The sequence below is a fragment of the Populus alba genome, chromosome 18 (assembly GCF_005239225.2).
Source record: "Populus alba chromosome 18, ASM523922v2, whole genome shotgun sequence".
Taxonomy (NCBI): Eukaryota; Viridiplantae; Streptophyta; class Magnoliopsida; order Malpighiales; family Salicaceae; genus Populus; species Populus alba.
Window position 1 is genome coordinate 8631173 of NC_133301.1, and position 72089 is coordinate 8703261.

Below are 72089 nucleotides of genomic sequence, written 5' to 3' on the forward strand. Positions count from 1 at the left end.
ACAAGAAAGCAAAAATAATGGCAGTTTCAACCATTATTGTCCTGACCATCTTTATCATCGTTGCTCGTGTATCACTAAGACTTTCCAAGCCTTTTTTCCTCATTGCAGGGGCAAGTGGTTCAGTGATCCTTGCAGTCTTTGCACATCTTATTATCAGAAGACGATACAAACATAGCAGAAAGCTGTTAGAGAGTCAACTGGTTTCTCAAGGCACAGAGCTTCGGATTGAATACAGTTTTCTTAGAAAAGTTGCAGGTGTTCCTACGAAGTTTCGATACAAGGAGCTTGAGGAAGCAACTGACAATTTTCAGGCATTGCTTGGCCAAGGATCATCAGCTTCAGTTTTCAAAGGTATCCTGAATGATGGAACATCTGTTGCCGTGAAGCGGATTGAAGGAGAGAAGCATGGAGAGAAGGAATTTCAAGCGGAGGTTTCAGCAATCGCTAGCGTGCAACATGTGCATCTCTTGCGCCTTCTTGGATATTGTATAATTGCCGGAGGGCCTCGTTTCCTCGTTTATGAGTTCATCGCCAATGGATCATTGGATTGTTGGATTTTCCAAGGAAGACCAAACCGGAACCAGCCAGGAGGGTGTTTATCATGGGGCTTAAGGTATAGAGTTGCTATTGATGTCGCCAAGGCACTTTGTTACCTTCATAATGATTGTCGATCAACGATCTTGCACCTAGATATCAAGCCAGAAAATATACTTCTGGATGAGAACTATCGAGCAATTTTGGCAGATTTTGGTCTTTCCAAGTTAATGGGACGAGATGAGAGCAAAGTTATCACTAACATCAGAGGGACTAGAGGTTACTTGGCTCCAGAATGGCTCTTGGAGTACGGAGTTTCTGCAAAATCTGACGTCTACAGTTATGGGATGGTGGTTTTGGAGATGATTGGAGGTCGGAGAAATGTTTGCTTGGTGGAAAATGGCAATGATAAATCTCAAAGGAGATGGCAGTACTTTCCAAAAATAGTCAATCAGAAGATGAGAGAAGGAAAGCTGATGGATGTGGTTGATGATAGGCTAGCAGAAAGTGGAGGTATTGATGAGAGGGAGGTAAGGAGATTGGTATTTGTAGCTTTCTGGTGCATACAAGAGAAGGCTCGGCTTAGACCTAGCATGGGTCAAGTCGTTGAGATGCTTGAAGGCCATGTACCTGTGGAGGAGCCACCTGATACCCAAATGATCATTGTTGATTTGTTGGCCATTGATGAAGAGTTACCTGATGCACATAACATGGCTCCCATGGCTGCGATTCAAACACAACCAATAGACAACAACCTTCCTACCACATCAACTTACTCCTTAGATATGTCAGTTCTTTCTGCACGATAGCTCCTAGATGACCTTTTACAAAAATATGCTTTTTATTACGCTTTGATGAGATCTTTTTATTATATCAAAAGGTAAATAGTGTGAAAAAATATCTGTGAATCAAAAGATCTTTTTATTCTCATCTTTTAACGAGCCAAAAAAAACATTTCTTTGGCTTTGTTTTTCTTCTCATTCACTACTTCTTCTCTCTCGTTTTCTTTCAACTTTTTACAACTTAGATCATGAAGAAAATGGAAGTGAATTGAACACGAGAAAAATCCTTCTTCTCAACCAAATTGAAAGAAGTCATGGAAGAGAAGAGGGCATCAAATTGACAGAGAAGAGAACAGAGTCGCGACGAAGAGTAGAAGACAACAAAGAAAGTGTGGAATTTTATGATATGATTAATAGTGAGAACATTATGTGGTTTACTTTTGTCTATTCTTAAGAGTTTGATGCGATTAATTATTCTTCCATTAACAAAATGGATGTAGAATGTTGTAACCCATTTTTTGGTCCCCACATAAAAAATAATAAAAATAAAAAAATTCAAAAAATATATTATAAAAAAAACGCAAAACGGTGCCGTTTGGAAATGGCACCATCGTCTTCTTCCCTGCGCACGCAGAGAACAGGGGAGAAGAATTTTTCTTCTCCACTTTTCGCCGAACTTCTTTCCCGGATTTGGCGCAATAAGACGCCTACCATTCGACGCCCACTTGCCTCCTTTTTATCCATTGAACAGATAGTGCAGGGGCGGCCAACAGTGGCTGCCCCACCATTCGCCCCCCTGTTTTCCTATAAATACAGGGGAGGGCTGCTGAAAAAGAAAAAAAGAAAAAAAAAGAGAAGACCAAGAGAGGGGGAAGAGAAGAGAAGGGAGAGCAAAGAGAGGGAGAAGAGGGAGAAGAGAGGAGAGAAGGCAGAGAAGAGAAAGGAAGAAGCAGAGAAGAAAACAGAGGAGAGAGAGAAGGAAAACGCAGAGCCACCGCCGGCCACCCCACTGTCAGCGCCGCTTCCTGTCGCCACCAGCAGCTCCGCCATCAACGACAGCCACCACAGGTCAGCCCTCAACCCCTTATCTCGTTTTACTGTTCATCTTCTTGAATGCAGAACGTGCACTGTGCACGTTCTGCAAGCCATGAATTAATTACCCGGTTACTGTGCATGGGCACAGTAACTGGCTAATTAATTCACTGGTTACTGTGCACACAGTAACCCCGGTTACTATGTGCACAGTAACCAGCCCATTTGGGCCTGGGCTGGGACGTCAGCCAGCCCATGTAAATGGGCCAGGTTTGGCCCAACCCATGCAATTGGGCCTGATCCGGCCCATTGTAAAAAAATAGAAAAAAAAATATTATTGTTTTAAAAAAATATTTATGATGTTCCCACTGTTGATTTATGTTATTTTTATTAATATCGGGTAGTATTTTTATGTCGTAAAAATACAAATCTGGTATTAAACTACCCGTTTTTTCATCAAAAACTTCCAAAAATACAAAAAAATTAAAAAAAGGGAGAAAAAATGTTTTTGTGCATACGGCCAAGTGTCTCAAAGCTAAAAATCATATTGTATTTTTCATACACCAAAAAAACAATGTTTTAGCATGCATTTTGGCTTTAATAACCAGTTTATTAAAGTCAAGAGAATATTGGCCAAAATTTCAAAAATAACAAAAAAATTTATTTTGTTTGTCTCTTAGTATTCGAGGTATGACATTATATGTAATGCATATTCTGGATATTAATTCTTTTTTTTTTTTGGACAATCGAACCTGGGGTATGACATTACATGTAATGCGTATTCCGAACAATTACAAACCACAACAAGACTTTAGATTTTATCAGACAAAACAATGCAGCTTACCTTAGGTAGGGCGTAGTTGGGGTGCTAATACCTTCCCTTTACGCAACCAGTCTCCGTACCTGATCTCTAAAGACCAGTTAAGGTTCCTAGTAACCAGAATACTAGGTGGCGACTCCCAGTCCATATTTTCACATATAGAGACAAGAATTCCTTGTCTCTCCTTATTTTCCAGGAATACATATTCCGATTATTCCTTGAGGGTGGACGATCGCCGCGCCGCCGCACACGTGCGACATAGAAAATGAGAACATTCTTGATCTCACCATTAAACTCATAAATTTTTAAAGAAAAGTAGTGGACTTTATGGGTTCTAATATTAAAGGTGAGATCTTTTTCAAAGATCTAACATGTTTTTGTTGTATTTTTTTTAATAATATTAGGAGGATTAGAAATAGGTAACAAAAATTTCAAACAACAAATTAATTGGCAGAACAAGATAACTTTGAGTATGTTGAATCAACATTTTATTGGAGGACAATAAGTATATCCTTGCGTTGTTAACCAGAAAAGCTTGCAAGAGTAATTTTTCTTTGTTTTTGATCTGAGTTTTTAAAAGTTGCAAGAGTGTGGGCATGTATCTAACAATTGGTATCAACATAGCAGAGTTTAGCTTAAATTCTGCATCTATTTTTTGAAATTTAGTAGTGTTTGGCAGAGGTATCTGTTGGTTTTTTCTTAACAATACATCATAAGTTTATAAGGAATTATAAGTTAGATATCCTGAGACCATTCAACACATTTGCATGAGTATTTTGGTCCTCATCAAAACCATTACCTTTGCCTAGCTCACAAACATTATGCAAATCTTAGGCGCCAAACCCAAGCTACTTATGTTTGACAACCATTTTAGGCCTAAACACCATGGGTTTGGCAACCAAGCCAGGCCTAAACGCCCATGCCAAATCCAAGCGCTATGGGTTTGGTAACCAAGTTAGATCTACACGCCAAGACTTTGGCAATCGTGCTAGGCCCAAATGCCCATGCTAAACCTAAACGTCATGGGTCTGACAACCAAGCCAAAACCAAGCGCTATGAGTCTGGCAACCATGTTAAGCCTAAGTGCCTATGCCAAACTGAAGCACCCATGCTAGACCCAAGCTCCTAGGGTTTGGGAACCACGCCAGACCCAAGCGATATGGGTCTAGCATCTTAGGCCTAGCAAACATGCTAGACCCATGTTATATGGACTTGGCAAAAATTGTAATTGACAAGCTTTGATTTTTATTTGGGTTCCACTCTTGTTGTCTTGGTTGTGTATTAACTCTTCTACATCTTAAAACCTTTCTATGTGCTACTGCTTATGGTTTGTGTTAATTTCTCTTTATATTATTAGTCGTTAAAGTTTATGTTATCTTATATATTTAACACAAACATGAACCAAGTTTAACTCAATGACAAAAAAAAAATGTTGTGGTGGAGCGCAAGTATATATCTAGTGTTATCTATTTTAGGATTACAATTTAAGGTTAATGCCTCTATGGATACAACTATGAGTGAAGCAAGAATATATATATAATTGGTTGATTATTTTTTGTGTTAGCTGAGATGGAGTTTGTATACATAACTATTGATGTTCCGCTCAAAGAGAATTTAGAAATGTGATCATGACGATCACTTCCTCAATTGGGAGTGAGATTAGAAGATATAAATCACATAGGTTTTGCAATTTGTTGTCAGCACCTAAATTATTCCCTAAAACAATTGAAATTATTCTTGAAAACTTCCTCTCAATTAATAATAAAACTATAGATTTCAGGTAATTGAACCAAAAAGTTCAAGCAAAGTTAAAGAAAAATTTGAGGCACTAGAATGGTTTTTATATGCATGCCTTGTTTGGTTCTCTAATAAGTTGATCCAAATATAAATCACAATCCTAAATAAAATAGAATTAAAATAATTAATTTATTATCAATTCAACAATTTATTGATTTATATTTGAAAATCAGGTACAATGTCTAGTAACGTGTTATGATCTCCTAAATATTAGAAGTCATTAGTTGTTTGAATTAACCTTTGAGTGATCAATTTATCACTGTAATTATTATCCCTTCATCAACAAAGTTTTGATTTAAACAATATAGTATCGAGTATGTCTACTTTGTCCAAACATATTTATTCTCAACACTATAATCAATTATTCTTTTAATAAGATTTAAAATTCTTTTCAAATCTTTTTCCACCTTACTCTAGGATTTACAATCAATACTATTTAATTCATTTGTTTTTAATTCACTTAGGGTGATGAATTTTTTTTTAATTACTCGAATACTTTCATGTAGTTCATGTTATACCCAATATTTCCTCATATATTATCATTGATTAGGACAAAGTGTAGTAGGATCAAAACATAACATTTTTTATATAAGATAACTTAGTGATCTCAAGTTTAAGGATCACTTACATAATCATCACATAAGTTTTTCCATAGACACAAATGATCTCTCTATATAGAATTGTCATACAGGTTAGTTCAGTGTACATGTCATATGACGAGCACCTACATATTAGTTTTAGGTATTCCTCATACCTCAACTTATAAGAACAACTACTTCATTTCATAAAGAAAATAACATGATATGCATCGATATCAATAACTCTAATTAATGTCTAGTCTTAATAGAGCATTGACTAGTAGCATTTAGAAATAATGCTTTGATGCAATATAAATCTCATAATTATAAGAATTTTATAATTTTCTTTATAAAGTATTTTTGTCCCAAGAACTTTATCTTTACTCTAGATTCATTAATTAAATATTTTATGAATATTAAAGACAAATAAAGTTTTTATTGAAATTAAATATGTTTACATAAAAAGTCAATGCCACGTGTAACCAACCAAGTTACAAGGCATATATATTTACAATCTCTCACTTGCACTAAAGCCAACTACTTATACATCAAATATCGTATCACTGTACTTGACAATAATACTGGGATAGTGGTGTAGTAAGAGGATCTACAACATTCTTTTAAGTAGGTACTTGCTATATTTTTACATCTTTTCCTCTATATGATTCTTTAGTAAAATAAAATTGTCTAAGTATATTTTTAGATCATTGATGAGATCTTGGTTCTTTGTTTGTGTAATGACAATATTGTTATTACAGTATAAAGCCACATCTAATTTATTGATGAACGTTTTGATCCAAACAACCTTTTTTGTTCATTGAAACGTAGAGATATAATCAACTTTAGTTGTAAAATCTATTTTAGTCTTTTATTTGAATCTCTTACACCTTAGTACTATTATTTAGATTAAAATATAACCAAATTGGGTTTTATATTTTCAATATCTTATTAAAAACTAGCATTTAAATAACCATAAACTACTAATTAATCTCCTACATAGACTAGAAAAACATTCTTAGTTCTTCTCAAGTACTTAAGAATGTTTTTAGCTATGTTTTAGTAACCTTTGCCTAGATTAAATTAGTATTCACTCGTTATGCTCAATGCATAAAATACATCTAGTCTTGTATATAGCATTGTATACATTATGGATCTTATATTTAAAGTATAGGAATCATATCTATCTCTATCGATCTTTATTTCCAATATATAGGTATATAAGTTGCTTTTCTCATATACCTTATGGAGAAATTCTTAGACAATCATATCTTTAAAAACTATAGTAAAGAAATGTTATTTTTAATTAATAATATGTCATTTGCATATAATATTATAAAAATAACTTAACTCCTACTAACCTTTTTATAAACACAAGGCTTATCCATGTTGTTTTTTAATGACAAACTCATTGTTATCTTGTTTAAATGGATATTACAACTCATTGAAGCTTACTTAAATCTATAAATGGATTTGTGTAAGTGACATACTTTATTGGCAAATTCTTTAGATTCAAAACTTTTCAATTGTGTCATATACACTTCTTCTTAAAGATTCTTGTTTAGGAATACAGTTATGATATTTGTAGTTACCTATTTTTGACCCCACAAACAAATCAAGAAAAGAAAAAAGAAAGTCCAAAAATACAAGATAATACACATGAACAAAACCTAAAAAATTGCCCAAGTTGATGGTGAAGGACCAAAATGACAATTGGAAAAATTAGAAGACTAGAATGCACAAGATTGAAAAAATTGACGACCAAATTTTGATTTACAAAAAACCCATTCAGTGAAAATATTTTAATTTTGGGTAAAACAATACAAATTTGGACGAGTAAGGACTCGATGAGGATTTTGGAAGGCATAATTAATTTTATTAAGGACTTAATTGTAAGGAAAATCAGTTTTTTATAGTGACTTTGGATGTTAATTGAGAGAAATTGAAGTTTGAGGACTGAAATTGGACTTTGAAAAGTTTAATTAGTCAAATCAGAGGCTAGATTGTGAAAAAAAATTAAAGTTTGATAGCCAATTAAAGGTTTGATTGAAGAAATTCAAAACCAAGGACTAAATCAAAAAAGGTACGAGACTTCAAGAGTTGAAATTGACAAAATCAGGAGCCAAATTGAAGAAAATTGAAAGTTTGATTATCAATTAAAGGTCTAAATGCTTAAAACACAAGGACCAATATACAAATGACGCTATACTTTGGGGTAATGATTGAGTTTAATAGGGGTGAAATTACATGAAAACAAGATTTTAGGAGGCAATTACAAGTGTAGTTAAAATCAATTGGAAGAATATGGACTAAAATGAAATTTATCAGATCCTAGATTAAAAACTCTAATTTATAGGGGTTTAACTTAGACGACACGTCGTTCACCCACTGTTCATCTCTTTTATTGATAGTTTTGAATTATCAGGTTTTCACCTTCTAAGAGCTCATTGTGGAGTTTTAGACCTCCAAATGACACGATCTTTTTTTTTTTTAAAATGGAAGAAGAACATCCCCCTATAACCCTATTTTCATGAAATTAGACATTTACATCCCAATTCTTCCATAAAAATTTCCAACATGTCCCTAATTAACCATCATTGCATTTTCAGAAACCCTTTTTTTTTCATATTTTTTAGTTTGTTACTAATTAATTTCAAAGGTCACTATATAAATACTAAAAGAATGTTTTATTTTTTGAATGTGGGATTTGAAGCCCTTTAATATATATACTCTATGTTTACAAGAAAAAAAATTATGTTTTTTCAATGTGGGATAATAAACCTTTTTGATTTAAATACTTCAACTTAGAAGAATAAGATAATATTTTTTCAATGTGGGATAAAAAACCTTTTGAAATAATATTTTAAACTTAATTATTTACAACATATATAACTTATATTCACATGGATTGTTTCTTAAATTTTTCATATAAAATATTAAAACATCAAATATATTTTTAAATTTTTTCTAGGTGACCCAAGGCCTTTGTCAGGTTTGTTTTATTCAAAATTCAGGTATGTAATTGGCCCGTAGTAAACCGATCGACCTACTCGGTCAACCCGTAACTCTGGTGACCCAACAAAAACCTGATTGTGACCATTTTTTTTTTTAAATGTGTTTTTTCTCCTACCTAGAAACCCCTCTTTTTCATATTTTTCAGTTCGTTACTAACTCATTTCAAAGTTCACTATATAAAATACTATAAGAATGTTTTTATTTTTTCAATGTGGAATTTAAAGTCCTTTAGTATATATACTCTATATTCATAAGAAAAAAAGTTATGTTTTTTCAATGAGGAATAAAAAACCTTTTGAAATAAGCTTTTAAACTTAATTGTTTACAACATGTATAGCCTATATCTACATGAATTGTTTCTTAATTTTTTTCATATAAAATATTAAAATCTCAAATATTTTTTTTCAATTTTTTTAGGATGACCTGAGTCAACCCGTAAAACCCGGGACTCCGCCCCTTGGTCGAGTCAACCCCTATGCTGGGTTTTATAACTATGGTTGCCATAAAAATATAACTTTAAAGAATGCAAATGAAAAGAAATAAAGTGACATGATTGGTTAAAAAAAACTAAAAACCAAAAAATTAAAAATAAAAAAAAATAGACAAAACATTTTCTCTTTTATTTTGTTTAGGGCCTCTTTTAGAAAATATTGATTTTTTCAGAGTAGTTTTTCTGGTTCATCTATCGTTTTGTGTTTATCTTTTATATAGATAAACTATGTTTTTGAAAATAAAAAATATTTTTTACAAGATATTCTCAATATGTGTAGCCTTACATGTTATTCATTTTTTTCTTTTTATTTCATTCAATCAATTTCATGTCCTATTTTTCAAGATTTAATATCTTGATTTATATTTGTCTCTCGATTTTTAAGTTTTGTTTCTAGGTGTTATTAATGATTTTTTATTGATTTATTAACGAACATATTTCTTAGTTTATTTGATTATATGTGTAAATAAACTTTTTGATTTATTATAATTTTTGAACTATCAAAATGCTTTGAAAAAACCTGCATAAGTAATTTTTTATTAAAAATAAAAATATTTAACCTGCAGAAATCTGCTTATATTTAAAAGAAAAAAAAACTGAATTGAACAAGAAACCAAACACAAATGACCACACAAAAATAAAAATAGTTGGCTGGCCTCCACATGGCTATTAGCCATTTTAAGTTGCTAGGCTATCTTAAATTATATATGCATATACAATAACAGAGGAGGCTAGTTGAACGTAACACTAGCTTCAACATCAATGAAAAAATTACTTGATATTTTTAGAAATCAAAAATATGATTATAATATTTTTAAACTGCAGTTATTGATAAAAAAAAAATAAAAATAAAATTTGAATATAATTCCTTCTAAGCCTCAAATATCACATAATCTACATCAAGTCTCCACAAACCCAATTTCAAGCTAAAAAAAAAACAATTACAGAACTAAATTAAAATCTCTTTTTAACATGTTGAAACAAAATTAAAGATCCTAAATTGCATGATATTCAATTAATCCTAATTTAATAAAACTAATGTACATAATCACCTAAATTTGTGTAAATCAACAATTAACATCTAAATTAGGAAAATTAATGGATATATCCAACCAACATAAAAGATATAAGTGATTATCAAATTAAAAATCACCTAAGATAATGTTTGATACTATAGTAACAGTTGTTTTTCAAAGTATTTTTTGCTTGAAAATACATCAAAATAATTTTTAATTTTTTTTTTAATATTAGCATATTAAAACAATTTAAAATCACCAAAATAATTTAATTTAAAAAAAAAGAATTTTTTTACAAAACACGTGACCAATCATGTTACCAAAATGGGTTATAAAGCACCAAGGCTTACATGTCAACATGTTTATACATTCATCGCATGTGCATAAATACTATATTGTATTTCTAATCAAGAAAAATAGAATATATTATATCTTTTTTAAAAGAAACTTATTACGTAAGGATTTTATTTTGAAGGGGAAAATCTTCTAAGCTCAAATTCAATCAATAAAAAGAATTGAAAATTAATACCAAGTTTGAAAAGAAATGTTGCAAAATCATAAGAAATTTAGGTTTTTTAACGGATATGTGATACATTAATATTTCAACTTAATGATTATAATAATAATAAAAAAAAAAAGGATTATAATAATACAACGCAATTCCCACACACCCAAACGTATCGTGAACTTCACCAGCTTGTCAGCTTTGTCATTTCAGGTTAGCCGCCGGTGACTCATTTTGTAACCGTCGAGATTGTTTTAATCTTGGAGGACCCGTGGGGGGCACGTGGCCCCAGCATGTCTAGGGTTTATTAAGACAAGATTAGGGAAGGAGCCTCTGCGTGGGCACCCCGCTGTGAGGTCAACTAGGGCATATTTCCCTACCTCAAGCACAGAAAATAGACAGCCTTGTTCCCATGTGCACAAATTTAAGAGCAACGTTCCAAAATCACAGCCTCTCTTGCTCCATCTGCTTCCTTTCCAGATCAATATTTTCGGGAACAGCCAGCCTCATTATACATTTCCCTTTCATCGCCACTTCACTACTGACAAGAAAAATTAAAAAATTAAAAAAAAAAAAAAAAAACTACTCCTAAGTCTTATTACTCCCCCAGAAACCAATATCTCTATCACTCGACGTATTCAGCTCTTATTTAAATATTTACAGATAAAAATATTAAATACAAGGATATCCTAATTGTGCAAGTGGAGATCTCAATCTACAAAGTGAAGAGAGGCTTAAGATTTAAAAATCGAGTTGCCATCAGCTCGTGAATGTATAGTTTTCTCTGACGATCTTCTCCTTCCAATCCAAGTACATAAATTAGGGTTCACATGTGAGATGCATTTAGTTTTCTCCCCTTTTTTTTTTTTTTTTTTTTTTTTTCTAGTAATCTAACTGGTCCTTAAAGTGTGTAGTTGTCAATATAAGATCGTCTATATATATATATATATATATATGCAAAATGAATATCGGGTCACAATGTGTATTAATGGAGCTTGTGATTCTAGAGGCTTAACATTGAGCTTGAGTTCATACTTGTAAAAAGCCACCTATTAAGAACTGTATTCCCATGTGAAGAAAATGAAACAATTACCTGTTGGTAAGGGAAATAGTTTTATACTAGTTAGCTAGATGTCCTTTGTTTCGTCACGTGTTAAATTAATGTTATTAATATAAAAAAGATGTGCAACTGTGGTGAACACATTTTATAGTAGTAACAAAATTATGATCATGAATTTTAAATTTAAAATGCTTATGTAATAAACTTGACCGAGATTTTTATATGACAATAAATACTAAAATCAACTGTTAACACCAGCTAAAAACCAAGTCAGGAGTCTTAGAGTTTTAGAGATAGATGTACGAGATTAAGACAACCGATTTTATTTTGTGACACCTCTTGAAGTTTTATTTATTTATATGATGATATTTTTTTTTTCATATACAAGATGAGTAAAAAATTTACATTTCTTTCAAATGAAATAATTTGCTAGTATAACCCCTCCTTTCCTTATTAATAATTAGCTAGTTTGCGCTCCAGTGCAGATCGGATAAATTTTATTTATGTAAAAAATGTGCAAGCATTGTCAATGTATTTTCTAACATAAAGAAATTTATTTATTTATTATGAATTTAGAATTTGAAGCATATTTTAAGTTAAAAAGTTATGATAACGCCAACTAAAGACTAAGTTAAGAACTTTTTGCCAGCGTCATTAAACTCAGTTTGGTCTAGGGGGTCAACCTAAAGGCCCCTCAAATCAGGTCCTTGCTTGGCCATGATCAAATCAATTTGTGTGAGAATTGACCTAAAGCGACATAGTTAATTTTATGGATCCAACCATAACCTGATCAATCCAGGAAAATCTAGTTTAATTAAGAAAAAAAAACTAGATGTCATCGTTTTGTATTTTGTTTATATAAATATTAACATGATGGCATTCTAGGTCAACCCGGGTCTTTAGGTATGGCCTTGTTCACTCGATCAACCTTGGCAAAATCTTGTTTGCCTTTAAAAACAACATTGATCTAACGTTTTTTTTTATAAGAAAGATAATGAGATAATGATATTTTAGATAGACTAGGGTTAAACCAAGTTAATTCACACAACTCATAACCTAAATTATGGACATAAAAAGAAGGATGGTATATATTAAAATAATAAAACAAAAAGATAAAAAATAGAGGCCAAGCCTACATGCTTAGGAAGCAACCCAAAAACCTAACTTGTTGTGCCTAGGTTGATTTCATTTCTTTGTTTGTTTTTTTCACGGGTCCACATTTAAAAAAAAATCGACAATGTATCGTTTTGAAAGCACCTTATTTACACAAGTCTCTAAAAACTCATTTTCATCTAAAAACATCCTAAGAATTTCAATGAACCTATTTATAATGCCCAAAATATCCTAAAATCACTCTAAATATAAAAAAACCAGCCAAATTAAAAAACTAAATGGGGCCCAATCTATTTTTTTTAGCATGTTTAAAGGAAAGCAACACCAATATTGACCTATTTTCCAAAAGATAAACTCATTGACACCAAGAATGATTTTTTTTATTGCCAGGATATGACCACCAAATATTTTTATCTCTCTCCTTTCTCAAACTCAAGGACTGATACATATAAATAAAGTTTTGGACTCCAAAAAAATTGAAAAATGAAAGGGACCAAAAATGTAATTGTAAAAATTATTAAGGCAATTTATTGAGAAAATGCGTTGAAAACATAGTGAACCAAAAAAGGATGCATGTTTGTTTTATTATCAGATTTGGTACCAAAAAAGTTAGTTGTTGTTAACCAATAAAATCAAATCATATCTTGTCAAATCAAACATTAATTTAACATCAAAACATCTTTTCGAGACCTCAAGAACTCTATAAAAAATAAATTATGAGCATGAAATCTCATTTAACTTAATTTGTAAGGATGCAATTTAAAAATAAATAATGACTAAAATAATTGAAGGACAAACAAAAAAACTCAAATTGTTATTCTAGTGAACAATGATATGTGAGAAAATTGAAAGTGAATTCAACAAATCTTTTATGTTCTTTGTTATATATCTATAATCATGCAATAAGAATGACATGCTAGGGGTATATGTTTTATATAATTGTAATATATGATATAACTATAATGATTTGTTGAATCACTCAAGATTATGTTATATTGAATTTGTTTAATGCTATAGAAAATGTATTTTACTTAACTAAATTTATATGATTTAGATGAATTATTCATGATCATGACAAAGCTTGTGAATTATAAGGAAATGAACAATATGAAAAGAAAAAAAGCAATAAATGTAAAGAAACATTATATGGAAAGACATAAACAATAGAAAAGCTTATGAAAAAATTACATATATGAAGATGGTCATCGATACAAGTTATTGGATGACCAATTTGTATTTTTACAAGTCTTTCACTTAAATATCTTATCATAATCCCATATAGACTATTTATAACAAATAAGGAGTTCACATTATGAAATTCTAATATATTTTGAATTTTTATCTATTATGTCTCTATCTTGGTAGTCATATGAATCATAACTAAACTATAATAATTGCTAGTTTATTCTATAAAGGACTTCGATACTTAATAGGATTTAATTTTCTAGTTAATCATGTGAACTTTTATCTCTATAGTCAGTTATTTTTTCTTGGTTGATCATAGCTTTTAACCCTCGTGATTGATCCTGACTTCTAATCCATTGGTCAATTAATTTATGTGCTTTTTGGTTATAAACTTGGTTAATTTTACTGATGTCGTTCTTTTTCCTATTTAAAAGTGAACAACTACAATTTTATTCATTTGACATGTTGACATTTATATTAAGTGTAAAAAATGAATCTCATATTCCTTTATTTGTAGAACAAATGAAGGAATATCATTTATCATTCTAATGTGGAAATAGATCAATCATACTATTATTATACATTTTAAGAACTTGTTTGATGTTAGCAATTGTGATATTAATTAGTGTGACACCTAATATATAGATCAATGAAGCATCCAAAAAGAGCACTCGAAGGTGTTTTAGTGAAGATAGACAAATTCATATTCCTTGTTGACTTCTTTTTTTATATATATAAAGGAAGATCATGACATTCATCTCATCCTTAACTCATATTTCTTGGCTACTGGAAGGATATTGATTAATATGTAACAAGGACATTATAAGAATTCAAGATGGATAAGTCATTTTAAATTTCTTTGATGCTATAAAATATTCATCTGAGATTGATTCATGCTTCTAAATTGATAGTGTTAATAACTTGGTTGTGGCTATATTTTATGAAAACCATCAAGGGAATCACTTAAGTCATGTATAGTCCATTCAAAAACTACTTCAACAAAGGAGGAAAAAGCAAAAGAATGTATTCAATATTTGGAAGTAAATCCTCCATGTATAATACAAAGTTGGCTATAATTTAAAGCTTTTAAAAAAAATATATGAGTCTTTATAAGCCATCAATATAGCAACCACCTCAACTTAATCTCAAGCAACTACCTTTTTATCTAAGGTATGCTTTTATTAAAGGTGTTTTCCTCTCTTTCAATAATTATTTCATGTTTAATTGCATTTGAAGAAGCAAATTACTTAAAATGCTTAGAGAACATAAAACTACCTTGGCTTGGACAATTACAAATATTTAAATAAATAACCCTTCTTTGAATATGTATAAATTACTAAAGAATAAGGCTTTTAAGCCTACAATACAACTATAATGAAGATTGAATTTGCCTATATAAGAGGTTGTCAAAGTTGAGTTGCTAAAGCTTTTAGATGTTGGAATCATCTATCCAACTTCAGATTGTAAAGAATGACAATAAGAAAATCATTTCAACTAGAACAGTAATTGATAAAAAAATGTGTAGTAATTATTGAAAACTCAATGATGCCACTCAAAAAGCAAGGTTTTATAGATGTTCTATCAAATATTTTTCTAAGATAACTAAACTTCTTTTCAACTTGTTAGTTAAAGATGCATCATTTAACTTTGCTAAAGATTGTTTATAGGCTTTTGAACTGTTAAAAAAAAAAAGCTCACTTCAACTTATACCATTTATGTACTAGATTAGAGGCTCTCTTCTGAATTCATATGTGATCTAGCTAATATGATATAGAAATTGTTTTACAACAATGAAAGATGGAAATTTTGCTTGATGAGTGGGAATATTTTTGCATCTCCCTATCATCTATAAGTAAGTGGTCAACTTAAGGTCTCAAATAGAAAATTGAAGCAACTCATTGAGAAGATAGTGAGTGCCTTAAAGAAAGATTGGTCTAAAAAATTTGATAATCCATTTTAGGCCGATAGATCAACATTTAAAATACCGATTAGGATGTGTCCATTTAGGTTGGTCTATGGCAAGGTTTGTCACTTAACCATAAAGTTGGAACACAAAGCTTATTGCAATATAAGGACTTAGAACTTTGATATAGAAGTTGCTAAAGATAAAAAACAATTACTCCAACTTAATGAGATGGATGGATTTTTCTTAAATGCTTATAAGAATGCAATACTCTACAAAGAACAACTAAAAAGCATTGTGACAAGCATATTTCAAAGTGATAAATTATGGTTGGTAAAACATGTTGTTATCAACACTTGGCTTAAACATAGTTTAGGAAATCTAACTTCATGTTATTTGGTCCCTTCAACGTCATTAAAATGTATCTTAATAGAACTGTACAGATTCACGATGATACTAATGACACATTTAAAGTAAATAGTCAACAGTTGAAATCACTTATGAAGAGTGGTTTCAATCCATAAAAGTTCTTTTATATATTTAACTCTTTTAATTGATATTGGAACATGATCGAGCTAAAGCTTATAAATAAAATATATTCAATATGTTTTCAAGTCATTTCATTTTTTATGAATTTAGGTTGAATCCTTTAAAGTTTTCATCTTACTCATGTTTGATGTTCTTAGTCATTCCTATGTGTTATTTATGGATGAGTTTGCTTTTACATTAAAAACAATATAATATTCACACTCATACATATAATTGTATTGGTTTTATAATTTGTTTACAAAACCTAGTAAAGGTCCAACCCATATTAAAAGGCCTTTAAAAGGTTGACATTTGAAAACCCCTTTACAAAAAACTTTTGTTTTTCAAACTATGTTGAAAATAAATATTTTTTTTATTCACTCATAGTGTTTAATGTAAATAGACTCATAACGAGCTATTAACTTAAATGGTAATCAGTGACACCTCAATTCTTTTTGTTATCAAGTTTCAAAATATGTCTTCCTTTTAAAATTTTAAATCTTTAGGTCTAATAGCCATTAATGAAACCTAAGAGTCAATCGAAAGTATTAATTTCCTTAGTAAGTCTTAAACATTTATGTTAAAAGGCCTTTAAAAGGTTGACTTTTGAAAACCCCTTTACAAAAAACTTGTGTTTTTATAACTACATTGAAAATAAATATTTTCTTATTCATATGTAGTGTTTAAGGTAAATAAACTCATAACAAGCTATTAACTTAAATGTTAATCAGTGACACCTCAGTTCTTTTTGTTATCAAGTTTCAAAACATGTCTTCCTTTTAAAATTTTAAATCTTTAGGTCTAATAGCCATTGATGAAACCTAAGAGTCAATCGAGAGTATTAATTTCCTTAGTATGTCTTAAACATTCATGTCACTAGATTCTATCTCCAAGTATTTTAACCCATAATAGTCTCTACTTGGATATTTAGGACTAGGGCATAAAAACCTCATTTAGAAAATATATATATATATATATATATATATATATATATATATATATATATATATATATATATATAAGGCCTGATAGACTATCATTGATATGGGTTGATCAAGAGTAATTGATTGTAGATAATCTCAACCTTAGAATAGGACACCTTGAGTTTAACACATTATAGTAGATTTATTATCACTCATGCAGGTAGACCACTAGCAGATTAGGCACAACAAACTAAAAGAAAAAAAAAAACATATAACAATACAGCTTACCTCAGGTAGAATGCTTTAAGGTGATAATATATTTTCTTTAGCATAACCAGTTGACACGATCAAAGAGTTAATGTCTTCTCCCAAGTGTAGGAGTGTCAAAATAATAAATGACCCAGCAAGACCAAGGTCAAACCACACGAAGATTAACTATATAAACTACAAATAAAGAAATAGATAATAACAGAAAAAGGAGTTGAAGAGAGCTTTGAGATATGATATTGATATAAGGATTAAATAAGGATAAAATAATTGTCAAGGTTAGAGGATCCACTAATGGTATTTCAAACAAGTATAGTATAAACTCTTTTTATTACTTGACTAGAAATCACACATAAAGAAGGTTTCACTCGGTTTATAAATTGTTAACATGATTGCATTAATTATCTTATTCGAGTAATATCAATACTTATAAATATTATCAGGCATTCATTGTGATAACTTATGTTAACAACAAATCAAGTTCCTTTCATAGCTCAATTGTCGATTATACCATATAGTTGGGATATGAAAGTGTCAATTATTTGTTGTACCAAGTGTTATTCAACACAAATCTAGATTAACCATTTAACAAGCAAAGTATTAAGAGTGAGTAAGATAATAAATATAAAACATGTTAGTATCAAACATTAAAGTCTATGTTGAGTTTATACTATACTTATTCTTACACCATTAGTGTAACCTTTTCACTTTGACATAATAAACTTAGTTGAACATTATAAATAAGAGAAACATAGATAAACAAGATAAAAACATAATTATATAAGTATAGTAAAGGAAATAAAAATCATAAACAAGAGATTAAGGAAAATATAACATGGAATAAAACTTGAACATTACAAAATACAAAAAAAAAAAAAGAGCAAGAGCAAGATCTTGATCTGAACACCAAGATGTCTAAATGCATGGAAAATACCTCATTTTATAGGCTGAAATTTAGAACTATTAATTTGATGACTAATTATTGAGTGGGTGACCACATCTTGACTTGGTAACCATCATTAACTTGTTGTCTGCAGAAAATGTCATTGCTAACATCAGAATTTGAACATATAGTGTTCATGAAAGTTCTGGGGAATTATCTCAGCTTTCTAACAAAACAAGAATGAGGTCATTTGGACTTCCAGAACTTAAGATATGGGCTGAACACTAAACAGTGTCTGGACTGTATGACAGATTCTGACTTCTCTGTTGTTGCTACAATTTAAACTTGAAAACGATCCTTTTGAATCTTGGACTCTCATGAAAGTTTTAAGCCTATATCTTAGCTTTCTATCCATATAAACCAAACCTAAATCCAAGTTCTACAACTCTAGTTATGATCCAATAATTGAATGGTGTTCCCGTATGGACTGAACTAGCATCTCTTTTCTAAGCTTAGCCCTCTATTTGCCTTTTTAATTTCAGTAGTTAAACTCATCAATCAATCTTTTAATTTATGTGATAGGCCTGTAATTAAAATGAACATTTACCATAAATTAAAGGTATCTTATATTATCAAACTTGTTATTATAAAACATGCTCTAGTTAAGGAGTTATTGATACTTCAAGTGCAAAATAATGATATAAAACCTTGATAAAAACGCACTTTTAAATACTAATCACCAGTAATTTACCTTATAACTATAAAGATCTATTAAGACTCCTAGTGACAATTATACTAGATGGAGACACATTTTTCATATGTTTCAGACATTCCCCCCCTCTCAACACTAAGAAAAAGCCTTTCCTTTTAGGTTAAAAGACAGGTCACCGCGATGTCGAGTGTGACAAAATAATGACTCCACTAGGGATTTCTAGGACTAAGCTTTATGTTATTGTCTTATGTTACTAATGTATTTGTTGTGTTTGCTTTAATTTATATTTTTCTTTAATTGACCTGAGTAAAACTTGTGAAACCACCAACTTCCATCTGATTATCAACTTGGATATGGTTAGCATGTCAATTTGACATAATCATGGTCTATGTTTTCAAACTCCTTGTAGACTTTATATTGACCTTTAAAGGTTGATTACTAAGTAGTAAAAGGCCTTTTGTGGTTGTAGTGAACTTGCCTTTATCCATGTATTGGTTATAACCTTCATTTAGAGTGTCTCCATTTACTATCACTACATCATATCTAATGTCTCGCATATTGGTTTACATGTTTTACTTATTTTTCTTTGTATATATGCCAAGCTCAGTTTATAAGTGAATGTAGATCCCTTAAGAATCCAATTTCACCTCAAGATCTACAACACCTCAAGATATTTAGAAAAGACAAATCAAAGGCAAAAAAAGAACTTAGTTAGGGTGAAATAAAATCAACTTTTAAAAGTATAAAATGACTCAACTAATAAATATGCTAAAACAAAACCTTCACTTTAAAAAGGATTGAGGGTGGGCCACTAAACATAGAAACCAATACTATAAAGTTCATTATAGGGATAACTCCCTCTTGTTCTCCCATATTGACCAAAACCTCTCCCATGATTCCTCCAATAAATCCCTCTACACAACCTCATTAGAAAAGAATTTTAGATGTCTTTCTAGTTAATCAAGGCTTTCTAGTTGTTATTTAAACCACTTATGATCATTAAAGAGTCCAATAGTCATATTCAAAATCCATCAAAAACTCAATCATACTTCGAAATCCATAAAAAACTACTAGAAGCCAAATGCCTAAAAATCTCCCACTCTTATTTTAGTATGGATATCGTGCTTTTCAAAGAACCCAAAATTAAATCTATAAAAGAAAATTCCATGAACAATCATCTCCCTTCTTGGTTCCAAGCATTGATATTTATCAACACCTTATAAATGCCCGTCAAAAGTACCTCTTCCATTTGAACCCATATAAGCACCTTTACCTCAATGGTAATGAGAATGCTAAATATGAATACCATACAGATTCCATTAATTATTATTGAGGTTTCAGGAAACATATTGATAAGTTGATTCACTATGTGTGGTTATCGTTATAAGGGAACGATGGTGTATTTAGCATAACCATAAAATATGAGGACTTATATGATCCTCTTTTAACTAATGAAATATGATATAAACTAGATATTGGTATTTCTAGAAAATTCAAAGTCCCTAAATTTATCAAGTATACAACAACTCAAAGTCCTAACACCCACCTAAAAGTGCACCATAAAAAAATGAATAAATTTATTAATGATGAGAAACTTTAGATCCATTATTTTTACAAGAGTCTAGCTGGACCGGATTTTAGCTTGTATATGGGTTTGAATGGTGCTAAAATGAAGAAGTAGAAATATTTGGTCACTACCTTTTTAAAATAATTTGGACATAAGTTAAAGGTTAATCCAACTAGGTCTGACCTTGAAGGAATGGGTCGCAAAATAATGAGTCAATCAAGGACTATACTATAAGGTTATGTGAAATGGCAATACAAATTTACCATTCTCTGCTTGAAAAGGAACTCACTTCTATCTTTATTGACATTTTAAAGGTTTCATACTATGTCAACTTGATTTGTAATTTATCAACCTATTTTATAGCTGTAATGACTACAATAGGAAAAGTAGAGTAAGGCTTGAAATTAGGAAGGATAAGGAATTCATTAGTAAAGTTTGATGTTATGTCAAATGATGAATTAGAAGAGGGCTCCTAAATGAAAAATATAGATCAAAATCATTTTATACCTCAGCATCATATCTAGTCATCTCAAACATTTCCTAATTTTATAACATCATCTACTTCTTAAGTGGCATTAGCTAAAATTAACATACATTCACCACTCAACACTGTTTACCAACACCTTTGAAACACCAAACATGTTTCTTCAACTACATCAAATCCCATACAACCATTATACCCAAGGTGGTATGATCAAAATATGAAATGTGAGTATTATGATGGCATCCTAGGCTATTTAATTGAAAATTGCAAGAAGTCCATGCATCAAGTCTAGAAGTTGGTAAGATATAGGCATATTGCATTTGTGATGAATAATGGTACATCTCATATTTTCACCAAGCCATTTTGGTAGCAAATGAGTGGCCAGGGGAATTAATAGATACTTTATGAGTTTTGACAAGCCATAAATGTTTGTTAGATGGAGTTGATATGAAATAGAAGGAATGTTGCATTGTCAACTCTTCTATTATTGAACTTTATCATTTCATATATGTGTTGAAAAATATTGAAACCTTGTCTTTCTTAAATATTTTTTCCATGTCTTTTAGGACTGAATCACATCTTTTAATAAAGTATGTTTTTTTCTTTATCTTAATGTTGTTTTGAAAACAATAGATATTTATATTAAAGTGATATTTGACATTTTATTTTCATTCATAATTTGATATATATAATGACAAATTCATACAAGGACTCTTACAAGTGTTTAAAATTCAAAATGCTAAGGAGCAATCCCTCTTTGTGAATCCTAAAATATCATTTTCTAATAAGAAGAGATATATTATGTCTCATCTCCCTTTTTGAATCCCAAAATGTTTCATCCTTCCATTAGCCTTAAAAAGATGAAGCATTGTTTTGAAACCTTTTCTTGAACCTTGTAATACATTTTTCATTCTAATAAACCATGAAAGGAAAACCTTACTTAAAATAATCTAGTGCAATTCAAATGATTTGATTATGATAAATAATGTGCATATAGGTCATGATCCCACCACTTCATCTCTGTGATTGACTTTAAGGTTCTTTACATTGGTCAAAAAAGGTTGACATTTGTTTGCATAGACAAGTTTAGGTTTGAGAGTAAGAAAGGCTATCTTTGAATTATCCTTTATAAATAAAAAATATTCCTTATTATCTTGAGCCTTAAATATTTCTTGGACAATAACCCATATAAGGATCACCCCTTGCACTAGAGATACGTTCTAGAAGCTTTCAAACAATCGATGAGGTTCTCTAAATAGAAAGAGATAAAAGAAATATAAAATGGATAAAAGTTTCACAAAAAGAAAGCTAATAAATGATCAAGTGAAAAATTTAAATGATCAAGTTCAAATAAAAAATCAAAAAATGATTATGAAAAGAGAAAGACAAACAGCTCTATAAAGTGCCCCTTATAATGTAGAAAGTCTAAACTTGAAGATAAAATGTCAATGACAAAGCACTAGATACAATTTTGAGAATTAAGGTTGTAATAAGATCAATCATTAAAATAAAATGACAAGTTCAACAAGGCAAGCTTAAAAGCGAGTATTAGTTTCATGCATATATTTTATAATCAAATTAAGATAAGGTCTTCAATCATAATTTGATCTTCTATTATTTTCTTGCAAATTAATAACCCTCCTTATTAATTGAGGAAATCTTTCTTCGATTTTTTAATGGGTTAGGATTTCATTTAATTTATCTAACTTTGAGTGGCTTAACAAATCAAAATAAATTAAATTAGATAGATAATATAATTTGTCAATCACATATCTATATGACTTATAGATCAGTTAGGTAATAATTTTTTTGTTAAAACATATCATATATGTTTCGCCTAACCATTACCCCTAATCTTATATGATCATGAGTGGTTCATCTAAATCATATAAAATTGGATTCCAATTTTTCTTATCTAAATTTGATTATAAAATAATTTTTCTTCGTCTTGGATTACAAAATAATTTTTCTTATCTAAATTCTTATATTTCTAAATTACATAATATTTATATAATTTTATAAGAAGCCTCAATTTATATTCAAGGAAAATTAGATAAGAAAGTAATTTTACAATCTTATAAGAAAAATAGAGAAAAGGCAGTACTCACAAGCCTTATTTAATATTAAAAAAGATTTGACTATCAAAAACATAACCATATTGGTTTTTTATTGTCCATAATCATCAATCATACATAAAAACACATTAATATGCATAATTAAATATATTGCATGCTTCAATTCTAATTTTTAGCTTTCTATGAAATTTTAATACAATATTTCTATCACTTAAAAATATTAAATAAAACTTAATTTGATAGTTTCCTAAACTTTATAGATATTTTTTAATATATATTTTTTGGAAAAACCATTTTTCAAATAACAACAATCATAACCTCTCTTTCATCTCTCATCCTTTTCCAGCCAACTTTCCTAGTATTATGCCATTAGAAAACATCATAATAAAAAAATAAAGAAAAGCTTTTAGAGAAAGAAATTGTAGATCATTGAACCTTTTAGGTCATAAATATCCTTCCATTGATAGTGATGATTGTCATAACCAATACCAATTGATAGATAAGAGAGAGGTGTAGCCTGCAAAGTTTAAAAAAATCCTACTGAAATTTAAATTAAGTACAACAAATAATTTTAAATGATTATTATAATAATTATTAATTAACCTACCCATTTAAGAAATTCTATTGAAATTTAATTTGACTAAAACTAAACAATTTCAATGACAATTATCATAATTATTAATCAACCTATCCTATTAAGGAATTCTAATGAAATTTAAATAGACTACAAGTAATAATTTTCAATGATAGCTACCAATATTATTAATTAACCTACCTAGTTATGGAATTTTATTAAAATTTAATTTTACTACAACTACAATTAATCAATTTCATTGATAATTATCATAATTATTTATTAACCTTTCCCAGTTAAGGAATAAAATTTAATTTGGTTGCAACTAATAAAATTGATTGATAATTATTGTAATTATTAATTAACCCACAAATTACAGGATCCTATTGAAATTTAATTTGACTATTACTAATAAATTTTGTTGATAATTATCACAATTATTATTTAACCAACCCATTGAGGAGTGCCATTGAAACTTATTTTTTGATGATAATTATTGTAATTATGAATTAATCTACCAATTAAGAAATTCTATTAAAATTTAATTTGACTAAAACTAATTAATTTCATTGATAATTATCTTTATTAATAATTAACATACCCATAAACCAATCCTATTGAAATTTAATTAGACTACAACTAATCAATTTTATTGATAATTATCATAACTAATAATTAACTTAGTCCTATTAATATTTTATTTTACTACAATTACAGCTAATTATTTTCAATGACAGTTATAATTATTAATTTACTTACCCAATTAAGAATCCTATTGAAATTTAATTTCAGCTACAACTAATCAATTTCAATGATAATTATCATAATTATTAATTAATATACACAATTAAAGAATCATATGAAATTTGATTTGACTACTACAACTAATCAAGCTATCTTAACTGGGTAAGTAAATAAATAATTATGATAATTTTCATTGAAAATTATTATTTGTAATTGTTGTCAAAATAAATTTTAACAGGACTTCTTAAGTTAATTGATAATTATGATAATTATCAATAAAATTAATTAGTTGTAGTCTTATTAAATTTCAATAGGATTCCTAATAAGGATAGGTTAAATAATAATAAAGATATTATCATTGAAATTGATTAGTTGTAGTCAAATTAGATTTCAATAGGATTTTTTAATTGGTAGGTTAATTTATAATTACAATAATTATAAATCAATTTAATTAGTTGCAATCAAATTAAATTTCAATAGGATTCTTTAAAGTGGGCAGGTTAAAAAATAATTATGATATTTATCAATGAAATTGATTAGTTGTAGTAAAATTAAATTTTAATAGAATTGCTTAACTAGGTAGGTTAATTAATAATAATGATAGCTATCATTGAAAATTATTAATTAGTTGCAGTCTATTTAAATTTCTTTAAAATTCCTTTATAGGATAGGTTAATTAATAATTATGATAATTGTTATTGAAATTGATTAGTTGTAGTCAAATTAAATTTTAATAGGATTCCTTAACTAGGTAGGTTAATTAATAAATATGATAATAATCATTTAAAATTGTTAGTTGTACTCAATTTAAATTTCAATAGGATCCCTTTAACTTTACAGGTTATACTGCTCTCTTATCTATCAATTGGTATTGGTGATGACAATAATCGCTGTCAATGAGAGGATATCTATGTCCTAGAATGTTCAGTGGTCTATAATTTCCTTCTCTAGTAGCTTCTTTTTTTTTCATGCTATTTTTTTACGGAAGAAGACTGAGAAAATTTGCTAGAAAATGATGAGAGATAAAAAGAGAGGTTAAGATTGTTGTTATGGTGGCTAAAATGACAGTGATTCGCCAAAATTTGGTGATGTAGGTTGAGATGTGGCCAGGGTTTTTGGTTTTGTTTTAGGTTTGTTTGTTGAGAGAGAAAATGTTATGGTTTATGGATGAATGTTTTCTTAAATCTTAGAGTTCTTCTCTCTTTCTCCTTAATGGGTAGGTTAATTGATATTTATGATAATTATATATGAAATTGATTAGTTTTAGTCAAATTAAACTTAGGTTTCCTTAAGTGGATAGGTTAATCAATAATTCTGATTATTATCATAAAAAATCAATAATTAGTCAATTTAAACTTCATTAGAATTCCTTAATGGGTAGGTTAATTAATAGTTATGATACTTATTAATGAAGTTTTAGTCAAATTAAATTTTAATAGAAATTTTTAATTTAATTAATAATGATAATAATTATCATTGAGAATGATTAGTTGTAGTCAATATAAATTTCATTAGAATTCCTTAACTAGATAATTAATTAATAATTATGATAATTATCAATGAAATTTAATTGTTGTAGTAAAATTAAATTTCAATAGTATTCCTTAATTATATAAGTTAAAATATCTCATTTCAGGAACATATTTAATTCACACCATTTTCCCGTATTTAATTAATGCCATATTTTGTTTATCAAATGTATTTAATCTATATAATATTTAATTTCATGAAAGTATTTAATAGAAATAATATTCTGTTTGATAATTACATTATTATTAATTAACCTACCCATTACAAAATCCTTTTAAAATCTAATTTTGCTATGACTAATCAATTTCATGGATAATGATAATAATTATTAATTAACCTAATAATTATAATTATTAATTAATTTAATGAAGGAATCCTGTTCAAGTTCAAGTTTAGTACTATAACTAATCTTTTTCATCTATAAATATATAATTATTGAGAATAAAAAAAAAATCAATTGTTTTTATTTTATTCAGAATGAAAACTATTACTTAAAATTCTAAATTTAACTCAAAAGTCATAAACAAAAAATTTATAATTCAATAGATTTTGTTGTTCTTATAGTATAAGTTATATGGTGTCATTGTTACAATAACATAATTTATTAATTATGTTATTTTCTTAATTGACTTTTTAAACTTGCTTCTTTGCCTAATGTTCTTGTTCGACCATGTTGCTAATTAAAAAGAAACTCTTTTAAGATTTTCGCAAAAGGAAACAAATATCCTCGTTACTCGTTGACCCTTAGAATTCCATTGGCGGCCCCTACGCCGTTGGCCTTGCCTATTAGGCTGTCTCTCTCACTCAAAAACATTTGTATTGAAAAGCCAGCACACAACTAGCTCACAGGCAAAAATACCAACCAACATAAGCGAGAGAGAGAGAGAGCGAGAGAGCGAGAGAGCGAGAGAGCAGGGTAGATAAGAAGCAAAAACAGAAAAGGCTGCTGCTCCACTCTTAGGAATCGGAGAGGAGAAGAGACTGTGCGCTAAGCTCTATCTGGAAAGCAAGCACTCCCACCCCTTCTTCTAACATGAAGGAGCTGTTCTTGTATTATTACTGGCACATTAAGCTGCTTGCCATCTCCTTCTTGGCATTAGTTTTTTTGATAAAGATTGTAGTCTTGCTTTGGTGTAGACCCCGAAGAATTGAGCACCATTTTTCCAGGCAAGGAATCAGAGGACCCCCTTATCGTTTCTTCATTGGCAACGTGAAGGAGATTGTGGAAATGATGTTGAAGGCCTCTTCTCAACCTATGCCCTTCTCTCACAACATACTGCCTAGAGTTCTCTCTTTTTACCATCACTGGAAGAAAATCTACGGTACAGCAAATCCGTTCCTTTACTTTTTTCGGTCTAAAATGACTGGTTTTAAATTTTCTCTAGCAATTTGTCCTCTTCGATATTTTGTGTTCTTGATCGATGATGAACTAAAATGTTTCCTCTTGTTTTCTGACTTCTTGTGATTGTGCCTGGTGATACGAATGTACAGTTGTTTGAGAACCATAATTAAATGTGTAGTAAAACAACGTGGCTTTCCAACCTTATCTTTGTCAAAACCACATATTCGCAAGAGTTTGCCTTGAAAATATCACTAAAGCTGTTGATGTTGGGTGCTTCTGCTATGATGTGTTTCTTTAGCTTGGCCTGTGATCCATCCTCCAAATTTTGTGACTTTTAAAAGGCTTTTTACCCATTAGTTCAGGTACTTCTTTTAACAACTTTTCAGCATCTTTCTGTGCCTGGATGCTGGATGTTGAACTTCTGAGTTTTGGACTGTTGCACTTCTTGTTTTCTTTCCCTTTTTTTCTCTCTCTCTTTTCTTCTTCTTGCAACTTCCTCTTTCTAGAGTTTAAAACCAGGTTATATTTTTTTAATTAAAAGTGATTTCCTTTTGCTTATGACTTTTCTGTTTTATTGGGAACTTGTTCACTGATGATGAAGCTGTTGGTGTTAGCAATCAGAATAGTTTCAGCTGTCTTCTTGCCTCCTTTCTTTTGTATCTGCTCTCTTTCATGTAGGGTCTCTGAATTAATTGTGGTCATGTTTCCGTCTTATTTCTTTTTGCGAATTTGCCACTTAATTGCTACTCGACCATGTATATATTCAAGTTCCTGCTTGCTGCAAACACTTCTTTCCGCTTTACCTCTTCCATTTTACACCTCGATTATTTTGTGTACAGAGTTATTAACCTGTCTCGCCTGACAATTTCCCTGCTTACGTGAGTAACAGGATTTGAATTGATATGACCCGGTGTTTATTGCAGGTGCAACGTTTCTTGTATGGTTCGGACCCACGGTTCGACTTACCGTCTCTGATCCAGATCTCATCCGAGAAATTTTTACATCCAAGTCGGAATTGTACGAGAAGGTGGAGGCTCATCCTCTTGTTAAGCAGCTTGAAGGTGATGGACTCCTAAGCCTCAAAGGAGAAAAATGGGCTCGCCATAGGAAAATCATAACACCCACATTCCACATGGAAAATCTCAAGGTAAGTTGAAAAGTTATAAAATTACTTGGATGTATGGGCTCAGGGGCCGGAAGAAAACAAAAGAGAAAGTATAAGAGCGTACTTAAATTCTTTTATATTAATTTCTGCAGTTGCTAGTACCTGTGGTGGCAAAGAGCGTGATCGATATGCTGGATCAATGGTCGGCAATGACAAATTCTGACGAGGTGGAAATTGAAGTTTCCGAATGGTTCCAAACCCTAACAGAAGACGTCATTACGCGAACAGCATTTGGCAGCAGCTACGAAGATGGAAAGGCCATTTTTCAATTGCAAGCACAGCAAATGGTCCTCGCTGCCGTGGCGTTCCGACGAGTTCTAATCCCAGGTTACAGGTAACTAATCAAAGTACATGTCGATGTGCGAGGAATTTCAATTCCGTTCCATCTACATGGGCTAGAGAAAATGATTTTTGATTTTTCAGGTTCTTTCCGACAAGAAGGAACATTAATTCGTGGAGACTGGACAAAGAAATCAAGAAATCACTGATGAAGCTCATTGAAAGGAGAAGAGAGAAATCGAGCGTCAACAAAACGCATCAAGATAGCTGTCCTAAGGATTTGTTAGGACTAATGATTCAGGCCTCAAATTCATGTACTGATGTAACCGTACACGACATTGTCGAAGAGTGCAAGAGCTTTTTCTTTGCGGGCCAGCACACCACATCAAACCTGCTGACGTGGACAACGGTCCTACTAGCAATGCATCCACAGTGGCAGGCTCAAGCACGTGAGGAGGTCTTGAGGGTGTGTGGATCACGTGAGACGCCCACCAAGGATGATGTTGCAAAGCTTAAGACGGTAAAGCCCCCTTCCAAGACTTGTGACAAAATTCTTGTTTTGTCTCTCTCTGCTCATTGCTTGTTTCCCGTGGGAAAAAAAGAATACCAAAAAAACAACTCTCCCTCTCTCTCGCTTTACTGCTTTTTTTTTTTCTGCTTCGTTTTCTGTTCTTGTTTTTTCCTGCCCTTCTTATCCTATATACAATGTAGATACACTGATCTTGTACTCGGAGCTGGAGAACCAACGAGTAGTAGTGGCATTTTCGTCATTTCATTTACATGCTGAATCTTGTTATGGTGTGCAGCTGACCATGATCTTAAATGAATCCTTACGGCTGTACCCACCAACAATCGCCACAATCAGACGGTCCAAGGTTGATGTGGAGCTGGGGGGCTACAAAGTCCCCAGTGGGACCGAGATCTTGATACCGATCCTGGCCCTTCATCATGATCAATCGATATGGGGCAATGATGCAAATGAATTCAACCCTGCTCGCTTCTCCGGTGGTGTGGCCCGCGCTGCTAAGCATCACGTGGCGTTCATTCCGTTCGGGCTCGGAGTCCGCACCTGCATCGGCCAAAATCTAGCCATCTTGCAAGCCAAATTAACGCTCGCTATATTGCTGCAACGATTCTCTTTCAGACTGGCCCCTAGCTATCAGCATGCACCAACAGTCCTCATGCTACTTTACCCCCAGTATGGCGCACCTATCATCTTCCAACATCTGTCCAATCCATGAACAATCTCAAATACTCGAACCAAGGCTCATAAATCAGTGCCAATCTCCGATGAGTCGAGTGCAATTAAGAGCTTTAATGAGTCGAGTGACCAGGATGCCAGCAATATTCTTGCCCTGAAAATCATAGAGCCTACCGGAAATACTAGATGGATTAAGCGAGCAATTGCATTCCACCTACCCATCCCTGATCCCTTCGAAGTTAATACACTAACCCCACCTTGGCCATGGTGTTCTTGCCAAATGCATTTTACCCATGGATCTATCCAAGTGTTTGCCAGGGTCTTCGAGTTTCATCACCCTAGGACTTGTCAAGTATAGGGCTAACAACTAGCTAGGTAGGTAGCTCCCTTTCCCCTGTTTCTTTTTTATTTTTCTTCTCGTGCATGTAATGTATATCTCCAAAATCTCTACAGTTTTGTAACCTTGTGGTTTTATAAGCTTATCTATCGTTTATTACTGGCCAAGACATCTCTCTCTCTCACACACAATTCTAGCATGTCATGAGCAATGTGTCTAATCATAAGTACTGGTAAATTCGTCTCAAGGGAATCCAAATTAATTGATCAAGAATCTAAAGCTGTCTTGGAAGCAGGAATCGGTAAGATGTGGATAAAAAAGAAAAACAAGAAGAAGAAGAAGATTGGTTTTTCTTTGATTAACATAATGAACTCTAGAAATCTTAGATTAGCATTTTGTTGCTCGAGGGATTCAAGATGACATAGGTTGTCTTTATCTATTAATTTGCATTGGAATTAGGTATCTAAGCCAATCAAATCATGGACACCCGACCATTTTATTGGGAATTTTCACAACAAACCCACTCACCAATGCATGCACTCTTGTGAAAATAATTAGTTTAAAGACTTGATATTTCGTGAGTAGTTAGCTAGTTCTTGATTTTATGACGAATATATATTCAAGTACTATTTGCTTAATGGTCACCAGTTCAGATTTGCGAAACCCCATGTACCCTGCTGGGCTTCTGGGTCACTTCCACTTCATGTTCTGATAGCGCATTGATCACTCAAATTCTATTACCGACACATACCGACCCGTAACTTTCCTGCTGGCCTGGAAGGTGCCATATATATATATATATATATATATAGAGAGAGAGAGAGAGAGAGAGAGAGAGAGAGAGAGAGACTTTGCAGATCATTCAATTTGCATATAATTAAGTAATTAATTTGCACCTAATTATATGAATGCTGTCCAAAGTGTTAACACACACACACACACTCCAACAGATATGAAATACCATTTGTAATTAGTTTGAACAGATTGATTTGCTGGATTTAGTTTGTCCCCAATCCCCATAGCAAATAGCGTGATGATAATTTAATGCAGCAACCAAAAATCTTGTTTCAGAGCAGCATTTAAGAGTAATACTAGCTATCCCAGAAGAGAAATGTGATCCCTTGGTGTCCAAACATTCTTTATTGAACAGATCCAACGAGTTTTCCTAGAATTAATGCCATGGGGAAGTTTCCTTCCGTTTCCAAGGTAGGGAGGTGGACGGGATTGTTTTCCTTTTCGAAAAAAGAACAGGGGCCGGGCATCTAGAATGGTGGCTTTATATGTTAGTATTATTAATGGCCAGAATATATATATAGTGTTACTACAAGATGTAAAGCAAAGGACAGTTGCAGCACTCAAGGCATGAAATGTTCTTTTAAAACAAAGGTGACTGTGATCCAGCATGCAGATGAACTCCTCTGGAGTTTGTACTTGTCTTTTAGTGAGAAGTAGGATTTGAGGCAGCAACCTTCCTTTTTGTATTGGTTTTTGGGATCTTCTCATGCACTTGGGGTTACCTCTAATCAAGGGGGTAGATGGTCCCCTGGAAGCATGTGATTAGGGGGGGGAGTGGGTCGTCTTCCCCGTCCTCTCTTCTATTTTGAGGTGTGATTTTTTTCTGCTTTTGTTAAAGGAATCAAAGCATGCCCTCAACCATGTGATCATATCCATACTTACCCTTACGGACCCAATATTCAATTCATTTGCCTCTCTTCTTCCAAGACAACCCTAATTAGCACATTAATGGCAGACTGTTTATTCTTCCTTGTTATGATGTTTATCTGGAATGCCGAGTTACCGAGGCCCATGTTATTCATTAACAAGAACTACTTGAGCAGGGCAAATCAATGCTACCCTCCTCGTATCTTTATTGGAACAGTAACTCTCTCTTTTTTTCTTTTTCTTTTTCTTTTTCATATCTTTACTTTGGATTTATTGAAAATTACATTTTATTATTTATTTCAATTTTCTTTGCATGAAGCTACCATAGTCTTGGAAAAATATCATGGTGCTAAGTTAGGATTCAGTTTTATAATCATTTATTTTTTTATCATATTATTAAATAAAAACAATTGATCATATTTTTAAATAAAAAATACTTTTAAAAAAAATAATTGTTATGAATGAAGTTTCATAATTTATTTTGATTTATTTTCTATAGGATTATCGTGATCTTAGAAAAACATATCGGCGTTGGGTTGGTACTCGGTTTCTTAAGTATCTATATTTTTTTATCATATTATTAAGTAAAATAATACCTCAACAAAAAATATAATTAAATTTCATGATTTATTTTGATTTATTTTTTATGAGGTTATCATGGTCACATAAAAACTTTCATATATTGAGTTGATGCTTATTTTGTAAGTATCTATTTTTTATCATATAATTAAATAAAAATAATTTTTTAAAAAATAAATTTATTAAATTTAAAAGAGTTTATAACTCAGGTCACGAGTTTAGCAAGTTAATATAAGTTGACCCAAGTTGATCCAATATATATATTGCTGTCTCAATATTTTTTTTTAAAAAAAAAATAATATCATCTTAAAAATATTTTTAAAATAAAACCATATTTTTATTAGTCGACTGAATTTTTTTTAATTCATATATCAACCAGCCAATTTAAGAAGAATATATATATATATATATATATATATATATTATATATATATATATGTGTGTGTGTGTGTGTGTGTGTGTGTGTGTGTGTGTGTGTGTGTGTTATGTGAGTTGGAAAGAGTGTGCTTTCTAGCTTCAGAAGAGCCAGAATAGGCTTTCGTACTGCACTCCAAAGTACATTTCTTTTCCTGATAAATTGCAATATCCATGTCCTAATCTTAGTGTTTACTTTTGTTATTAGTATTGAAGCTTCTTTTCTTTTCATTTCATTTTGCTTTGTCTTCACAAATGCCTCCACATATAAAGCATGTTGTCTCTCCCCACCTCATAACACGACAAAATCAACATTTTTAAGGAGAAGGGACCTATGCATCTTGTCTTAGTAAAAACAAAACGGCAAATACTACTCCATCTCTCCATTCATCCATTTATTTATTTTCCCATTTAAACTTGGCATAGTTTTACAACTTGTTTGGAACACTGTTTTTCAAAATTTACAATTTGTTTTGTTTAAAATTAAATTTTTTTATATTTTTATATTGATTTAATATGCGGATATCAAAAATATTATTTTGATATATTTCTAAGTAAAAAACACTTTAAACCGCAATTGCTACCACATTCTCAAACATACCTTTAATTATAGACGATACGACAAAATATCTTGATCTTATATTATTTGTAGTGTCCTTAGTTTACAAGGCGGTCTGATTTTTATTGATCCAACCATCATTTGTCAATTTGATTTAATCATATACATTAACATTCTTTATCGAACCATACCAATATTATGTATTGTGGGTTGCTACTATATTGTTGGACAAATGCATCATGTCATAATAATGTAATAAAATAGAAATAAAAACGTGTGTGTAGTGGTGATATCTAAGGGTTAAATTAGTAATGTAATAGTCCATTTGTGTTCTTTGATTTTGTTTTCTTGTTATATTTTCTTAATCTTAGAATTACTTGACTCAAATATATGTATCCAAACCATTCATCTATTTTAGGTTTTTTATCTGTTGAAATTGAAAAATCAGCTTGTATAAAAATAAAAAAAAATTAAAAATTAAAAAAAAATTGAATATAATTTTTATCTATTGAAATTGGATATAATTTGTATAAAATAAAATAAAAATTATATATAAGATGTTTTATATTCTTATGCATATTCAAGAGAAATACTTAACAACTCTCAATTTTCTTAAAACAAAATACTCCAAATTATATCCAATGATTTCATATTTTATTTAGTGAACTAAAACATATTGAATATGAAAATAAAATAACCACTGTAAAACTAGGCAAGGTAAACAACAACCTCGTCCACACAATTGTGTTGATTATTCTCCTTAAAGGTTTACTCCATGGCTCATGGCTAGATAACTCGGTGCATAAGTTATTATATAAGAAACCTTCTAGGATAAGATTATGGCTTCTTTTTTTGGATTGATGTACACTTGCCAAAGAACAAATGATTGTATAGATTGTTACCAAGAAGAAGATACAAGTCTCTTAACCTAGTGATCAAGAATGATCTCTAACAATCATGTAGTCGATAGTGGAAAATATTCTAATTAAAAAACACTAATCATAAATAGACTTTATATTATTAAACAAATAGATGATATCATATTAAAGTTTGAAACCCCTTTTCCATGTACATATATTATACAATAATGTTTGATGTGGATTGGTACATAACATAGCCTACAACACCACAAGATCCATTAGAAATGCCAATTGGATTCATTACGTGATCAAGGGTAAAGAAGCTCAATGATGTATTTAATGAGCTTACTTGGAGTATTTAGGCAAAAAAAAATTCAAGTAGATAACAAAAAATAATATGACCTTAATCAATTTAATCTATATAAAAGAGGGGTCTGATCCACCTATAACCCTAATTATTTGCAATGATGGGCTATCCAAATGGAATATATGGTAACCTTTATTAATTAAGCATTTTCATGTGCTTTATTAATTCCATATCAACTTAAAAGTCTTTATTATGTGTGAAAATATTTTTAGCTGCAAAAGAGTTCATATTATATTGGTGTGACAACACATCAATTCTTATCTAATATAGAAATAAAGTTAATAAAGAGTCCATGTCCAAGAAGAAAACTAAAGGTCAATAGCTAGCTTATTTGGAAAGGTTTTCTTATCATTTAAGGATATTAAAGGAGGTTTCTGGGCTTATTATTTTTAATACATTGTTTTATGATAACAAGTATAACTTTCAATCTGACTATTGGATTAGGCTGAAAGTTTAACAAAAGATTCCAAAGGTTGAAGCACACTTTGTCGCAAATTACAATTGACAGGACAATCCATACAATGCTATATACAATCCTGGATGAGAAATCACTCTAATTTTGCATGGAATAATCAGAATGTAATGAAGCCTCCATCTATGTTGTCATCAAGTAAGCCACAAAAAGAATAATCATTAGAAGAAGCAATGGCACACCTGGCAAATGACACCAACCAATTCATAAAAGATACTAAGACTAGTTTTCACAGTCAAGTAGCTTCAATACAGAATTTAAAAGTTTAATTAGTTGACCAACATGCTCAAGGGGAGATAATGAGGCAATTTTTCTAAAACCACCAAAGTGAATCTAAAAGAGCAGTGGAAGGCAATAACACTAAGGAGTAGGAAAGAGTTAGACACCCCAAATATAGCTAACAAATTAAGTCAGTAAAAAAAAATGAGGGTAACAACTTCATACTTCACCTCTTCACTTAGAGATTTCTGAAAAACCCACTAAAAGTTTCATTCTGTCAACAAATATAAAAGAATTAGATAAACAATTTATTAAAAAAAAAGATAGATGCATCTAAAAACTTGCATATTAACATTCTTTTTGTAGATGCTTTTGAATAAATGCCATGTTATGTGAAAATCTTTAAGGAAATCTTGCCAAATAAGAGAAAATTGAAGGGATATGAAATAGTAGCCCTTACTGAAAAATGCATTGCAATTCTACAAAAAAACATTACCCCCAAAACTTAAGGATCTAAAGGAGTATCACAATATTTTGTTCAATTAGAAATGCTGAGTTTGAAAGAACTTTGATTTAAATGCAAATATTAATCTTATGCCTTTATCTATTTTCAAAACCTAGGATTACGTGAAGCAAGACTTACTATGATTACATTGAAATTAGATAATTGATAAAAAAAAGCACCCACAAGGAATAATTGAAGATATTTTTGTCAAGGTGGGAAAATTTATTTTTTCATCTGGCTTCACCATTCTTAACATGGAAGAGGATAGTGGGATCCTTATCCTTCATTATAGACTATTCTTAGCCACTAGACAACCCTTAATTAATGTTTTTTTTAAAAAAAAGTATGATTAAGGGTAAATGAGAAAGAGGTGATCTTTAATATTTTCAATGCCGTTAAGATTCCTTATACTAATGAGAGTTGTTTTAGCATCCAAGCAATTGATTATGTGGTCATCAAATGGTCTTATAAACAAAAAGAGTCGTTGGAAGCTTGCTTAGTTAATTATAATTAAACGATGATAAAGGATGATGAAGTGTTGGAATATGCATGATGGATGAAGCTATTCAGCCTTAATAATAGGAAACACTTTACAGAATTGGGACAGGGTCCATCAAAGCTTCTCTCATCTATTAAAAAACCACTCGTATTAGAGCTGAATCAATTACTAGAACATTTTTGGTATGCTTATCTTGATTATCTACTTATCCAATAATTATTCAATCTAAACTCTCTTGTGTAGAAAAAGAAAAGTTGTTGAGAGTTCTCAAAAAATATAAGGTAGTTATTGGGTTAGTGCTGATAGACATTAAATATATTATCCCTTTTATTTGTATGTAATGGATTTTAGTGAAAGAAGAGGGCAAGTCGATGATGGAACAACAAAGAAGATTCAACTCGATAATAGAATAAATGGTTTAGAAAAAGGTATTAAAATGGTTAGATGCTAGAGTGATTTACCCAAATTCTAATAGCTTATAGGTCAATTCTTTTCAATTTATGCCAAAGAAATGAGGAGTGACAATGGTAACAAATGTAAATAATAAGTTGGTACCTACAGGAACCATGGAGACTTTGAATGGATTACAAAAAGCTAAACAAATCCATTATAAAGGAATACTTTTGCTTACCATTTATTGATCAAATGTTGGATAGGTTAGCCATACATGAATACTATTGTTTTCTATATGGCTATTCAAGGTATAATCAAATAGTCATAACATTGAAGGATCAAGAGAAAACCATCTCACTTTTCTTTATAGTACTTTTATGTTTTAAAGAATGCTTTTTGAACATTGTAATGAACCAACCGCTTTTCAGAGTTATTTGTGGCAATCTTCTTGGATATGGTGGAGAAGATTATTAAAATTTTCATGGATGATTTTTTTATGTTCACTGTTTCTTTCAATGATTGTTTTAAGAAGTTGGCATTAGTTTTTTAAATATATTAAGAAACTAACATGGTATTGAATTAGGGAAAATGTGACTTCATGGTCAAAAAAATATAAGAAATTGTATGAGGACATTGGATTTCATCTAAGGGTATTGAAGTAAATAAAGCTAAAATTAAAGTGATAGAGAAGCTTCCACCATAAACAATAATAAAAGGAATCAGATGTTTCCTTGGACATGCAAGGTTTTATAGAAGATTTATCAAAGACTTTATTAAAATTTCCAAGCCTCTCTGCATCTTCTTAATAAAGGAAAATCCTTTTTATATGAAGAGTGTGAAAAGGTTTTTTTATTTACTTAGAGATAAGCTTGTGTTGGATTCAATTATTATAGCTCCAGATTAGAAATCACTATTTGAACTAATGTGCAATGCAAGTAATTATGTAATTAGTATAATATTAGGGCTTAGGGCAATGGTTTTTGCCTTTTACAAGTTTCACACAATCTATTATGCTAGTCAAACCTTAAATGATGTTTAACTCAACTATACCATAACTAGGATAGACCTACTGACAATAGTCTTTGCCTTTAACAAGTTTTGGCCAAATCTCATTAGAAATAAGGCAATAGTCTATACTGATTATTTTGTAATCAAACATCTTATTGTTAAGAAGGAAGCCAAACCAATACTTATTCGTTGGGTTCTTCTATTATAAGAGTTTGATATGGAAATTAAAGACAACAAAGGAAGTGAAAAACTTATAATGGATCACCTTTAATTACCAGAACTGCTAGAGAAACTTGACTCCCAACACATGGTTATAAACAATGGTTTTCTATATGATTAACTTTTAGCTATTTGTTTTTCTAACAAGTCTCCTTCTTAGTATACAGATTAAGTCAATTTCCTTGTAGGAAAGATCGTTCCTCTAGATTTCTTATACCAATTAAAATAAGAAATTTATCATAGAAGTAAATCATTATTATTAGGAGGAACCAATACTCTACAAGCATTGTGCATATCAAATCATTAGGTGACGTGATCTAAAAAAGGAGATGGTAGATATTTTATAGTATTGTCATACACTTTAATGTAGATGGCATTTTGGAGGTAACCAAATCACTGTTAAAGTTCTTCAATCAAGGTTTTATTGGCCAACCTTATTCAAGGATGAAAATACTTTTATTGTCGCATGTAAAAGATGTTAATATAATGGGAACATCTCTGGGTATAATGAAATGCCTTTGCAAAATATTTTAAAGGTGGATTTGTATAATGTTTGAGGTAATGACTTCATAAGACCTTTTCCTTCATTTACAATAATGATAAGCCCCAGCAAATATTCAACAATAAATGTTTGTTTTTCTTTGAGTGATAAAGTACCATAAATTTTAGATACTGATTGATTGCGATTTTATCGATAATTTTCAGTTGCTTTAAATAAACAAAACCGGTACAAGAAACTGAAATAAAGGGAAAGCTAGTAACTCACAATTTGAGATTACCCACATAAAAACTGAATGTAACACGTACGAAATAATAAGCATAACAACTATAACAAACTGAAATAAAAGTGATGAAAAATTCGCAACTGCAAATGACCCAATCTTGTAGGTGACCCAGTCCTCCCTAACATAATCTTTTCATTCTTTATGTGACCATAGATACACGTCGCCTGCATATAAACGCTCTTCTGCATACCTGCAAGCCACGTGCATATACTATTCACGTTCCAATCTTCCTACATGGCATATGCAGTTTATAATTCACGTTCTAATCTTCCTGCATGGCACATGCAACTAACAATTCACATTTAACTTCAACTCATATATTTGGGATTTGACCTAAGGGCTCTTGCTGATTGACGTGGCTTATCAAATAACAAATAAATTCTCTTAATAGTGGATTATGTATCAAAGTGGATTAAAACAATCACAACTCCTACAACTGATGAGAAAGCAGTGCTAACTTTTTCTTCAAAAGAATATTTTTACTAGATTTAGAACTCTAAGAGTTATCTTTAATAATGGAGGAACTTGTTTTTACAATAAATAATTCAAGCTTTTTTATCAAAATATGGAGTTAAACATCAAAAAGAATTGGCCTATCATCCTCAAATGAATGGTGAAAAGGAAGTATTAAATAGGAAGGTAAAGCATATTCTAGAGAAAACAGTTAACAGTTCCAGAAAGGGTTAGGCTAAAAAGTTGGATGATGAATTATGGGCTTACCACATAGCATTTAAAACACATTTAGGAATGACCCCATTTTAGTTAGTCTTTGGAAAAGGATGTTGTCTACCTATAGAACTTGAGTATAAAGATTATTGGGCGATGAAGCGATTAAACATGGATCTTTAAATTGGAGGAGAAAAATGTTGCTTACAGCCCGCTAAATTAGATGAGTTTTGCAATTAAGCTTATAAGAATTAAAAAAAAAAAAAAGGAAAGGACCATAGCTTAGTATGACAAGTACATCTCAAGAAATGAGTTTTTACTTGGTCAACAAATGTTGCTTTTCAATTCATAACGTCAACTGTTTCTAGGAAAGCTTAAGTCATGATGGTCAGGTCTATTTATGGTTATTAAATTTTTTACACATATAGCAATCAAAGTCACTCATTATGAGAAAAGGACATTTACATTCAATGGTCAATATTTGAAGCACTTTGTGAATAAGGAACTTATCGGTAAGAAAAGTGACATCATTCTTGATCTAATTCAGATGAAAGAAATAGTAAAGCTACTAATTACAACTAACATTAAATGAGAGGTAGCCCAAGTATTCCAAAAGTTATAAAAAAAAAAAAAAAAAAAAAACTTAGTTTAACCCCTTTTTATTTTGATCATGTTGTGTAGGTTGGAAAAAAATCAAGCAGGATGCAAGTTTGTATTCAATGCAAATGAACTTTTATGGTGATTAGCCTTGCTAAAAAAAAAAAGAAGTATTCGCACTCTATTTCTCTTCCCTTTCACATTGAGGACAATGCAAAATTTAAGTTTGGAGTAGTAAATATTTGGTTAGATTGAATGTTAGTGTTGTCTATGTTTGTTTGAATATATATTTTTTTATTTTTATGAGAGATACGAAGAGTGAACTTGCATTTGTACTAGCGTGACATTTAGGATCAACTTTACAATTTTAGGCTCTTCATTATACTAAGCATTGGATTTTTATTTATTTTTTTAGAATAAGCAATATCTTATAAAGCAAGATTAAAAATACTTGTTTTCTTCAAAACTATTGAAGTACACATTTCCTTATGATTGTTATGTTTTTCTTATGATTATCCCTTTTGAACTACTCCTAAACAAGGTTTAAGTAAATATAGTGATAATGATTAGACAATTGAATGAATAAATCTGTACAAAATTATATCTATTCCAATATTTTGAGTTGCTTAGTAATTAGGGGTATTCATAACAAATGTTCACTTTTACATCAAACGACAACTTGAAATATGAATATGCAAAAGTATGTGACTTGTTAAGTAATCGGGTGTATTCATCACAAATGTTTGTATTTGTGGCAACTTAAAAATCCAAAGGATTGAAAGGAAATAGAAATAAATAAATATTTTTTTAGTTTGTTACCTTGTTTGTAATAGTGAGAATGAGTGATTGTAGGATTAGTTGATGCATGATTCAATTGTGTTGGTTGTATGATATGATTAAGTTCAGAATTGTGTATGAATATTCTTAGGATATGCCTAGCTTTATTCTTTATTTGTCATTGTTTATATAGTAAGTTAAAGTGGGATGCTTGCATGATAGACTTTTTTGGTGTGATAAGCAAAAAAAAAAAACCCGTAAAAACAAAGGACAATAACCATGATATACCGTAGATATTGTTATTGTCCTTTGTTTTTACGGGTTTTTTTTTTTTTTTTTGCTTAAGTATAAGCAAGCATTCAAGTTTAGGGGTATTTAATAAAGGAATTTATTTCACATATTTTCTTAGTTCAAATTGTTTTGATTTAGAGTGATTCATATGTTTTTAACTCATTTATCTAGAACTTTAGGTATCTTTTGTATTTCTTTAATTCTTGGGAATTCATGATAATTTTTAGGTATTTAACAACTAAATTAGGTTGAAATTACAATGATGTGAAGAGGCAAATAATGGGCTAAACCTAGAAAGCAATTCTTCATTGGTCTAGTCTAATCAAACCAAAACACTATTTAGTTTTTAGATCATAATTATAGCTACATAACTTGCTTTTTGATCTTTATCTTTCTAGAAAGCTAAAACTTAGGCCTACAATTCCTATAAGGACTCAAAAGTAAATCATGTCATTTTGAAGCTTGAAACATAAGCTAAAATATGAAGTACAAATCAGTCCAAGAATTTCAGCAATCTAAACTTAGCTTTGTTTTTTTACCTATATCTAGAATTTTAGAAGTCAGAAAAATATAAGCCCAGATGCATTGGAAAGCTAACTTGATAGGAAAACATTTTCCTTTAAATATACAATTTGTAATTCACACGTTTTGTACTCAAAAGTTGGCTTGCAACTTAAGGATAAAAGTTGAAAAACATTATTGACAGATGGAAGAAAAATAAATGAGCTTCTTACCTTTTAAGGATATGTATAAGATTTAAAAATTCTTTATAATAGCTATTAGGTGACTATAAAGTGGGAGGCGGCTCTTGACAGGACAAAAAGGACAAAACAATTTAAGCATGAGATGACAATTTGTAAGAAGTCAATTCCTTCAATTTACTAAACTCTTAAGTGATGAATGTTAAACATATCTCATATGATTTCTTTCATTTTGATTACGAAATAATTCTTTTTTATTTTGAGATTTTCTATGTAGCTCAATAATGATTATGCAAATATATTTTTCATTGCATTAATTAATAGTTATTAAGTTTTTCATTTGTAACTTAATTTGAGTGAATGATTTATCATTATTTACGCTTCTGGGATTCAATTTGAGACTGAAAAGTGATAATTATTTCATCCTATATGTGAGATACCATAAGAAATCCATGGCATAAAGATGTATATAGACTTGTGTAATCTTTTGGGGTTTCTTCATTCCTAATGAGTTTTGAAGTTTTAGAATTTTCATAGAGATACAAAAAATTGACTTGAGATAATTTGTCAACGCTTGAGAAAAATTTAAGAATAAAGTAGTGAAACCTGATTATGAACAATAACGAGTTTAAAAGACGATTTCATTTAGAAATTTTGCATAGGATTAGTTAGAGTAAATTAGAAATTCTATAATCGTTTCATCTTGATTTCAACCTACTTATTTAGTTGTTTGTTTTTCGATATGTCAATTAGATCTTGATTTAATAAATTTTAATACTTATTGATAATTTTTCAATCCTAGTGGAACAATCCTTTTACTCATTCACTTTATTACTTGTTATGATTTGTGTACTTCCTACTTGAAACAACACTCGGCAGTAGTGTCATGTGAAAGTCATGTGATGGCACATGGTATGGCTAGGAGCACATGAATTGACACTTAAACAATGGGGGAGTCACGTGAAGTGCTAGATCACATGTGCCTCACCTTCCTCTTTCTTCTTATATTGGCAGTAAGCTTCATCGCTACTTAAGGGAAGAGATCGGGTCAAGGAAAGGTTTGTTTTTCTCTCTTCTTCCTCTTTCTCACTTTAAAAATTTTTGGTAGAGGTTAACAATGGTGATGATAGTGGTTATAAATGGTCTATTGTGGCGGTAAAGTGGTTGGTGGTGATAGGTGTCTTTGCCAAAATTGATTGACTGTTGTTGTTGATTGGAAAAAGAGAAGAGTTTTGAGTGTTGTTATTTGTTGATGTCGATGTTAAGTAAGATGAATAACAATGAAGAGCTTGATATGAGTTTATGTACCAAAAATTAAGGGAAAAAGGAAATCGGCCATGGCTAGCTAGAGTTGGTTAGATAAAGACCCTTTTTTCTTTCTTTCTTTCTTTCTTTCTTTCTTTCTTTTTACCTAATTCTCTCTTTTTCTTCTTCTTTCACTCTCTCTTTTGAGTTGATGTTTGTAATTTACTGTCGGACTAAATTTTTTATAACAAAAATGATGTTCAAGTATTGAAATAAGATTAAAAAAAAAATTAAGTATGACAAATATGTAACAACGCTATTTAGGATTAAGCTAACATGAGATATCCTGCCAAACATATGGCTCATATTATATTACTAAAATAATCCGATAAAAAATAAAAAGAATTATGAAGTTTTTTTCTTAAAAAAATATGTTCACTTTTTAAACTATTGACCCAAATCATTAGACCCGAAGCACCCAATTTAAAAAAAAAATCATGAAGTCCAATTCTCAATAAATTAAATATCAAAGAATAAAATTTAAAAAAAATCAATCATACAAAAAAATTTATAAAAAAATATCAATTCAAATAATGAGGATTAAAATCACTATTACTAATATTGTTAACAAGTAATATAATGTATGATTCTACTATGTATAAAAAAATAAAAATACATAAGTACCCCTAGGTAACTGGAACTATCGGTTTTTTTACTTTTAGAAGTATTTTGATTATTTTATTTTTTATTAAAATATTAAATAAATAAAAATATCCCAAACAAATTAATAATGACTAATACACAACAATATGATTTCATAGTAAAATATCCATGTTCAAGACAAATCATTTTTATATTTTTTTGCCAAAGTCATATATGTAACTTCATTATTGTAGTGAATAATAAAATATATTTATGGCTACGGAAATCACCTTTCATTCTAGTTTTTTTTTTTTTTTTTTATCATCTTAGCCTTCCATTCAGTTTAAATTTCTTCCTATACACTCGCTTGCAACCTAGAAATTTGTAACTCTTTATATCATTATGAAACGTCAAGATAATCAATATCGTTACATTTCATGCAATTTATACATTATCCTTTTATCCTTGATCTTCATAGCAAACAGATGCTCAAAAAATGATGCACTGCAATATTCAATATTAGTATTGTGTTCAATCATATCAAAGAATCTAGGATAAAAGAGAAATAAGTTTTTAAGTAATATGAATATTAGGTTATTATGTAATATTTCAAGTGTTAAACAATCCAAATAAATAAAAAGAAAAATATAAAAAAATAAAAATGAAGGAGATTAGAGTTTCATTGATTTTTTATTGAAGGAATAAATTTAACCTAAATACAAAGAAATTATATATAGACTAAACTGAAAAGAAAATAAGAATACTATTATATTATTAATAAATAAAACAAAATAACTTATATTTTTTAATATTTTTTCTTAGACTGGTGATGCAGCAGTTACAAAAATTAAGAGTTTGTCTACTAGAAAACAAAAATAAAAAATAGAATACGACTTCATAAAAAAATCTGCAATCTACAAAAAAAAAAAAAAAAAAAAAGCAAAGTAATGGTTTAATGCTTAAGATGATGACGGGTAAAATGACAATCAATCTTAATGTGCTTGGTTTGTTCATGAAAAACTATATGACTTCTTGGTTTTTTAAGAATTAACATGTCGAAGTCTATAATATCATATTTCAAAAAAATTTCTTGTTTGAAAATGTGGTTGTGATTGCTTTTTAAAGTGTTTTTCACTCATAAATATATCAAAATAATATTTTTTTTTATTTTTTGTAAATTATTTTTGATATTAATGCATCAAAATAATCTACAAACACCAAAAACATATTAATTAGAAGTAAAAAAAAAATATTAAAAAAATTAATTTTTTTTAAAAATATTTTTAAAACTGAAAAATAAATAGATGATCCTTTATATGTTTTTACTTTCAAAAAACATTGAGTATGTCCCATCATCAAGATAACCCCTTTCCACATTGTCATCAAAGACTACATTGTCATTGTCATTGTCATTTTCATTGTCAAGTATATGGACCACGATAAATCAATGCTTGAATGAGGGCACATAAAAGTACATCAAAAGGTAAAAGGGTTTTTTTTCTCCTAAAGTCATTTCAACGAAGATTTTACCTCTCTCATAACCACAGAGACCTTACTTGAGTCCTTCAAATGCACATTTTCCATGCCTTCATCTACCAATGTGGAAGTAGAGAAGGCTCCCCTACCCCGTGTAAACCTTGAAAACCACCACAATATCTATTAGAAGAACCTTTTATAAACGTCTAACTTGTATTTCTAAAAACTTTAAAAATATATTTTTTTTATTTTTTTTTGTTAAAAATTAATTTTTTTTATTTTCAGATCATTTTGATATATTAATTTTAAAAATAATTTTTAAAAAATAAAAAATATATATTATTTTAATATATTTCAAAATAAAAAATATTTTAAATCATAACCACAATTCCAAACAAATAAATCCTTATTTTTCTCTGCAATTAAGTTAATTTTGTCTTTATGACCTCCTTTTATGATAGGTACACTTAGCTTTATAGTGTTTCTATCTATAAAAACAAAGTAAAAACCTTTTTTTCTTTTGGATATTAGTAGAATGAGAATCAAACGCATTATTTCATGATAGTTCGTGTATATTTTTTTTCTTAATAAAGGTGATAACAAACAAATAACACTGAAAGGGGAGTTTCTTTGATAACTTTTTTTTTTTTTTGGAGTATCTTTGTTTTTCCTATCTATAGCTATAGTTGGCTAATCTATCCTTCTCTAGGGTATTTTTTTTATTGCTATTTATATTGATGAGGTTCTTATTAAGAAAAAATCAAAACTGAAAATAATATTGAGAGATTTTATATTATTTCCTTGAATGTGGATTTTTAATTGAGAAATTCTATGGTTTAAGATTAACATAGTTTTTATTTTTCTTGACGGTGTAGAATCTCTACCTACAATTTTCATGCTATTTATATATATAACGTTGATAACAATTAAAGACATAATGTAGAAGGCCATCTAAAATTAATTGTTTTGAGATAATACAAAATAATACAACAAACGTATACCAAGATAATATTCACAACGTTTTTGGAACCAATTAGAAATGAATTCAATCCATAGAAAAGGTCGATATCACTAATAACTTCAATAAAAACATAATATAGAAGGCCATTTCAAATTCATTATTAAAATCCTAGATAAATTATAATCTAATAAAGATTAAAAAGAAAACAGATATGACATCAACTATTACTACCAGAAAATTTATAGGTAGCAATGAAAACACTAACAAAAAATATTTTATTAGTAAATTTCATTGAAAATAGCAACAGAATATAAAAATAAAAAAAAATCAATTAAAATTTCATCGTGCATTTAACACATTACTAAAGCTAATGCGATTTTTGATGCAATTTTGTTGGTGATTTTAAATGAATTAAAACCTGACAATTCTTTATTCTTCTATTTCTCCTTTTTCATTTGTTATAAAACCTAGCAGCAACCCCCTTTTCATATCTCTTCAATTCTAGCATCCCTCTTGTATATACGAACACCCAACTTGTCGATGTCAACCACTATTTGTCAGAACTTAGACAACTATTTAAAAACACTTATAAGACAAGATATCTGTGCATGATCAAAAAAGACACAATACTGATAAAACCTTAAAATCACCATGTATAATCAATTTAAACTTAGTTCAAAACATCTTAGTTACTATGGTTCTTCAAGTTAAGATTTATTAACAGTAAGTATAGTTTCAAACCTCGAATGTACCTAAAACTTATTACACAACATTAATTGCTCATTTTTATTTTATCCATTATTCCTGTGGATATCTATAAATCATGTAAGGGAATGTTATAATCTTGATATAAAATTATAATTAATGATAAAAAATTTTAATAATTAATAAATTTTATTGACTTAGCCGTTATGATTAAATTAATTAATTTAATTGTTTTAAAATAATTTGATAGTTAATACCTTTATTGTGTGTATGTGTGTGTATTTAGGATGAAAGTGCAAAATTTTCTCACCATAAGATATTCTTAAAAAATACTTTCTTGTTTTACTTAATCTCTTATATATCTCCATACATAATTTAGGATCTTTTTTTATTAAATTAAGTGAGCAAAAACAATGATTAAAAGGTTTGGAAAATATTTGCAACATCCAAATATTCTAATGATTGTTGTATCTTAGGAGAGAAGCATACTATATGCAATTTGTTAGTTTAATATACCTTGTAGTCATTTGGTTGGTTACATGTGGTATTATTATATTCATATAAATATACATTTATTATTATTAAATGCTTAATTTATCTTTAATATTCATATAATATCATATTAATGAATCTAATATTTGATTTATGAATCTCAAGTAAAGATAAAGTTCATAGGATAAAAATGTTTTGCAAATGAAATTATAAAATTGTTTTAATTATGAAATTTCTGTTGCATTAAAGCATTGTTTCTAAATATTAATGGTCGATTCTCTCTTAAATACTGGATATTCTTTCCTTTATAAAATGAAGCACTTGTTCTCATAAACAGAAGTATAAGGGATACCTAAAACTAATATGTAAATGTTTGTCATAAAACATTTACATTGAATTGACCTGTATGAGAATTTCATATAAAGAGATCACTTATGTCTATGAAAATGCTCATATAATGGTTGTATAAGTGATCCTTAGACTTGAGATCACTAAATTATCTTATATATATATAGAGAGAGAGAATGTTATGCTTTGATCATGTTACATGTTATCTTAATCGAGGTAATGAAAGGGTAAGCATTGGATATAGCATGAACTATATCAAGATACTTGAGTGATCATGAGAGGATTCATCACCCTGTGTGAAATAAAAAAAATATTTTATCTGTTCTCATATAGTATTGACTAAAAAATACTTGGTAAAGGTGGAATGAGATTTGAAAAGAGGTTTCAAATCTTATTCAAACGATCAATGACTATTATGTAGAGAAAAAACATGATTTAACATAGCAGATATACTTCATACTTTAATATTAAATCAGAACATCACTAATGAAAGGATATTAATTATACTGAGAAACCAGTAACTGAAAAGTTAAGTCAAACCACTAATGATTTTTCTAATATTTGGGGTATCATGGCACATTGTTAAACGATGCACCTGATCTTCAAATATAAATTAATTATTTTTTGAATTGATAATAAATTAAATTATTTAATTTATTTAATTTTATTTATAATTTATATTTAAGCCAACATATTAGGAATTTAATGAGTCACACACATTAAGAACTATTAGTTAAAAATTAAACTAAGATGATTTAATTAAGTGTGACTTGATTACAATATATTTTAGAAATTAAGGACTAGAATATAATTAATATATGGATTGTATTTTTAGACCTAGAAAATCAAGGACTTGATTGAGTTAATTTCTAAAATTATTTTGAATTAATATATGAATACTATTCAAGGGGTAAATTCATATGTTATCAATTTATAAGGTTTTTCAAATTTCCCTAACAATCTCTCTCTTCTAAATTAGAGCTAGCACTTGGGTGTGTTTGTTTTTACGTTCAAAAAATGTTTTTCAAAATTCTTGAATTTTTTTCGCTGTAAATTAATTTTTTATGAGTTTAAAAATGTTTTGATATGTTCATGTAAAAAATAAATTTTAAAAAATAAAATGAAATAAGCATTATTTTAATGTATTTCTAAACGAAAAATACTTTGAAAAAAAACTACTACCACAATTCCAAATACTACCTCAATATATCCAGGATAACAATTGTTTCCTTTCATAAAAAAAATAACATAATATATACTAGTCTCAAAAATTTTAATTAATATATAGTTTTAATAAAACATTGACCATGAATATTTTAAAAATAATGCTCTGATATAATAAAAATCTCATAATTATTATTATTATTATTATTGCGAAACATTTCATCTTAATAATTTTATCTTTTCTCTAAATTCATTAATAAAATATTAGATTTATTATTAAAATATTTGATGAATATTAAAAAATAAATATATTTATATAAACAAGAAAATGTAATAAATAACATACGACTAACTACATTCTTCCCACATGCCTCCTAGTTTTGTGCGCTTACAATGAATATTGAGCTGGCTTCCTCACACCCTTAATTGATGGGCAAGTGTCGAAGCTGTTCCATACCAAATTAATGCAATTGCTGTCTCTTGCATGATTGGCAATTTCCATGTGTCATGAACAGGCCACTTCTCCTCTCTGGCCCAGATCTCAGATTATTCTTACCTGCCACATAATTATTGCTTGGAGATCACTTACCTGGTATGGTATATATTTGGTTATTTAGATGATAATGATGATTTATTTTAAGATTAATATAAATATATATATTTTAATTAATTTTATTGGTTATAAAATTAATGATTATGTAAGATTTTAATGGTTTTAAAGTTTATGAGATGTAAATTAATTAATTTTTATAAAGCAAATTAATTTTATTGATTATAAAATTAATAATTATATAAGTTTTTAGTGGTTTTGAAATTTATAAGATTTAAATTAATGATCTCTATAAAACAAATTCAACATATGATGAGTTGAGTTATATTTCTAAAAATTTGATGATTTTATTTTATTTGACAGTAAGGAATGTATTCATGTTAGCTTGTGCACTAATGATGCCAAGTTTCTTTGTTAAATGATTTTATGAACGCATCCTCGTGTGGGCTTAATGCATTCAGAAAAAAAAATAAAAAAAAATTATATTTTCCTCTGAAATCGGTAAGATATCATTAGTTTTGTGGAGCATGCAGTAGCATAAATTAATATTATCCCAATTAGATATGCTTAGTCCTTCGGACAACAACGACGAGGACGATCTTACATGTAAATAGTGTTAAGAGATTAGGGCTAGTCTAAGGTATTATTTCTGATTTTGTAATGATTCGTTCATTATTTATATTGATCTCTGGCATCATAAAATCCACATCCAAGCTGTAAGAAATCACATGAGATAGCTTTCGGAGCAAATAATAAATAAATAAATAAAAACTCGCTCTTTCGGCAACATGTTTCGTATTATTAACGAATGAATGCCTTCAATCGGCAAGAAGAGGAGGGATCCACGCCATCGCCTTCAAGCACCTAATCAAATCTGGACAAGGAGCTGCTTCTCCGACATAAGGACCAGTGACCGACCAGGCCTGTCGGATAGCAGCAGTAATAATAATAATATTGATGAGAGAGAGGATCAAGAAAAGGACAATGGAGAGGGCAATTTTGTTGCGTCAAAGGGACTCTTTCTTTAAGAATGTGTTTCCCTTTCAGGGACTCTTGGCTGTTCCTTTCCGGTGAAGTGTTGATGGAGCATTTACATGAAAGTTGAAGTTCACCATTGAGACAATTTTGGTGGATCCCGTTCTAAATATCAAAAAAATCTATAATCGTAGTTGATGATTAGAAGTTTGGTTTTGGTTATTTTTTAAAATATTTTTTATTTGAAAATAAATTATAATAATATTTTTTATTTTTTAAAAATTTATTTTTAATATCAACATATTGAAATTATCTAAAAATAATTTAAAACAAAAACTAATTAAACAAAGAAAAAGTTGAAATTCAATTTCAAACTTTATAAAAAAAGAGGGGCAAATGAGACAATGGCAGGTGAAGTCTCTATTTGAAAATATATTTGTAGTTTCTTTTCAAAGTGTTTTTCACTCGGAAATAAATTAAAATAATATTTTTTTATTTTAAAAAAATTATTTTTAACATCAACACATCAAAATAATTTGAAAATATAAAAAAAATATATTAATTTAGAGTGAAGAAAAAAATAAAAAAATTAATTTTTTTTTAAAATATTTTTAAAACACAAAAATAATCAGCTGAAATTATTGTAGGGTGCCTGTAAGAAAGAAATTAATGGAGAAGCTTAATGAAATCTCGAGAAAAGAGAAACATTTATAATATTTATAGTGGGCAATGTTTCATAAAAAGAAAATAAAAGAAATGTAGGGAAGCGAGCGTCCACCCACCGAGCAAGGAATGAGAATGACACGTCGGCACTATGCTGGTGATTTTAGTGACATTGCCATGCCGCCCTCCGTTCCTCCCTCGTTTCTATTTGGTTTGTTGGAGAATAATGCTCGAAGGATTACAGCTTCGAGATGATGCAAGAGCCCCCTAGGCTGGGCTAGGCTTGGCTAGGCTAGGCTAGGCTACATGTGTAATGTTTTGCACTTTTCTAGAGGGGAGAGGAGTGCCCATGTGCATGCTCCGAATAGATCGACAATAAAATAGGTATTAACACAACCCATTAAACTAAACCACCACTTTAACCGAGGCTAAAACAACATACAAAAATATTCATCACGACGACACCGTTTACTGAAATAGTATAATTATGATTTCACTTTTCACACTAAAAATTTTTAAAGTGGCTTTCCAGACATTATTATTAAATTTATTGAAAACAAATAATTTTTTTTACATTTCAAAAGCACAATAAAATAACCCCATGAAAGAAAAAAAAATAGATAATTTGATATTTTTATAATGGTTTTATTTTTGTTATTATCATTTTAGACAAGGAATAATTTGATATTTGATAAATATAAAAATAAAATCAAAATACATTTAAAAGCAAGTTTATCTCTTCTCCCTGAAAATTATATATTGACCCTTTTTTATGTTGGTATTTAAACTTCAATTTTTATTTTTTTTATTTCTATTTATTTTTTTCTTGATTCTTTTGAAAAAGTTTTTTTAGTTTTCAATATCATCCTTCAATCCAAAATTATAATATTATTTTTTTCAATTTGATTCTCATTATTTTGATTTCTAATATCTTTTCTTGGCTCTTTTGTAAAAGTTTTATTTATTTTCAATTTTATTATTCAATTCAAATTTTTTTTATTTTTCTTTTAAATTTCATCCTTCAATCAAAATTTATTTTTAATTTTTATGTCAATTTTAATCCTCATTCTTTTGTTTTTTTCTTGGTTCTTTATTAAATTGATTTTTGTATGTAATTTCACCATTCAATCAAATATAAAATTTATTTTGTATTTCAATTTTGATCTTTATTTATTTAATTGCTATTTTTTGCTTTGAATCCTTTTATATAATTAAAATTTTAAAGAAATTAGCATTCAATATTTGATTGATTAGGAATTGAGCTTCATGATTTTTCCAGATAAGGTGCTTTAGGTTTAATGTCCTGGGTTATAAATTTAAAAATTTAACATGAGTTGAAAGTTTTATTTTGAAAAAGTGGGCCTTATAATTTTTCCTTACTTTATTTCTAATGGGTTTTATGATCTCGTGATTTGGGCATCGGGTTTGGCCAAATTCTCGGGTTGGCTCAGCCCCGATTAAGGTTATAGGTTTGTCATGCTAACTCAAGTTGACAAAAGCTGATTTGTTTAGGTTTTTTTTAACTGATTTTATCTTGTCGTATTTAATAGACTGTGAATTGAGCTATATTTTTTATTTCTTTTTAGAAAATTATTTTTCCCGCAGGTTATAGTAATCATTGTTTTAGAAAAAATGATTCATTTATTATCATTTTTTTTATTATCTTATTAAAATAAAATTAATTTAATTGGCTTAATCAATTCTATAATTCAAGTCATAAAATATTTTTGTTTTTCAAAATGTGCTTGCAACATTTATATATATTATTTTTTTATAAAAAATAATTCAATCCCACAACAAATGGCAAACACGAAGTTAGATATAAACTAAACATGTATAGATGCAACTTCCATGTGTTTGTATTTTTATGGTCAATTTATGGCATGATTTTGATTTTGATTTTGATTTCTATTTTTCAGATTACGGAAACCGTGCCCTATTTAAGCCTGCCTCTGCAATTAGGATACTGTCTTCTAGGACTACGCAGGCTGATGAGGCTGATGATGGCTTAGCTTAAAATTCAGACATGATATTTAAGATTGGGCCCAAAGCATCAAACAGCAATTGTCAGCATCAGGTTTATACCATTAAAAATGTAGTAGTATTATTTTTTAAAATATTTTTTATTTGAAATTATATTAAAATAATATTTTTTTAATTTTTAAAAATTATTTTTAACACCAGCATATCAAAATAATTTAAAAATATTAAAAATATATTAATTTTAAAAAAAAATTAATATAGGTATTGTACCCTAAATTTATAATAGAAGTTACACCACATACGATTTAGCAATAAAAACTATAGAAGAAAAAAACACCCTTTTTTTTCGTATTGTACCCTGAACTTATAGGTCTTTGTCAGTTATTTACTTTTATTCGTTTTTTAATATGTTTAGTTAAATCTTGTATTAGCATTAGTTGTTGTTTCAGATTTACTTAATTTTTGACATGTATAAATTACAACTAATAATATCTACCTATTTTAAATATATTTTCTAAGAGGATTATTTAAATAAATTGAAAAACAATCTAGAAAAAAAAGATAATTGAATAAATTTAAGGAATATAATGGTTAATTGGCCAAATAAAGAACACAAGATTCGAAATAAGTAATTGTTATAAATTTAGAGATTGTCTCATTTTTATTTATCTTGTTATCTCAATAAAAAAAAAATTAGATTCTAATATAAACTCTATTATACCAAACACGAACATGCTATTATCGATTCCATAAAATTCTTTCAAAGATGCTAAAGTATTTAGCTTTTAGACTCGATCATATTCTTTATACACACACATATAATTTTAATAGTCAAATACTAGATTTCTTACTTGTGCTTTGCCAAAAAAATTCTGAACATAAAAAAAAAATATTAGTGTAAAAAGCAATCCAAGTTCTAAGTCATGGGTCCAATTAGTAATTAAGATAATATGAAAATAAAAATACAGCAATAAAAAAAGTAAAAAATAATATATATAAACTAAAAAAAAAAGCACATGGTCGAGTCTAAAAGAAAATGTTGACAAGTAAAACTTGAAAAAACCAAAAAAACAACAACAAAAGGAATGAGAAAAACATTGAGAGAGAAAAAAATGAGATTTGAAAAAAAAATTAAAACCGATTCCAAATAGAATAAATAAAAATTAAAAGAATAAGTATCAAATTTAAAAAAATAAAAAAATTATAAGAGATGAAATTAAAAAATATTTGTAATTTAATAGGTTAAAAAATAGCAGGATGAAATTAAAAAAAATAAAATTGTAAAGGGTTAATTCAATAGAATAAAATCACAAAAAAGTAATAATAATAACCCTCCAAAAATAGATAGAAAATATATATATAAAAAAATCAGCCTAAAAAAAAAGAAAAAAACAAGTAAACTTAGACTAACATTTTAAACTAAATCTAATATTTAAAATTCACAACATGTGAAATTCTGGACCCGAGTTTAATCCAGAAGCTCAATTATCAATAAATTTAATTTTGAAGGAAAAAATTATGAAAAAAAAATTAATAAATAAACTTGCAAAAAAAAAATTAATAAAAGGACAAAAACATCCCCAAGTCAAAAGCTTTAGAGTTATTTATTTTAAGGCTAAATTTGTAATTATATTATACATTAAAAACAATTAATAAATGTAACCTCGTGCAATAAGTAAAATACATTTACACCATGATAAAAAGACAATATAATCCTTAAAGCTTGGTTGATTTTATTTTTTTTCTAAAAACAAATCAGTAATTACACTATTACAAATAATGAATAGCAAAACGTGTCTTGTGATACAGTAACTTCAATGTTAGACTTCGGTTTTTTTTTTTTTTTCCTAATTATTTTACTTTAATTTTTAATTATTGATATGCTTTCCTTTAGGCATGCATAGCAAAGACAAGCGGACCTAATCTCTCACGGCTCGTGTTCTTTCTCCCCTCCTCCATGACTTCTGCACAGAAACCAATAGCTGAAAACACACATCTCTTCCTCGTTTCAAAAAGTAATCGCTAATAAATTTGCATGTTTTTGGACATTTTACAAGGTAAAGACAAATGGTGAACAAGCTCAGTCGCTTGCTCTGTGGCTTGCGATATCAATACTTATCCTCAAAAGATGAGCACAATGCTAAAAAAGCTAATAGCTTATTTATCGAATGAAGCTTTAGGATGATTACCACTTCTGAAACATCTAATTTATCTCCCAGCTTCATATGGCAGAATGTAGCAGCCAACAACCAGAAATCCTATCATTTTGAGATGTTTTCCGAATAAAATAGAATGCTGAGCAACTTCCAAGTAAACTAAAAAGACAAGAGAGCATGAAGACACCGAGCAACAGAGCTCGCCGTCAAGAGTTCTTAGTTGCATGCATGTCAGAAAATTCCTTGCAACCCTTTCTGAAACAAGGATCAAAATTGAGCACGCAAAACCATATTTAAACAAAATTATACCAATATGTGACTTTCGGGTCTTGGTAACAATTAGTTTTGACAATTTGGAAGCTATAAGATGTACCATTTTCATGGTATCAAGGCTTCCATGATAGCCGCTATTTCCTTCCTCACTCTATGTAGAACTTGTTTCTGAAAGGAGGCAGCTGTTTGCTGGAGGACTGTTTGATCTCACAGCCAAGCTCAACCTCCATTAATCTGTGATTTTCCTTTGAACGATCCATGGTGAAGGATACACTTATAGCATCCCCTTCACTGACATGTACAGGAGGATGCAAGAGGAAAACCTGACCATAAGCACCGACAAAAAATTAGAACGATAATGCAACTAAAGAAGTGACCTGTTGCTGCTAGTACACCAAAAAGATTAACACAAGAACATCACAATGAATCAATTGATTAGGGCAGACATCCATGTCTCATGCACTCTTCAGAAAAGTTCCATGGTGATAAATAACCTCGAATTAGTTTGAAGCTCATGACTTCTGGCATTCATTTTTCTTCTCCATACAATTTCAATGCACCACATTAACCACTAAGAAACACATAAAAACTAGTGATGCTGTTTGGTTGACCGAGAAAACTCACCATAAACCTGCTACAAACTATTTTACAATAAAGCATTGAGTTGGAAAACATGTTGGACATGTTTTCAAATTTATCTACCCTGCAAAGCCTATTTGGAATAGGCATTCTCCAAATATTTTCTAACTCAAATATTTTTTCAAATTCAAAAAGAAAAAAAAAAATCAAATCAAATGATAAAGAATGAAATTGAAATAAAATTTAATTGGTGAAAGGATTTAAAAATATCAAAAAAAATAAGAACCAAATTTGATATAAAAATCAAATGAAACCTAAAGATTTGGGATAAAATTGAAAATACAATCAATTTAAAAAAAGATAAAAATTTAATTAAATAGCAATTAAAAAAAAAAAAAAACTAAATTGCATATGAAATATAAGAGGTAGGTCACTCCGAAACTTTAGCCAACTATTTTTCTTTCTATTAATATTTTATATTTGTAAAAGATCAATTTACCCCTAAACTAACTTGATTATAACAAAAATAAGTTACAGATGAAAAGATGAAAAAGCATCATGGAAAGAAGCTTTATTTTTGTTTCTTTATAGGGCAATTTAGTAATTTAATTGTACTTAGAAAATGAAAATATCTATATGGATCCTTGATGTAGGTTGATGTAGGTTGATGCTTTTACATGTAAGGCTAATGAAGTCATTTACCTATTTATAATAGAAGTCAAAAGTCAAGTTTGTCACTAATCAATTTTTCATTGGCTATTGTCCCTATAAAAAGACTGAATTACCCTTTAATTGTCAGTTTAGTGGATGTTTTTTGTAGGGCCAAAGTGGGGAAAGTATTGATCATTGCTACAATACCTTTCCCAATTGTTTTAATTTATTGTTAATATAATTCACATTTTATTAATTTTATTGTATGAGAAATTAATGAAGCCATGATTAAAATGGAGGTCAATTTCAGGTTACCAAGCGGGGCTAAAATGACCCAAAAATTTTACAGTAAGGGACAGAGTTAGCGCAAGCTGATGAAGGTTGAAGATGGCATATTTACAGTTTAGTCCTTCAGGTTTCAACTGTGTTCAATATAGTCCGTGTTGTAGATAGAAAACAACTAATTAGAACATGTTTTCTGATTTTCCAAAGAAAACTGGAAATGGAAGATAAAATTGGAGATGTAAATGAAATAAATTTTCCCCTTCTAAACAGCCCCTATATGTTTCTACTAAATTGCACAATATCATGATGTTTTTGGTGATACAGACCTGCTGACCCCAATGCGTGCTATTATCTACACTAGGAGCTGTTGTCAACTCAATCTCCAGCTGTGCCGGATTAACCTTGCTTCCCTAGTGATCCAATATCAAAAAAACAAAAAAAATAAACAAAAAAGTTATATGGAAGATTGGGAAAAGTAGTTTATATAATACACACTGTAGAGAACTGGAATGAAAGACTAAAAAAGGATAGTGATGATCCACTTACTCGAAAATGGACATCAAACCATCCACCAAATCCGCAGAGCCTTGTGTTTTCTAAAGTGATTGACGATAGGAAGTCCGACTTGACTTTGAGAATGTCATTCACCGTGGCAGTTAAACAATCAATCTCCTTTATAATGGCAGCTGTCCCAATGACTTGATGTGGATGAAGGTTTTGCCACAATGATGTCTGCAGAAATTACTTAGTATGTTCTTTAAAACTGCAGAGAATGGTGAAGAAAAATGGCTACTTTTCATACAGAATGGAGACCAAAGAACTAGATAGCTTTCTCTATTTCCGTACAATTGACAGCTCAGATGAAATATACCCGAATACATAATAATTTAAGCATTCATAGTAACATGTGACTCATGATTCAGTGTTCAATAGATGATTCTCACATGCTCCATGCTGAATTATAAATTTCATTACACACATTGTTATCCAGATTATATATGAAACACGGTGCAACCTGAATATATCCTTTGAGCAGCCAAATTTTTTGTACAAAGAAATAACAGTAACATAATCAGTAGAGCCTCATTGAAGTGTCACTGAATTAGCAATTAATGGTTGCATGAGTTTATCCATAACAAATATATGAAACAGCACTGGCATTAAGAAAAAGAAAAAAAGAAAGAGTAGGCAGGCTGTAATCAATATATTCAAAACTATTAACACAATACATGACTAAAATCCAGAACTAACCTGGAGATAATATTTCATTTGCTCCTCTGAGAAAGGCTTTGTTAAAACACTCATATCAACACCATAGTATTCTTTAGTGTCTTCCATAAAAGCATGCCAATCATTCATCGATCCATCATAATCACTCTTTTTTTGATCTCCCAATCCTGACCTGATGGGTGCCATCCACATGCGAGCATGACTTGGATACCTGCAAAATTACAAGAATTAGATGTGTGGTCATAATTTTTAGACTAAAATGGGGCTCAGAATGAAAATTGTTGACACATAAACCAATTACAGCATTAGCATTTGCGAGCAGAAAAGGCATAACAGGAGCAGCCAAACTAGCAGCAACTAGAATGAGAAAAGTAAATGAAATGAAAATCTAATGCAACCATACAATGTAACATAGTAATGTGAATTGCTTACATGACTCCACCGGGCTTCAACCAGCGGTCACGAGCACATATCACTGAATCAAACATGGATTCACGAAGAAGGAAGTACCCCATCCACTCTGAGATAATTACATCAACTGCCAACATCCATCAAAACAAAAGTTCAAAATCAACAAAACAAACACCTTAACCTGTAGAGGTATATCAATGGCAAAAGAAAGTTTGTACTTAAACCAGTAAAAGTGAAAAAGGAACTAAAATCAGAAAACAAGTTTCAAACCTTGCTCTGGCAGGGTGATATCCTCCATGGAACCCTCAAGTACTTCAACTACATCTTGAAGATTATTCGCTTTGACTAGAGCCTGCGCATGTCCTGACATCGTAGTAGCCTCAACTGCATAGACCTTTCGAGCACCTGCTTGTGCTGACCACATTGCAAGAATGCCACTCCCTGCTCCCACATCCAACACCGTCTATGCAAAAAGGTTCACCGGACCACATGTCACTTAAGAACTTGTTGGGTTGAAAGATTATATATTGACTTAAACAATAATTACTTAGAGATTCAAATTGACATTATGCTTTGAGAAAAAGAAAGAATAAATAAATAAATTGTGGCAACTTTTTATTATTGATTTAGACTTGAATTCCGCTTAATCTTAGAAGGTCTGCTGAGAAAGTAACTTACAATAACTCAGTGATTTTGACTCAAACGTGGTTTTAGTTATTGTTCTTCTTCTAAACATTTAAGAACCCAAATTCCAATGTATTTCGCTAAAGTTACTTGCATACAAAATATGCCTGAAAATAAAATTTAAATTAAAAAAAAAAGAGAGAGAAATAAAGGAGGTACCTTTCCCTTGAAATGGTGCTTGTTCTCGAAAATAGCGTTGAAGTATGCGTCCATACGGACTCTATCAGAGAGCATTTCTTTCTGGTGATAAAGAAACGCGTAGGTGCAGAAATATTGTGCGAAATCGACACCCTTGTCCACCACCACAGCTCCTCCTCCGCTTCCATTGCTGCTGCCTCCACGCTCTCCCTTCTGGTGGCTCCCCATAAAATTGATATTCTTCTCGCTAGGTGCACACCGTTTTTTAGGGAGTGTATATTTAGGGCAACGTCGTTATACAAGAGGAGGCCTCGCTACTACGTTCTAGGTCTTCTTGTTGCCTCCTGATTTTTTAAAGGAAAAAAGAAAACAGTAGTTAAGTTGCCTAGTTGCTGTCCTGGTAAAGGCTTCTAGGCGGGTTTAGGGTTTTTTCTTTTTTGGCGTTGCAATTGAACTTATTTTTTTTATTTTTTTATTTTAAATTATTTTTTATATTTTATTATTATTTAGATGTGTTAATATTAAAAAAAATTAAAAAAATAAAAAATATTATTTTAATACTTTTTCATACAAAAAAGTATTTTAAAACGCACTTTTTATCATATTTCTAAATAAGCATTTATTTTGATCAATCAACCCTTTTGTAAATGCTTTTTAAGTTGTTTTGTAATTGAAAAAAATATTAAAATGATGTATTTTTATTTTTTTATATAATTTTAATATATTAATATTAAAAAATATATTTTAATATATTTTTCAATGAAAAATATTTTTGCAAAAGCACCCTAACTCACATTACGAAATATATATTTAGAAGGTTATTACTTTACAACATTTGCAAGTCAGATTAATTTTTTTATCATAATAAAAAAAATATTCAGGTCATAGAAAATTAGTTGATATTATTATTAAATATGATCTATCGAGTCAACTTTAAAATCTTTCAATCTAACTCTTTACTTAGCATAGATTTAAAATTAAACTGAGTAGAAATTGACTCGATATAACTTAGTTAACTTGACTTATTAAAAATAACTTAAATAATTATTAAATATAAAATTTAAGAATGAAATTATAAAAATGAAATGAAAAGAAAAAAAATAAAGAATAGTTTCATCATTCATTTAAGTAATGTTTGAGAATACGATAATTATTATTTTTTAAAGTATTTTTTGTTTGAAAATATATTAAAATAATATTTTTTTTATTTTAAAAAAATTATTTTTAACATCTATACAACAAAGTAATCTGAAAAAACTAGAAAAAAAATTAATTTTAAAAAATAAATAAATTTATTTAAAAAAAAATATTTAACAAAAAAAAAAAAAAAAAACAGTCTACTGAGGAGGCTAATATAACAATGCTCTGTTAAGTTTCAATGTCTTTCATTAACACCAAGCATTGTTCATTATTACTCACAAAATACTATTATTTTTTGTCATCTTTTGCATTTTTTTCACTTTACTCTTGTAATTTGCAGCATTTATGATATAATAGAATATGATGGTTTCCTCCTTGTAATTTCACTTTACTCGTAATTTGTCATCTTTTGCATTGAAAGTTAAGCTTAGAAGCGCATGCGCTTGAAAGTCTTTTTACCGTGGAAAGACCAGACACGTGGCCCCGTGGGTATAGCATTCCAGGCCTAGGAACTCTTGGGCTGTCTTTTCAAGCTCATGCGCTTCTAAGCTTTATTCTTTTGACGCAGCACTCTTTTTATTTTATTTTTTTGTAATATCTTATAATAGAATTATTTTAAAATAAAATTATTACAATGTTATTTAGAAAATCATCTGATTATATCATGCTTTTCAATAATATTAAAGGTTTTTATAGTAATATTAGCATTTACTACATGTAAAATTATTTATAAATCTAATATGCTATTAAAAAAAACAATTGTTCATTATGAAAAAATTTTAATATAATTTTATCAAATTAATTTTATTTTTATTCTTTCATAAAATTGTGTAAAAATTATCACCACGTGAGTTTTTTTTATTTTTATTTCATTTTATTGTTTAGATGATGATAATTTTTATTGAAAATATCATGCTCTTTATAAAAAAAAAACACATGTTTTTGTAAAACAATACATGAATAAGGAAAGGAGGTTTTGACTAAGATTTATCCTTAATTTAAATTATTTGAATTGCGTTAAGTTTTGATTTAAAAAATCACGTTGCTGAAAAAAAAAAAAAAGAGACATATTTATGACAAGAAAAATAAGAAATGCATGGATAAGAAAAGGAAATTTCAACAACAAAAATTATATTTTTGTATAGAATTTAAATTATTTAATTTCTTACAAATAATGATTCTTATTAAGGGAGTAAATTAAGTGAAGAATTGTAAGGGAAATCAGACAAAAATTGCTTGGAAGGTGGGGGGAATCGAGAGATCATATTTTTAGAGATAGAAAAACAAGAACTTGAAAAGAAAAGGAGAAGAAAGTTGCAAGGAATTCCTTATTTTTGTTCCAAATCATTGGGTAAAGTTTTCTAACAATACAATTTCTTGTTAATTTGTGTTCCATGCTTGGGGAGAAGAAATACACAATTTTTCAATGTTGGTGGTTTTTAGTAATTTGAGGGAATAGGTGTTTTGATGATAAATGCTACAATAAAAAAGAATTAAATTATTAGATAGAGTAAGATACTGGGAAAAAATTGAAGAAAATTCATGGATATCCCTAAATCTAGGACCGATAACAAGAGGGGATTTTGGAAAAGAAAAAATTAAGCTATTGTTTTTATTTTATTTTATTATGATGTATATGTATGAGATATATAATTTGAGATAAATATTTATTTTGAAAATATAATGGGTGTTATAGGACCATGAAGGGAACATAAGTTGTGTGTTATGGAAGTTAAAGGAAAAGGTATTGAGTTGTGAGATTTATGAAATTTTGTGGGATAGGAGTTAGATTAAGTAGAATTGGATTAAAAAATGAAGAATAATCATGGAATGGTTATTAGGCTTAAGGTCTGCCATGAGTAAAGTAAGGGAAATGGAATAAGTGAATGGAAATTGATGTAATTATGTGTTAGTTGATAAAATTATATGAGAAGTAAGCTGTGAGATTGATATTAGGGTTGAGTATTTGAGTCATGTTATTTGACTTTATTAAGAAACATGGTTTTATAATATGAAAGTTAAAGAAAGATTTTATATTTTACGGTGTAATTACTAAATTGGATATATATGTGCGCGCGTGCAACATTTATAAAATAATGTTTAGAATATAAATTGTTAAATGTCTTGACAAAGTTATGAAAGTATAGCAAAGGTTTACTAAGTGGTTGATTTAATTGTTTAAATTGTAACATTATTGATATTTATATTGGGTATAATTTGAAAATTGATTAACATGAAGTAGGAAAGTAAAATAGGAAAATTGTGAATAAATGGTACATGGAAAAAAAAAATGTTGTAATGTAAAATCATGCATAAATTATTATAAATGTGCTAAATTTAATGAATAAGAATGAAGTTGAAAATTGATGGATGTAAGTATGGGGTGAGGTGTTGGAAAATATTTGTGTGAAGTTTATAATCTTAGTATTAAAACATAAAGGAGGAATGATGGAACATAAAGACTTGGTATGGAAATTAACCTTAAGCTTGGGAATTTTATGGCCATATATGGATGACGTGGAGATAAAATAAATGCTATGCATATGCACTAAATAAGATTGTGTGGATATATGAGTGTATGGCTAATTATTATGATATTATGTTGACTAAGTGTCAAGAAAGTTTAGAAATTTCAGGCCCGTTTGTTTGCTGGAAAGTAGTTTTTTTAAAAAAATAAATTTCGGGGAAAGTGAATTCCGAGAAAGTATTTTCCGATGTTTGGTAATGTAATGAAAAATAAGTTAGAAAATATTTTTCAGTATTTGGTAATGTCATGGAAAATAAGCTGGAAAATAACTTATTAATATTTTATTTTTCTCAAGCTTATTAAAATAATGAGGAACAAATCTTACAAATTAAAAGGTTGAATGAGAATGAAATTGAAAAAAATATATATAATTTTATAAATCATCTCAAATAAAATAAATAATAATCAAAATAATAGAGATCAAATCTAAAAAATTAAAAATTAAATAAAAGATGAAGAAATTAAAATAATTATAATAATCAACATTTCATAAATTATTTCAAATAAAATAAGTAACAATCAAAAGAATGAAGACCAAATTTGATAGATAAAAAATTTCAATAAAAAAATAATAAGGAAAAAGCAAATAGCAATTATAAAAATAAGAACCAAAGTTAATATAAAAATTAAATTTTAAGAGATGAAATTGAAAAATAAATATTTAAAAAAAATAATATATATATATATATATATATATATATATATATATATATAAAGTTTGAGGATCAAATTTGATATAATCATCAAATAATGACATTTCTAAACTTTTCACAACTTTCGAAAAGTATTTTCCACCCAAATTTTCCAGGAAAACACTTTCCTGAAAACTAAGCCAAATTTTTCTTTAACTGAAAAGTGTTTTCCGTTGACCAACTTTTCTAATGGCAAACAAACACAAGAAAGTTAGGAAAGTGATTTCCCGGAAACCACTTTTCATAAAACAAACACAACTAGGGAAAACACTTTCCTGAAAACCAAGATAAATTTTCCTTTGACTGAAAAGTGTTTTCCGTTAACCGGAAAGTGTTTTCCGTTGACCAACTTTTTAATAGCAAACAAACACATAAAAGTTTGGAAAGTGGTTTTCTGGAAACTATTTTCTGGGAAACAAACATGGCCTCAATGTAATTTATGCTAACTTAATGATTAGTTGTGAGTTTTGAAAAATTGAAAAATTAATTAAGATATTATATAATTAAACGGCTTGAATATCTTATATGAAAATAAGATTAGAAAAGATTTTATGGTAAGTAGAGTATAAAAAAATTATGCAAACAATATAGACAATATGGAAAGTATTGGCCTAAAAAAGATATTAAAAATAGGACTAAGTTACAAGGTTGTGAACGGTTTAAAATGGAACAAATAATATTTAACTAAAAGAAGAAAAAAAAGGCTATTTAATGTTGTTATATAATTATATCAATATGAAGGTTATAAACCAAAGTTAATTGGAAACCTTAATGTAAGGAAATATTAAAAGGGTATTGTGTATAATTGTAAAACAAAATATTTAAATAGAAAGGTAATGGAAATATGAAATGAATTAATTAAAGAGCCTGGAAATTGAAGTAAAATGAAATGTGATATAAGATCTCTTGTTGTGAATTGAATAAGGATAATATGAATGCAAATTTAAAATTTTTGAAAATTATAAATTGATGTTAGCATCTCCTTTTTTATCAAGAGAGAGACCAATAACTAGACCCTCAATAGAAAGAGCTAGATTATTAGGAGGAGAAGGTAGGTGCTCTCGATCTTGTTTTTATTTAAAACAAAGTTATTTTAAAACTTTTATAAGTGTGTTGTATCTAAAAAAAATAAGAACTTTCAAAGAAATACAATAGAAATTGATAAGCAGGCCATGTGAGTGAAGGCTATTGATCAGAAGTTGATAAGTTGACTATATGAGTGGAGGCTATCAAATAAAAATTGTTAAAAGGATTTCTTTTTTAATTTTTAGGAATTTTTTGAAAATTGTTTTGAGGAAAATTGAATATTTTTTAATACCGAATATGTATCTTATAACATAAGTCTATGGCCAAATATTAAAAAAAATTATTAGAAAAATATATAAGGGACCATAATTTTTTTTAAATTAGTACTTGCAATCTTTTAAAGTTTTTAAGGGTTTGTTCGGTTAGATACACAAATAAAGACAAAATAAAACTAAAGGGCGTGTTTGCCAAACATGCTCTTAGCCTAAGGTCATAGACATTAAAAATGACTTAAGGGCAGGTTTGACAAACATACCCTAAAGATACAAACAAGGTCTTATTTCCATATTAAAATTTTGGCAAGCCAAACATGCCTTTAAGTTTTGGGCTAGGCTTGGCCCATCCATGTGGGCTAGCCTTATTGGTCCCAAGGCCCAAGCCTACGTATATAGGTTGAGCTCAAGCTGAACCCATTTTGGTTTGTTGGGACAACAAACAAACCAACTTGTTTTTTTTTTTTTAATGTGGGTTGGACTCGACCCAGTCATATAGGCTGGGCTGAGACATAGGTCTAACTTATATTTAGCCATCATTGGTTTGGCTAGAAAATGCTAGTGATGTGAATTATTTATTCATGTTACTAACATGCTTTAACATACATTCTAAGAAGATAAAAAGCAGGGTAAGGCTTCCCTAGGCTAGATGGGGATGTTGGCTAGCTGGTGGAGCCTTAAACGTGGTGTGGTGGTTTGTTGGTAGAGCTCACGTTAGAGGTTGTTGTTGTTGAAGAAGTTGTAATAAGGAAGGAGACGTAGCTGTTGTTGGATGTGGTTGGTGTTGGAGTTCATGTTGCTGTCTTGAATGACTCATCCAAAGAAAAAACGTTGTTACTGGTGGTGTTTTTGTTGCTGTTGGTGGTGAGTTACCTAAATTGATGGCAGTGTTGTCATGGAAGGAAAAGAAAATGCTACCTAGATTGTGTCCCTTCCTAGAGGTCATGTGATGATCTTGCCCATTTAAGTGTATTTTTTGTTTTGTTTTACAAATATGAGAGGTTAATACAAGTTGTTGGTTATTCATAGTTTTTCATGCCTAAATTGCAATTCTATGCTATCAACTTAGTGATGCTTAACCATGTTTGTTTTAGCAAGTTTAGGGTTCAACTTCCCATGTTATTATATAATTATTTCATGTAAATTATATAACTTGTTATCTTTGGCTCTATATCAAAGTTTTACACGTGTGGATCTCTTTTGATTGTTTTTTGTAGGATTTGTGTGCTTAGTTCAATATTTATATATAAACAAAAAAAAAGATTTGAGAACAATTCTCACATTTGATACTAGTCCAATAAGTTTGGTTTAGTTATTTTGTTAGCATCAAATATGCTATATCCAAATATATTGTCACTTATGGTGATTTATCAACCAATTCATTTAAAAATAATGATTTATTAGTTTCAAGCACGCGCGCGCATACACACACACACACATATATATATATATATAACTAAATCTAAACAAGGTATATAATTTTAATTTGGTCCCTACTATTTTCTTGCAAATTAATAGTCCTCCTTTTTAATTCAAGAAATCTTACTTAGATCTCCTAATGAATTAGGATCCTTTTTAATTTATATGATATTAAGAAACTCAACAAATCAAAATAAATTAAATTAGATAGATAACATAGTTTATCAATCACATCTTTATATGACTCTTAGATTAGTTAGGTAATAAATCTTTATTTAAACATGTCATATATCTTATATGATCATAAGTAACTTGTAACAACCCGGCTTTCCAAGCCCAAAACACGGTAATTTTTTTTTATATGCATTCAATCCACATGGTGCCGGCAATCAATGAATCTAAATCCTCACATCATCAAAATACAATCCATACAATCAACATTTCATTTCAAAGTGAATCTTACACAAACACGTAATATTAAGGTTGCTTGATTTGAAGTTCATATTAAAAATATATACATAGACATGAGTTTGCAGTCTTATCCTACTAATAGTCATCACAATTTTAAACAAAAATGATCTAATAAAAGTTAAACATTCAGTACATTGATCCATACAAAATACATTGTGATTTAAAATACATCTACATTTAATATTTCCTTGCAAAAGTAGGTTCCCGCGTATCGGGTTTCCTAGACATCTCGTTGGTGTGAAGTCCCTGCAGCAATACAAACATTTAAGAGAATGCAAATACTTAATAATAATAAGAATGGTAACTAACGGTTTGGCAATTAAATAAAGCATTAACAATTATATTTTCTTCATGTATTTGCTATAACAACTAGTAGTACATATAGATACACAAGTTTTCGGATGCCATTTGCCAAAACTAGTCATTCATTTGTCCTGGCCATCCATCCGGATTCCATGGCGAAAGCTGTGTCGCTGCCGATCCCAAAATCGGCAGCAGAAACTGCATTGCTGCCGATCAAGGAATCGGCAGCGAAAACTGTGTCGCTGTCGATTTCTGTATCGGCAGCGAAGACTGCGTCGCTGCCGATCCAGAATCGGAAGCGGAATCTGCGTCGCTGCCGATCCAGAATCGGCAGCGGAATCTGCGTCGCTGCCAATTTCTATATCGGCAGCGAAACTGTGTCGCTGCCGATCCAGAATCGGCAGCGAAAACTGCGTCGCTGCCGATTTCTGCATCGCCAGCGAAGTCACTCTTTTATCTCGGCCATCCATCCGTTTGGATGCCATTAGCTGAAGCTAATCAGTCCTTCATCCCGGCCATCCATTCGGACGCCATTAGCCAAAGCTAATCATTCTTTGTCCCGGCCATCCGTTTGGATGCCATCAGCCGAAGCTAATCAATCCTTCATCCCGACCATCCATTCGGACGCCATTAGCCAAAGCTAATCATTCTTTGTCCCGGCCATCCGTTTGGATGCCATTAGTCGAAGTTAATCACTCTTTTGTCTCGACCATCCATTCGGATGCCATTAGCTGAAGCTAATCAATCTTTAATCAACATTTAAGCGTTCAACAATCTAATATCGGTTCTAACAATATGCTAGTACTCAAGTTAAAATATTTCAAGATTCAACGTAAGAAAAAGAAAGGTGCAAGTCACCTACCTGCTCCACCTATGGGTCGTTCCTGTCTTGATGATGGTCCAATCCCGACTACACCACCTAAGACATCAATGGTCACAAATCAGCACAGTTGTATTTATTTTATTTTTGAATCATATTCATCATCACACTTATTTCAAGAGTTCATATGTTCACATTCAAGTGTTCCATATTTTACACCATCATATCATGAAATTGTTACTAGCATTTAAGTCATTCCTGCCTAGGAGGCTTATTGTAGAAATCGGCAGCGAGAACTGGTTCGCTGCGGGCTGCCTAATTCGGCAGCGAGAACTGGTTCGCTGCCGGCTGCTAGTTCGGCAGCGACAACTGTTTCGCTGTCGGCAGTCAGTTCGGCAGCGAAAACTGCATCGCTGTTGGTGTCATAATTTTTTTTGCTGCACAACGCACAACTCGGCAGCGAATATCAATTCGCTGCAGGAAGTTTAGTTTCGGCAGCGAAATAGAATTTCGCTGCACAACACACAAATCGGCAGCAAATATCAATTCGCTGCAGGAGGTTCAGTTGCGGCAACGAAACAAAATTTCGCTGTACAACACACAAATCGGCAGCGAATATCAATTCGCTGCAGGAGGTTCAGTTGCGGCAGCGAAACAGAATTTCGCTGCACAACACACAAATCGGGACCATCTATTTCAACACATAATTCTTCAACAAAATTCCAGCAGAACACACACATGGAAAACCATCAATTACGGCATATGATCTTTCAATAAATTCCAGCAGAAACACATTAATTCCAGCACAACAACATCACAGCAGAACACATTAATTCCAGCAAACATCATCACAGCAGAACACATTAATTCCAGCACATTAATTTCAGCAAACATCATCACAGCAGAACACATTAATTCCAGCACATTAATTTCAGCAAACATCATCACAGCAGAACACATTAATTCCAGCAAACATTATTTCCAGCAACATCATCACAGCAGAACACATTAATTACCCCAGCAGAACACACTAAATTCAGCCTAACAAAACCCCAGCAGAACACACACATGCATGCTGGCCTATCCCATAGTTAAAACCAGCCCTCTATTATGATTTGTTACTTCCATTTAATTTATTTGTTAGATGTTCTGAAATTGACTTTATTTCACTTCTGTTTGCTTGTTCTCCTAGTTAATTTCAGCTTCCTTCACAGCTGGCTTAGGTCTTAGATCAATGTTCTTTCTTAGGGTTTTTCTTCTTCATTTTCGTTTCTAATTTTAAGGGGAAGAGGAAAGGGAGTTTCATGACCCATACCTTCTGAATTTAACTAAGTTTGAGGAAGGTTTGACACTATTCTTTTCTCTTCAGCTGCTGGTTCTCCTCCTTCTTCTTCCTCTCACGTTTTCCAGCTCTCTTTTTCCTCTCCTCTATGCAGCTGCCCACTCCTCTCTCAAGGTCTCATCTCTCCCTCACAAGTTCACAAGGCAATCTCTACTGGTTTGATTCACGTTTCTGTTGTGAAAGGGGAAGGGAAGAAGGGCATGCAGCTGCTGGTTTGGGAAGAAGATGGATCATTCTCTCTCCCCTCTTTGTATTTATACTACCCATCAAATGAAATGGGTTGTTTGGGGGTTGGTTTAGGTGTGTTCTTATCCTTGTTTGGTTTATCTAAAACCAGTTTTACCCCTCCCTCCCAGCTCTGCGTCACTGTTGATTGAGAAATCGGCAGCGAAAACTACATCGCTGCCGATTTCTGCTTCGACAGCAAAAATAGCGTCGCTACCGATCCAGAAATCGGCAGCAGAAACTGCGTTGCTGCTGATCAAGAAATGGACAGCGAAAAACTGTGTCGTTGCCGATTTCTGTATCGATAGTGAAGGCTACGTTGCTGCCAAATCCAGAATCGACAGCGAATACTGCGTCGCTGTCGATTTCGGCATCGGCAGCGAAGATTGCGTCGCTGCCGATTTCCCATCTCTCTCTCTCTCTCTAAATATGTGTGTGTGTGTGTGTGTTTTTTTTTTTCTTTGGGTGTTTACATAACTCATCCAAATCATATAAGTTTGTTTAGTAAAATCTAATTTTATAGCATTAAACATATTCGATTAATGATAACTTTTAGTGTTTCAACAACTTATCCATGATTAGAAGAAAGCAACAAATCATGTGGATTTATTATCAATTTTTAATTAGGTATCATTTAATGGCATAATTGATATATAATACATAACAATTATATATTAACATACTCCTAGCATGCATTTCTAATTGAATGATTATGAAAATATCTAAACTAATTCTCTCAAGTCATTGAAGGAAATTATGTGGACAAAACCTAGGTAGCCGCTATAAATATTCATAAGTCCTTTGCGAGCACTATGGTTGTATCATTCATTGCCATTTTTTTTTTTCACATTGGATTACAAAATAATTTTTCTACCTAAATTTTTATATTTTTAAATTACATAATATTTACATAATTTAATAAGAAACCTAGAGTTGTATTCAAGTGGAATTAGATGAAAAAAATAAATTTACAACCCTAGAATTAAAATAGAAAAAGGAAGAACACGCATACCCTATTTAATATTATAATCATTCAACCATTAAAAACACAATTACGTTAGTCTTTAAATTTCCATAATCATCCATCATGCCTAATAGCATATTAATATACATAAAATAAATATATTGCATGCTTTAGTTGTAATTATTGATTTTATGTGTATGTAAAAAAAATTATATTTCTAACATTTAGAAATATTAAATCATGTCCATTTCGCTATTTTTTTAAAACTTAATAAATTTTATTTAATACATGTTTTTATTTGATTTTTTTTCTAGAATTTAATAAGAAAATTAATTAGATTAAAATTCTTATTAATATCCTAAACTATTTTAGAATTAATTAAATAAAAATCTCCAACTTAAAAACTCTCTTTATTTTAGGGAAAAAAAATCATTTTTCTATAGATTATTTAATTAAAAATTTTAATTAAATTATAATCCTATTAGGATATTACAAAACTAAAAAAAAATTGAATTAAACATTTTAATTCAATGCTAATCTTAATAGGAAAATTATTTCTACTCTTAATTTAGTTTAGAGTTTTAATTTGAAAATATAAAATCAGTATTGTATTTTATATAAAGGAGAAAATATAATAATATCCTAGATGTTATTAAGTATAAGTTGTAAGAATAGAATCATAATTCTACCCCTAAAAAACATCCAAACAAAGCTTAAGGTTAGAATCATAATTATGTCCCCTTTTCTTCTCCTTGTAGTCGCCGACAGTGCGCACAATACCCATCACTGGCAGCGTGCCTAGCAACGGTAGCCTTGGCTGCTACTACACTAGGCCGCCAATAAGAGCATGGGGTTGTTCTCTTGCCATGCATCATCCCTTATGTGAGGCAGCTGCCTCGCGCAATGATGCTAGCAGCAGCACAAGGCGTTGCTCCTGGTAAGGTAGCAACCCTTTTGCCCTGCGCCAAAGCTTGGGGTCGCCGTTAGTGGAGGCGTAACCACTTAATTTTTTTAAAATTTTTTGACTGGACGGAAAAAATATGTCCAAATCTGATCGGGACAATAACCAGGATTAAAAAACAATAATAATATTTTATTAAAAAACAATTTTGCACATAATTTTAATTTACCATTAACACCAATAACAATTAAAAAACATGCAATTAATAATGACTCTGGTACCATTATTGGGTTACTCAAAAAACATATACATAGTGGAAACATTAAATGTAAAATTTATAGGAGTATACAAAGATTACCTATGCG

At 29.9% G+C, this 72089-nt stretch overlaps 3 protein-coding genes across 3 annotated transcripts in view; 2 read left to right on the forward strand and 1 right to left on the reverse strand.

The window, feature by feature from the left end:
- LOC118054181 (probable receptor-like protein kinase At5g20050) overlaps positions 1-1740 on the forward strand; it is a 1863-nt gene extending 123 nt beyond the window's left edge. The window contains exons 1-2 of the mRNA XM_035065666.2: positions 1-1414; positions 1562-1740. The exon at positions 1-1414 is cut by the window's left edge and continues 123 nt beyond it. Coding sequence (XP_034921557.1) covers positions 1-1343 — 1343 coding nt within the window. The 3' untranslated portion in view covers positions 1344-1414; positions 1562-1740. The remainder of the gene's footprint in view (positions 1415-1561) is intronic.
- Positions 1741-26949: 25209 nt separating this feature from the next.
- Positions 26950-30605, forward strand: LOC118054182 (cytochrome P450 734A1). Its single transcript, XM_035065667.2, has 5 exons — positions 26950-27436; positions 28380-28603; positions 28714-28955; positions 29045-29420; positions 29707-30605. The coding sequence occupies exons 1-5, from the start codon at positions 27148-27150 to the stop codon at positions 30139-30141; spliced, it is 1566 nt and encodes a 521-aa protein (XP_034921558.1). The 5' UTR covers positions 26950-27147; the 3' UTR covers positions 30142-30605.
- A 25039-nt stretch (positions 30606-55644) lies between these two features.
- On the reverse strand, positions 55645-60020 carry LOC118054183 (protein arginine N-methyltransferase PRMT10). The gene is made up of 7 exons (XM_035065668.2): positions 59644-60020; positions 59071-59263; positions 58822-58927; positions 58411-58600; positions 57706-57891; positions 57486-57569; positions 55645-55967 (listed from the first exon to the last, which is right to left on the reverse strand). The coding sequence occupies exons 1-7, from the start codon at positions 59848-59850 to the stop codon at positions 55791-55793; spliced, it is 1143 nt and encodes a 380-aa protein (XP_034921559.1). The 5' UTR covers positions 59851-60020; the 3' UTR covers positions 55645-55790.
- Between the last annotated feature and the right edge of the window lie 12069 nt (positions 60021-72089).

What these genes read in the sequence shown, in the direction of transcription:
- LOC118054183 (XM_035065668.2), bottom strand. Translation starts at nt 59,850, where the DNA reads ATGGGGAGCCACCAGAAGGGAGAGCGTGGAGGCAGCAGCAATGGAAGC. An exon ending in AGCACCATTTCAAGGGAAAG is followed by an intron (nt 59,264 to 59,643) that starts GTACCTCCTTTA and finishes CTTTTTGCATAG; the next exon opens with ACGGTGTTGGATGTGGGAGC. An exon ending in GCACGCATTGGGGTCAGCAG is followed by an intron (nt 55,968 to 57,485) that starts GTCTGTATCACC and finishes GCTTATGGTCAG; the next exon opens with GTTTTCCTCTTGCATCCTCC.
- LOC118054182 (XM_035065667.2), top strand. Translation starts at nt 27,148, where the DNA reads ATGAAGGAGCTGTTCTTGTATTATTACTGGCACATTAAGCTGCTTGCC. An exon ending in TCACTGGAAGAAAATCTACG is followed by an intron (nt 27,437 to 28,379) that starts GTACAGCAAATC and finishes TGTTTATTGCAG; the next exon opens with GTGCAACGTTTCTTGTATGG. An exon ending in GTTCTAATCCCAGGTTACAG is followed by an intron (nt 28,956 to 29,044) that starts GTAACTAATCAA and finishes TTGATTTTTCAG; the next exon opens with GTTCTTTCCGACAAGAAGGA.